Here is a 70135-nt window from a genome sequence, read left to right as displayed (position 1 = left end):
ATGAGTGGTGCAACCAAGCTGAAAGTTGGTGCAGACAGAAGGAATTTAACGGGGCACTTTTAACAACATACAACACTGTAAACATCATTCGCCTGTGAAACTACATACACACTGTCACCAACATCAAGACCATACGATCGTCAAAGGCATAGAATTCATGAATTCCAAATCAAGCTGCATTCATTCCCAAGCAAAGTCTCAGTCGCAGACAGGTTTGGCAAGACATCCTTGGATTACATATGTACAATATAATTGTGTTTAAACCCTATAGTTCAACATTTTTATGCTTATCCACTTTTTTGCCAAGAGATAGATAAGAAGATGGATACCACTCTCATGTCTGTGCGATGAATATGAAAATACAACAAGCAGCCTGTTAGCTTAGCTTAGCACAAAAGCTGGAAACAGGAGGAAACAGCTGGCCTAGGCAAAACAAGAAACATCTACCTGCCAGCATCTATAAAGCTCGCTGTCTTGTTTGTTTAATTTGAACAAGAACCCAAGTCTAAAAACTACAATTTGCTAATTCGCTAAGCTAACCTGCCACTAGCTATAGCTTCATATTTACCGTATAGAGAGTGGTATCAATAATCTCTCTCAAATTCTCAGCAAGAAAGCAAACAAGCATATTTCCCAAAATGTCATAGTATTCCTTGTGGTTTTGTAAATCAAACATCGTGTAAAAAAGGAGCATACCTATTTGCTTTCTACTGGTGCACCATTTTTGATCAGATCTTATCATAGCGCATTGGTGTGCACTTTTCCAGACAGCTAGCGTCACTATGTTTACAGGCTAATCCCAAAGTTGTTGAGGGGATATGTTGAGGGATATGGCTAACCTTACGCACAATTTATTGTTTTTGTCAATGTTTGACATTTTTAGCACGTTGCTCATTAGCTATGTGGCTAAAATCGTACTCTCCCTCCTATCAGTGACTCCTTGGATTTTCAAGGACCTCATGGTTCGGTCTTGATCAAGGGTTCCCAGGCACTCCCAAACCTGAGCTCATTTCAAACAATGATGAAAGCAACTCTTACATATCTTGAACCTTGTTTTTAAGTTTTATTTACAGAAATGTCCACAAAGAGTGTTTTCACATGGAATTTAAAAATTTCACACACGGTTCATCCAAGCCACCACTGACTGTATCCAAATAAGTGTAAATAAAGGCCTCTCAGATCTCTCAGTCTGCCAGCATTCATCATATTAAAGCTATGACTCAGATCGCCCTCTGAGTCATTTCTACTGCTCCTCGTAGCCTCAAATAACCTGAAACTCCAGACTCTAATTGGCACGCAAGCTAAATTCTTATTAGCTGGCTTCTTTGTCCCCTGTGTCTTTGCGGTTTAGTTTAGAATTATGGTTCCCAGTGTAAGCAATTAAAGCCCAGACAAACAAGGGGCTCCTGCATCAGGATATATCAAAAGTACATTGTTGAACCATATACCATGATAGTGAATCCGGAGAAAAACCCAGTGACATAGAATTTAATTTACTACTAGAGAAACTGTTAAGTTTCTGAGAGTCTTGGGTGGGCAGTCTTTTTCTCTTTATTCATTACAACACTGAATAATAATGTCCAAACACTTTTCTTTGCTTTCATCTAAATTCAGTACTACCCAAACCCCTACCTTCGCATTCGTTTCCACTAAAGGGCAGGAAATATGTGCCATTTAGTGTTATCACTGTTATCACTCCCACTCATAACCAGGGTTTGAATTTGAGCCAGAAAATACCACCCACACAGTAATTTACCAGTGAAAAGGCATTTTAAAAAGCTATGTTACCTAAAGAAAAGAGTAAAGAGATTAAAAACAGCTCTAATGTGATTTTCCAGGGGCTTTACGAAATGCATCAACAAAAAAAGGGAGCTTTGTTAACAACATCCTCTGCACATTCAATAGAAATGCAGTTTGGTTAAATCAAAACTAAATTTCTGGCCTTTCCGGGAACACAAATCAGGCTTTTAATTTCCAATAAAAGCAGAACTTCTCTTCTTGGCGAGGAGAGTCAAACAGAATAACTTCCCACGGTCCAAACAAACACAAATTGGCCACTTTTATAACAAAAGAAGACTGAGTTTTAACCACAGCGCTGCATTTATGGAAGATGGCAGTTGAAACAATACCAAAAATCCCACTACAAAACTTTCCTCTGGTAGTATAACTACATAGCAACCACACAGTTAGATGAAAACATTTGGTCTGTTAAGTTGATGTCAGGACTGTAAAGAGAAGATGATATAGCAGATTCAAACACTCCAACCAGCATACCATCAGTAAGTCATTTATTATACTGATAGAGCATTATGAGCCAGGTGTGGTTTCCAGGCCAGTGACAAAGATCTGTGGATGTTTCTGAAGACAAATCTGCTGGTTGATTTATGTGTTGAGCTCTCTGACACTCAATCAGTCAGTCAGCCAATCTGAACGCCTTTTCACTGACAGTGTAAGCACGGATTCATTACTGTCGGCAGTTGCCCCCTCCAGCAGATGACGGTAGCCTTTGTTAACGCAGTAGTTCAGTCTCAAAACATTTGCCTTAAATTTGTGATTTGTGATCTGTGATTTGATGACACAGGCTTTGGGAAAAAATAACCTTGTCCATGTTAAAGTGCTGTGAACATAGCCAGCATGACTTGCAAGCTGCTGATTATAAACCAACAAACGTGCAGAAACGTGAATTCTTGCGTTGGCGAAATACACCACAAACTCACAGCTCACCACTGGCCCTGTGTAGACCAGCTGCTTGGTCAGAGGCTTGTGCATTTTGTGGTTATGGTGATGTGCATGGTTGGTTACATTATAACATTGCATACATTATTATTTCAGTTGCATTTTATTGACTATTTCTTAGCAAAAGCTGCTAACAAGTAAAATCCTTTCAAACGACACAGTGTTATTGTACAGGTTTACCAGTGAGATGCCAAATAATATCCAACTTCTGTTTTTTAGTCTTGGGATTTTTTTTCATCTTTGTTTTCAGATTATCTTGAATTGTGGTATTTACATCCATAGAACATGGAGAATCTTTTTGGTGAGCCCTTGACCTTCCTTCTAGCTCCAGTTTCAGCCCTGATGTGTGCCTAGGCCTACCCAACATGCTATGCTGAAAACTGGCAAGTCTTGAAGTGAAATTTGCTGTCGACATTCGTCTGTGGGTGGGGGTCCTTTTCTCTGCAACATCATGAGGCCAAAATGATGTGCGTAAGAAGTTAATTCAATTTACTGAGCACCGTAAGAATGAACCACTTCCATGTTGGACACCTGGTGAGGGTTTGTGTGGTTTTACCAGGTAAAATTGATGTCATACATGTGAATTACTAAATTCTGATGGAGAACACTTATATTGTTACATGAGTATTACTTCTCTTTACTTCATTGGGACTTGACTCACTCCATAATTTTTAATGGCTTAGAGTGGAGGCTTTACCCAAATCCTTCCTTAACATTTAAAATCTGTGGAAACCTTGAGATTCTGCAGGACTGACCTGCCGGGAGGAAAAAACTTCTCTCTATGAAGATGATGATGTCCGTACGGCTGTGTGTGTGTGTGTGTGTGTGTGTGTGTGTGTGTGTGTATGTGTGTGTGGTGTGGTTGTGCTGTACTGTATGCCATTAGGAGACTTCACCATGTGGCAGCAGTTAGGAGAATGAGTGGAGTTTCACTGGTGTGTAGAAATGGATATCCACCCCCGCCCTTTACTCCACATCCCCATCTCCGTCTCTTTGGGCGAACACTTCACCGCTCTCTTTGGGACCCACAAAGCCTCCGAACAATAGGCGCAGTGTACTCAGGACTGTCACGGAAATCACCGCTGTGAGAGCTCGCCTGTGTGTGTGTGTGTGTGTGTGTGTGTGTGTGTGTGTGTGTGTCTCCTTTGTGCACACGAAGAGAGTTACACCTTCCACGTGTGTGTTTGCTTGTGAAAATGACATCTGTATGTTCATTTCTGTGTGTGCGCAGGTTTGCTTGGCTGTGTGTGTAGACTGCGCCATTTCTCTGAGAACTGAAGACACATTCTTTGAGCTCCGGGCGGCCCAGAGGAAGCAGAGGGGCTTTCAGATGGTATGACGAGGTGGCTGTTTAACTTGGAGAGCTGGACTGTTTATTTCTGTCTAACCTGTGGCAAGCAGGCAACACTCTCTGAAATGAACCTGGAGGACCACTGGGAGAGAAACCAAGCCTCGGGCATGAATGGGAAGTTGGGAGGAGAGATAGACACAGGCAGAAAGGGGGGGGGGGGGTGCTCAGACCCCAAAAAAATGTTTAGAGTCTAACTGAAGACAAACAAACCACACTAAGAGGCCTGAAAGTCATAACTGTCATGACTCCATGACTGCACCTCTCTAAAGAACAGTCCCATTGACAAACCTCTGGATCACACACACTCACTGTATGTTGGGTTTGTATGTGTGTGTTAATGGCTTTCCATAGATGTGTGCCTGTGTGAGCATGTGTGCAAATACATGCACATAAAAGGGCGTGTGTGTGTGTGTGTGTGTGTGTGTGTGTTAATGAGCATACAGTGCTGTGGCTTCATGTACAGTAAGACCACAGCGCAGTTTATTGAGCTATAACTGGAGATGAGGCCAGACAAGCTACAGTAGGCAGGGAGGTTTGGTTGACACACACACACACACACACACATACATACATGCATACACAAATAGTTGGATGGACAGCCCAACCATGACTGTGGAAGTGGTCTCCACAGGAAGACAGGCAACCTAAGGCTCCAGAGAAAAATGCATCCAGTTTGTTTGATGGCAGGAAATCTTCTCTGTACACAACAAGTGATTTGTTACAACTTGATTGAAATCCTAAAATGTTTCCCCCACAGCGGGGAAGCTGTACACACTAACCATGGCTGCGCCTTTTCAAAACCTCAAACCCAGCACACTCTACTGCCCACTGACGTTACTGTACCTTACCGGATTGGTGGTCAATGAAGTCCTCAAAATTCAACCAGTTCCTCTTTTGGAGGTGCTCACATTTGCACACAATACTGAACTTTTGACATGCAAAGGCCCAGTTAATGCAAAACGGGAGAACTTGAGAACCATGACGACCATTTTCCTAATCATGTTTATTACAGTGGATTTATGAATGCATGTTTCCTGCTGCCAGGCACCTACAATACTGCATTCTCGGAATTCTACCACATAATAAAACGTAACTTAGCGAGACATGAAACTTTCCTGAGATAGACAAATATTTAGTCACCTTTTTTATTCAGCTGCCAAACAGAAAATGATGAACTCACAAAGGATAATGTTTCCAGTATCCATTGTTACTTATGGTTTGTCTAATATCTTCTTATATCTGTTTTCTGACAGCGTTTAATACTGCAGATCAAATTTCCCAGTCTGTCTTAAAGCAACACAAAGCGTTGCAGGTCACTGCAATGATTCCCTCTGTCCATACTGGCCCATGAGGAGATCCTATTCCTAATGTGATACTGGTGTATTATTATATATTGTATTTCTATTATTTTAAGATAAACTTAAAAAAAAATGTGAACCTCTCCTGTAACATCCTGCCGTGTACGGGTACGTGACTCATCCTGAGGTGTGTGAACGTCGTTAGCTGCCTCGAGGAATATACAATACTGCTACATATGACCTGGTGTGAGTGCACACCTGTGTGTTTTTTATTAGCATAACAAACATGTGCAGACACAAGTTGAGAAAGTGCTTGAAGGCCCATCATCTTTTTTTTTGTTACCACATTTTTCTGAATAATACTCATGGGATGTGACCTGAAAGTGAAAAGTCATCCCGTTGGAACGTCTCCCTAACCTTTACATGTGGGCACGTTGTTTTGATGTACGCTCCTGTCTGAACATCAGGAGGAAAATATTACAGCAGATCATGACAAACAAATAGAGCTCAAAAACTTTTACTGCACTTACAACTCTGTCTCTGCATGCTCTCTGATGTTGACTTGCAGACTGATTACAGCTTGAATTGGTTTTGTCCTCATGCAATCCCTTTTTTTTCTTTTATGAACAAACCATATTGATTTCCGCAGGTTTGTGTGTGTGTGTGTGTGTGCGAGCTTGTGAAACTGAGAGGAGCTCTGTCATTTATTTGTTTCAGGACCCAAAACAAGCTCAGCGTTGTCCAGTCGCGGGCCTCCAGCCAGAGTGCTTCCTTCTCTCGCCAGGCTTTATTGTTCTCCAGGCCCTCTCTGCGCAGCAGGAGGATGTTGTCTGTTTCTTGATTCTCTTACCGGCCCCTCTCCACACACACACACACACACACACACACACACACACACACACACACACACATCCACACAAACACGCACCGAAAACAGACAAACACACACCATTCATGTGGGAAAGAATGGGCCCAGTCTGGATTAGGCTATTCCCCTGCGTAACACTAGACAAGGCATTCAATATCTCCAGCCTTCTCTGTCCAAACAGTGTCTTGGCACCGGCTGAGTGGAGGGCTGGAAAATCCCAGAGCTGCTGTTGAGTTTTTGGTGTGACCCGCTCTTTTATTATAACGACTCTATAAATGCTTACAGACCCTCGACTTGGCCTCTTCCCGAGGACGGATTTCAAGAGAGCCCCGTTACACAAACACACAGACATTATGTACACATGATGGCAGTGGTGGAAGAAGTATTCAGTTCTTTTACTTAAGTAAAAGTACTAATACCACCCTGAAAACTTCTATATATTGTTGGGTAGTTTAATCATTATAAAAAACTTCAATGATCATTATCAAGATCATTATATGTTTGTAGCGTCGCTGTCCTGTGACTCTGCATTTTTCCAGCTAATCCAAGGGAAGTTTTAAATCGTTTATTTATCTAAAGAAGTAAGGAACACTTAATCCTTCAGTTTAAAACAAGCATTCAAATTCAAAATCACCAAATTTGGAGATACGTGGTTTTCACTACACAGGAAGGGCAAGAAGGCTATTAATCTGAACAGTGACAAAAGTTGTCAGACAGATGTAGTGGAGTAAAAAGTGTAGTATGAAATTCCATAAAATGGAAATACAAGTACCTCGAATTTGTACTTAAGTACAGTACTTAGTGACATTCCATCACTGAACGATGCATCACAGTAATATATACACAAGCAGGACTTAATAAACACAGGTGAAGATACAACAAAACACACATTCAAACTACAAAATCTATTGCTTCACTGTGTCCACTTTTCTCATCAGGAGTCAAGCAGTGGCAGCTGGGAAAGAGACAGCTGGGACTCCTTAGTCCTGCTCCTCTGCCTCTACACACACACACATACACACACACACACACACACACACACTCACACACACACACACACACACACACACATACACACAGGGGGATTGAAAAATGAGAGCCAGGCTCTTAGTACTAAGGAATCACATGACACACACATAAAAACATAATTTCTCATGCGCCCTGGAAAGAAAATGATCAGTGATGTGGGAGGAAGAAGTGAAAAAGAGGGGAGAGGTGGAGGGGAAAGAAAACAGTTCAGTGAGTTTATAGCAAGCCATCAAGCTCGAAAGTTTTTTTTCCTCCATCTATTGTTTCTGTGAGCACTGCGAGGCTAATAGAGGCTATCAAAGCACTCAGAGGCCCTCACCTTGTTGAAGTGGTAGCAGCCACTTACCTCGTGCTCTGACCAGCCATGGAAACTCAGAGGAAGACAAAAAAAAAGAGAAGTGGATCTCTCCACATCCCCTCTTTCTTCTCCTTTACCTCTAACATCTGGAAAATCCTCATCTGGCAGCCCACTGTGGAAGCAACCGAAGCCAGTTAGATACTGTCTGACTTTTCTTTTTCCTCCCCTTCTCAGCCTTTTCTCTTTCGGCGCCTCTGGATTCCTCCTGTATCTTTTTCCACTCTCACCTCAACACTTTCACCAATTTACATGTTCCCTGCGTCCTCCTCGCAGAGTTTTTGTTGGATGTAGAAGTTTTGTTGCTTCTTCTTTCACACTTTCTATTCTATTGTTCTGTTATCCTTTCCTATTTTAAGAAAGTCAACAAAGACAACCCTCTATTTTTTCCCTCTCTTCTCCTTGAACTCCTGTTTTGTCTTTATGTTTATACATTTTTTTACTTTAATCATATTTGTTTTACTAGTAAAGGTTTTGCTGCAAAACAGTAAGAAAGCTTTACTGAGAAATGCTGCTGGAAAATAACACTCAGAAGAATAGTTTAGTAGATGGTATAGTTTAGTTTAACAGACATTTTGTTCACTTTCTTGCTGAGAGGGAGGTGAGAAGAACGCCACGCTCATGTTTGTATGTTTGTAAATATAACGTTACCTCCAGTAGCCTGTTGACTTAGCTTAGCATAAAGACTGCAAACTGGGGGAAACAGCTAGCCTGCCTCTGTCCAAAGCTAACAAAATCCGCCAACCACTTCACTTACAGTAGGTTTACCAAAGTGTTTTTTGCTGCTCTGTCTGGAAGCAACGCTGATGAGAACGGTTAGACCTCCGTGAGGTGAGCTGAGGGCTTTAATAGCTTAAAGAGCCTGAAACAGCCTGTAGAGCTGACGGGGACTGCAGAGTCAGGGGACAATCGCTACGTACAACCCCTTTCACTTCGCACACATGTCCACTGTCTGAATATGAATATAGATTAGTGCAGCTTTAAACAGTCACTTATACATCACCGCAGTCTTTCTCATGGAATAAAGTAAAGGAATAGAGTCCCAACAAGACTACAAATTGCACATATTGGCTGTCTTGTAAGGTGCAAACAAGTTCTCCACAATGTAATTTCATTGGTTTGAAGTCTAACAAAAGCACATTGTGTCCTTTTCACCAAAGATGTGCTTGAATGTCTCCAGACCTCCGTGAGCTTTACAAGATGCCAGTCTGGTTACAGAAGATTAACTCCGAACAAACTGCTGTCGCTTCACTTTCTTTTTCCCCTGATCGTCCCACCGTACAGGGAGAGTTTAGAAAGGCCAAATATGTAACAGCTGGATGACTGGGCGTATAGACACAGTATCGCAAACAACCAGGGATGTCACAAATACTGCAGGTTTCTGAGGGGATGTATTGAGGACTGGCTCTCACCACCTTCTTGTCAAATGCTGGGGCCAGAAAACCCAAATTTGAGTATTGATTTCAAAGTGGAAGTGCCTACAGATCAACTTCCACTACTTCAAAGTCACAGAAAAAAAAAAAAATTCTCTTCAAATACAAACTTAATAAATCATTTTGTAACGAGAACATATGGTATGAAAAGTTAATTTCACATCTTTCCCTCTCCTCTCCTTCAACGGCTCTTCAGTATAATCATTATTAATCATAATTACTCATCTCCTTCCTTCCAGCCAATCTGTCTCTCTCAGCTCTCTCTGTTTTCGTTTGATTTGGCCAATGACGTGCTGTGAAAGCGATCCTCCCCAGTAAAGCCAGTCATGGTTGACCACTTTGACTCCCCTAACTGGAGCAAAGCAAAGCAGAGCAGCCACATCTGGCAAACGGTTCTCACATCTGGTTTGTGTATCAGCCCCTTGCACGGCCGTCTACCATAGAGTCTGATAGCATACCTCGGAGACATGAGACGAGATGAGCTCCAGACTCTCCACTCCAGGGAAGCGCTGCTAGATGATGGTGAGCAAGTTCACTTCCAGGGGTCAGACAGACAACACAGGAAATGTCACTCTGACTAAAAGTCAGACAGTGAAGAAGCTGTGTGTTTTATTGGGGCTAACTTTCTAGAATTCTTTGAATTATCCATTTGTTGCCCTGGTGTCTAGAAAGAGAGCTAGAAGTTTAAAAAAAAAGGTGTCTCTTACAGGTTTAAATCTCACACAAAGAAGTAAAGTAGTGCTAAGTAAACTAAATGTGAAGGCCTTGGGTCTTTAAAGCAAAGTATCAAACAGTTTAGCAATCACAATAAACATAATTGAGACCAGACCAGTGCCATTAAAACTAAATGAGACATTCAAAACTGGCTTGGATTTCAATGGTTTTTTTTTCTTAAGTTAAAGAATCACAATCGTATAATGATAAAATTTATCATGCAGAAAGACAAAAAGCAGAAGTTTACTAATGGAGTTTGGTCCTCGTCTGAGGTGATTTTGACTCTATGAGTTACATGTAATGTAACACCGCCCTCTTGTGTCAAACCTATGTTCTGCACGTGGACAATGATAACTGAAGCCTGTTTATGTGGATATATGATCTCATCTCTTTGATGGAAAAACATGTCTAGAAATGATGTACTCTAATTTACAGTTTTCATCAGTTGCTTTGGCACAATTGTCATATGAAAATCCTGATTCTGAAAACACCAAGTGTGTTGCTTTAACACAGAATTCAAATGGATAAATATCTTGAATTGATCCAGTGCACTGAGTTAGCCCCTGTGATCAACCTTTTTAATGAGCTGTGTAACTCTCAGACATCTTCATCAACATGCCCATTGCATAAATCCTCACATGCAGAACACGGTTGCACCATGCCAAAATAATATTTGTGTATTACAGGAGGACTTCTACAATAGCTCATAATTTACACAAATGCTGGGACATTTTTGATTGATAAAGGATATTTAATTTTATTATTGGGTTACTGTTACAACAAAATGTCAGTGGACCGCATTGACAGTTTTAGTCTGTTCACCTTGTCTTACTGTTGTTCTGTAAAGTAACCACTGATACTTCAGTATGTACATACAGTACTACAGTGATAATGTTCTTGTACTATATAACATGAGGTCAAACAACCAGAACTCTATTTATCATATAAATATGATGAAATATGAATATGATGCAGAGGTCTGGCCAATTTCAACGACCCACCTAGTGTAGCTACAAATACTATGACTGAATACTATGACTATGAAGACTACGTAAAAACCAATTGTTCCTTTGTACACACACGTTATCCATATGGACTTGACATTAAAAGCAGACGCTGTTTATCAAAAAAATCCAGTTCATGCTGCTCCCTGTTGAATATTAAGTCACAGAACCACTGAAAAGAAAAATGTGACAATCAGGTTACTTATTTCAAATATATTTTTTATTTCATGCAAAAGAATTCCAATAATCCTTGTTCATTATGAAAATGTTTACATTTTTTTTTTGTCAAGAAATGGCAACATAGTAAGACTGTTGTGAAACAGTTTTATCTCTACATAAACGTTCAAACGTCCAGCCATTCTCACCACATTCTGAACCTTCTGTTGATCTCAATCACAAACTACAGCGTACATTTTGGTCTACAAGAGGCTCTGGCACATTTGAGTGCAGCATGCAGTCTTGTTCAGGCAAACAGCAGGGTAGTGGTGATAATATTTGATTTCTCTCTGGTAGAGCTCCTTTCTCATTCCAACGAAAAACAGATTTTTAATTTGGTATCACAGCAAAGTGTATTTGAACCTGGATAACACAGCAAAGTAAAGGATTGTTCCATCGTGCTCCTCTCATTATTTGGGTAAACAATTATTTGAGACACGTACTGAGCAGCACAATTGAATAACATTCAAGTTTTTCATACTTTTGACAAAGAAATTCCAAGATTGAGCAAAAACAAAACTTTTTTTAACATCTTTGGTTGATAACACAATTTCACAGAGTGTTGGGTTTGAATTATGCAACAGTTTGCTGTAGTGTGTTTGTTTATTCCTAAAATTATTGTTAGTAGTTTTTGGATAAATCCTCAGTAGGACTTCAGTTCTTGCTGTCACCTATAATGGCTGACACTCACTCCTGGCCTCTTGGTTCATTAGTGGTAATGACCACAAAATGTAAAGGTTGTTTTTGGCTGTAGCACAAAATAAGAGATATCAGTTAAAGAAAACAATTTCTACAAAAAAAAGAGAAGCCATTCTCTCAGGAACAGATTTGTTTTTCTGCTTCAGAGAGGTCAGAGGTCATTTAGCTCTGGAGCTGGTGAGCAAGGACACTTCAAGGAGGAGGATTCTTGACTGGACTGACAGTCAGGTGCTTCCGTACTCCAAACAGGGTAACCAGGTACTTCAAGGTGTCAGGGTGATTCACAACCTTCACTTCAGCTGTTCTCTCGTCTTATTTAAGTGACAGTGCAAGTTTACAATTGAGCCAAATTAAGTTAAAGTGGACTGTCATAAAAGTAAGGCTAATGCATTGAAATGGTCAAACTGCCATCATGCTGTGCCTTTTAAAGACTTGAGGAAAGGCAGTAGGCCAGAATGAGATCAGCTTCTTTTTCCTTTTCCATCTCAAAAATACATGACAGAGAAAGGCTACCGCATTCACGAAACACAGACGCTTCATCTGTGTTTTTAAGACTGTTGTGGTAAACGTATAAAATACAAATGTCTAAGAATTCATCTTAGCACTTTTTACTGGCGATTAGTATCAAGTATTCCATCATGAGGAATATAATGTACAGCACCGTTTTGAAGCATGTTCATCGCGGATGTCAAAGTTCAGAGAGGCGGGAAGCGGGGCAGCACACAGCATGTTGGGAAAATACCAGATATGGGCAAAACTGTGGTCCGATACATCTGCAAACTAGGTTTGCCCTTTTTAGACTGTTACTATTTGAGAGTTTGAACACACTGTGTTTCAAGTCAAGAGAGAGAGATCAGAATCAACCAATTGTAACTAGTGAAGCCAAAGAGACTCTGGTGCTTTAACATTATTTTAAAATGATTAGAGAAAATGAAAACATGAATTACAACTTTCCCGGCCATAAAAAAAGAAATCACTCCTTATATAATGATCATAATGCCAGCTGTCTGCTGGCACTGCCAGTATCAACACTAAACACTGAAGTCACAAACTATCAGGATGATTTTAGAGTGCTCATCACATTAACACGTCAAGTGACCAAAGAGTCAATCTACCACAATCTTATGTACTTTCCAGCATTCCAGGGAAATCTTTTTTTTTTCAAAGAAATCTGAGATGAAAATTTCTAAAAACATATTCAAATATAATTTTGCCCACATCTGGACTGCGAGAGCATGTTGGGACTTATAGAGGACAGAGAGCTGTGTGTGTGTGTGTGTGTGTGTGTGTGTGTGTGTGTATAGCAAGGTAGTGGGTAGGGCTCTCAGGCAGTCTTCTTACAGACATGGATGAAGTAGCACGGGGCCTGGGTCTGGCCAGGGACGTACGTCTTGAAATCTCCGTAGACGCTGTGCTCCATTTTGCAGTTGAAGGCCTCTTTCAGCAAAGCTTTGAAGCTCTCCAGACGATGAGGGTAGTAGGACAGACGGAATTTACTGCAGAGGACAAACAGAGAGCACGCACATTAGATTTCCCCTACCGCTCAACAAAAGGTGCTCTTTATTGTGTCTAACGTGTCTGGTGAGAGAGTCCATCGACCTCGACTGTGAGAAGACAACATTATCAGGGAGACTTCACAGTGAAAAAACACGTCAGACTGCTAGACAAACATCAAATGCAAAACTGTTCACTAAATGCTGAAGAGATGGCCTTTAAGGTAACAGTTTATTCAAAGGGTTGTGACACGTCATTGTCATTATCATATCCTAACAAATGCAGATTTATGAAGCCTGAAGAGTCACTCGATCACTTGAATGCAACGCTGACACTGCTCTGAATATCTTTGCACCAAAAGTGCTTTGCAAATTGCATTAAATAACGACAGTATAAGAAAAAAAAAGTAGCAGAGTGGTTAAGACGCATCCCATATTAACCCAAACTTCCCTAGCTGTAGATAGGGAACTTGGGTGTATGTCGTACCCCCCTCTAACTATCCCTTAACATCTCTGGGTGTCCTGTATGAGGCCATGCAAATTATTAAGCAAGACTACTTAATGGAAATACTGGATTTGATCCATTTCATCAACTAGACGAAATACTGCAGGATCTCAGCTGTCAGTGTTTTGCGCTCCTCGTGCCGCTGGACCTACCTGACTTCAGGGAGGTTGTGGAGGGTGGCCTGGGGCACGTGGATGGTGTAGTCTAGAGTGATCATATGGGGCTTATTGTTGACCCACAGCACCGAAGTGGAGATGTCCTGAGTTAGATCACTCTGCGAAACAACACACACACAAAAAACAAACACACACACACAACATGTTGATGAGCATTAAGCACCAATAAATACTTCTCCCAACTTTTCCTCTTTTGCGCAGTAATTACAGAGAGCGAGCAGAACTGCAGCCTGATTAGAAGCGACTGCGCTCTTGTTGTTGTGGAGTACAGAGCTAAGCAGACTCTGGGACTACAGAGGTATCAGAAGTGGATTTTGCTCTGGCACATGACTGTTGACTTAGTACTTATATTTAGGCCTTCCAGCTGGATAGCGCCTACTTTGGCTGGATTAAAGAATATGGAACTTGTTTTGAGGAGAATAACGTAAATCAAATATGGCTCATTGCTGTTGGCACCTGCTGTTGTGTCTTTATATTCCCATATTATATCTTTCAGCTTTCGCCAGTAAACTAGATAATAAATTGCGGGATTGGTTGTTTAACTCAACTTTAGTCTGAACTCACACATAGGCCATCATGCTACCACACCACACATGCAAAATGTGCATTTCAGCCACAAAGTAGATACTACACATCATTTTTAAGCTACATATGTACACACTTAACGTCTTCCATCTTCTCAAATGGCCTTTTTTCCTCAGCACTCCTGACATCATCTGTTCTTCTCCCCATTTGCCAGAATAGTCTTAAAACCCGACAATTTCCCGCACATTTCCTTCTGTTTCTCTGGGGGGACTTTCACTGAAAATCTCACAATATCCGGCCAGCTCTGAATAGAGATTTAGGTCTTAAACTCAGCTGCTGCTAGGGATGGTGTAAATAAACCATTCATAAACAATACGGTCTGTCCAGCTCCTCTTCACAAAGCAATGAAGAGCCAGAGAGCGCAGCAATGTAGATTAAAAACGGCCTTTTTACGGACCGCTCACGCTGATGCTTTTGTTCCTTCTTTGACATCTTTTAAGCTGCCTCTTACAAGCTTGTAATGCATTTCACTTTTCTCGGGGAATCATTCCAAAAATTAGCCTGTTCATTCGACAGACAGTTTCATATATAAGCAAATCAGAGAAGAACAACTACATGGTCAAAATGGTTGAGAAAAAAAAATTAATACACTTTTGGCAACACTCCACCAGCAGATTCTTGGCATTTTACCCCAGACTGTGTGAAGATGCGGACAGCCACGTGATTTCCCTGATACACATGGAGCCACCTAATTACTCTTTTCATTTGACTGCAAGGAGATTCACTGCCATGCTAAGCGGGGCTTGGACTGGTGGATGTCAATTTGCACCCTCTGGAACAAACTCCATTAAGTTTAGTACCTTATAGTAGATATTTTTGCCTTGTGGCGCCCGGCCGGTCTCCAGGATGTAGTCGTAATTACGGTGGTCAATAATGAGGATCCCACCTGGTCTGACCATACTGGCAATGTTCTGAAGGGCCAACTTTTGGTCACTCTGGTCCCCTGAGAGCAATACAACATCACTAACATGGTCAGGCACAATCAACAGAATGATCTTCAATGAAATCACATTGTTTGAATAAGAGATTATGTTGGTGGCTTGACGTTGGTTGTTTGTGGTCAAGTGTAATTATTGTAAGCATCCATTCAAGGATACATTTTGTTTAGTTGGAGATAACGTTTTGGTTCTTAGAGGTTTTTAATCTTACCTAACAAATTCAAGAACACAGAATGGCTCTGTCCCTTCAACGTTCACATACCTTTAAAGTCTGGTAAGTGGGCGAATGAGTTGCCAAGGCAGATGACTGCATCAAAGCCATCCCCTGGTTTCTGAATGTCCTCTGATAACGTCAACCAGTTGGCCTCTTCGATCACTGAGGATGAGAGGGGAAAGAACGGCCAAGGAGGAAAACATAAAGAGGAAAATGTGAGGATGTCACCTGATGAACGCTGCAGGAAAACATCATGCTCAGTTCTGAACATTCAATCGGAACAAAATGAAATATGTCGTACCCCACTGGTCAAAAGCAGCTTCTTTTCTTCTCTCCCACCTTGACTTCAGTGCGTACTTGAGCATTTTGTCGCTGGCATCCACGCTCACCATATCAAACCCCTCCTCCACCAGCATGATGGAGTCAACCCTACAAAATAAAAAAAGACATGTGCTCTGTAAATCCAAGATCTATATGAAACCACACTGTTTTGTACTACAACAACGTGAGACAATGGTGACCTTATTGACTTTATCTTGCGCCTGAAAAAGTTGTGACACAGATGCCTTCAACTGATAACCTGCTTTACACGTGTGTCTCAAGAGATAATCTTTAGATGACCACTCTGACCGAGTTCAAGTCTGATCACAGTGAGCGTACACGTTGTTTATTCACGCACGTGTGCTCGTAGAACAAAATAAGTGTACTAACATTCCTGTCGTCTCCTTTTCCTCATCTTGAAACAGCAACGCAGTTTGTTAGGAGTGAGACGGTCATCATACAACAACTTAATGTTTTACGGGTATGAAGAGAGCTTTTTACATCTCTTTCCAAATAGTAACTAGCTGTCAGTTAATGTTAAACAACATGCAGGAGCTATGGAAAACTTCCAACGACGGAATCAAACTGTTCGCACTACACGTTAAAAAAAGAAGAAGAAAGAACAACAGAGGAATGAGATTCACCGGACAGTGACCTGAAATCATTAACAACAAATGGGTAAGAGCAAGATAATATACAACAGTAAAGAAATACAGAAAAAAATTCAACTGTCTGCAGTAAGACCAAACAAACCAACAGTAAGAATACAGAGTACAACTTCATCATTGTAGCTCAAATTAACAAGGTTAAATTTGAGGTTAAGGCAACATGTTTTACAAGCTTCGGTTCACTTGCAGTTACGCAACATAAGACTCCAGAAAAAACAAAAGCAAAAACTATAATTCCTCTACGGTTCAGACCAGGGTAATTCATATGCAAGCTATGATGATTACATCCTTAATTATAAGCAGCTTCTTCTGCTCTTGCATAAGTTGCCACTGAATCTCATGACAAAACAACTGGAAAGCCTGGCATCACAGGCACATTTAGACAGCCAAAAATAGTGAGGCCATTTGTAACCTCATTCCACCACGAGCGTGTTTACATCGCCCCAGATGGTCGCGCCGCTGAGACATACTATGGAACGGGGTCAAAGTCGGTGTGCTGATTTCTTCCATACTGGATGAAAACATCCCAGCAGCCAGTGCTCTGACTGTGAGATATGAAGCTTTACAATGTTTGCTTTTGAGATGCAAATGATTGCGGTGTTGACCAAGAGTGGCTGTAATGACAAAAAAAAAAACACATTAATCCACCCAACCAATCACTGAATGGATGCCTGTTTAGTGCAAAAGCCTGTTGTAGATGTCAAATGATACAATAAATGATAATATTTGCATTTCCTGCAAGACCACTTGAGTTGAGGGGCTAGGCAGACAGGTTCAAGTATGTTGTCTTCTTGTCTGAGTTCAGCCTATGGCCTTGCTGCTGTCCCAGAGCACAGATACACTATCAGCAGAGGTAAACAGACCCAGGGAACCAGTCAAAACTCCCTGCAGCAACCCAGATCCAGCTCATCAACCACTGACCCCTACATCTGCTGTCCCACACCAGTGACATTCCACAGCTAGCTTCTAGTTTTACAAACAATACAGTACATCTTGATTAGGCCATATAAGCCTTCTTAGTTGTAACATAAAAAGCTCCAGACTGCTGCTGGAGGCAGGAACTGGCTCAGTGGCTGGTGCAACTCTGCACTTTCATTCATTGCTCTCTGGCCTAATCCGGATTTTGTCCAGAGTTAAAAAGGGTCAGCAGGTTGAAATTCCGGGAAAGTCAAAACTAACTTGATTATCTATAAACACAATCTAACTTATTTATTATAGAACAAAATATATTAATACTTTTACATAATGAATTATCTGAACCTGTATACAACAAGGTGAAATAACCTTATTTATGCAGGTTTAAATCTTCTTATATGTGTACATAGCTCTATCAAGCACAAGAAAGTAAGAACAGAAATGACAAACACTATAGACGTGGCGAGATTCACATTTGACAAAATTAGACTCTGCATGATCGTTCTTCAGAAGGGCCACACCCATTATGGGAACCCAATTTCAACACGATTCAGACTCTCTTCAACACGACTGCATACCTGTGCAGTCTTCAATTCGGCACACACTTAATAACTAAGTAAACTTTTCAATCGATCCCTTATTTTACCACAGTGTCTACAAATCAAAATATGTTACAGCTGGAGGAAGTCAGTTAAATACACATTTCATTTAAATAACGTAGACTTGGTGTATAGAACTAATGCCGGATTAAAGATTGGATTGTGTGTTAAAAGGTTTGGACTAGGAGTATTACCGTTTCTATTAATTAAACCAATTTTTAAATGGGAGTTTGGTGACACGTTTACCAGCATGCCATCCAAAACAGGAACCTGTCACAACCTGCCACATTACCCTGTTCCGCAGGCTACATCCAGCACTCTCCGCACCCCTTGCTCTTTCAGCAAAGACACCACCCAGCTTTTGTATTCCTGCGTCCTACTCTGCGTGTCTCCGATGTACAGCTCCCAGACCTTCGCTGCTTTGCCGTCGGCATACTGATCAGGAAGACCCTCGGCGGCTACACCGAGCGAGCGGGTCCTAAACACGCTGTCGACCGACATGCTGCTGCTCGTTTCTACCAGAGTGTTTCCTCTTAGCTTACCGAGCAAACGAATTAGGTATTCAGTAAACTGACTGCTTTAAATGTGTTTGGAAACGAGCTACTTATCTGACAGGTATTCTCTCCACATGCTAGCCCAGATTTTGGATGTTGTTATTTATATGAGCAATGCAGGGGGGACAAACTTTAACCCAATGACACCGTGCTATGGACTGACGCCTACTTTCTAATAGGATGAAACGAGGCGACGCCGCCCCTACTTCCGTGTTTACGTCAGCAGACGTCCTGGACGTTAAAGACAGCTGTATTTAGTACCCCAAAACGACCTCGCAGGCTAATATTCACACTATACTGCATAATACAGTAAGCCACAACAAGGTCCGTAAATCTGATACTTTAAGTAATAGATGTTTAGCTCAAAATTAGGAACATGTGTGAAGTTAGAGGCCCGCCCGACTGCAAAAGCATTTGTAAGCAGGCAAGTAGAAGTGGTTGCCTGTGAGTCTACAGTCATGGCAAAAAAGAGGCCTCTCCCACGCAAGCATTTCATCATTCATCATTTCATCATGCAGCTTGGACACATGGCTTGTGAAACATGAGAAATGAGTAAAAGCTTTACAACATAATACATAAAATATATAAAATATTCATTCATATATATATATATATATATATATATATATATATATATGTCATAAAGTTAGCAGAAATGTGGGGTTTATTTGCAATTGTATGCAACAACAACATGAAACAGTAATAATGGTTAACGTTAGGCACAATAGAATTTTCTAAGAGGTTGTCTGCCACACATACAAGGCAACCAGACCTTATTTTTTTTGTTCCCTCCCAAAAAGTGAACTCCTCCCGTTGTGATTGGCTGATTAAGTTCACAAAAGCCCATATGTTTACTGGCAGCAGTGAGGTTATGTCAGCTACAACCGGTGCCATCCAGGTTTGGTTTGCAACACCCAGTTTTATCAATGCTACACTCCTACTTTACAATATGCCCCCTCACACACACACACACACACACACACACACACACACTTATTGTCAAGAGGGCAAAAACAAAGCCAGAATAAAGTCTCATAGTAGCTCACAATTCCAGTTCCACTAATACTAGTTTTGGAGACCGTTGAGTGTGCATTTCATTTGCAGAAGCCCAGACTGAAGGGAAAAAGGCCCAAAACAGGCAGAAAATGAAGGTGGCAGCAGTACAGGCCTAATATAAGAGAAGATATCATGATATGATGACTTTATTCACATTAAGTTCATCAGACCCTTTCCACAGCGATCCACTGTTGAGCTTCTGACTCACAGTTCATCTGACCCTTAGCCTAAATTAGTCCTTGGATTAAAGCTGTCAGTCACTGTTAAATGCAGAGAGGACAGAACCAGCACAGTGAAAATGTGTCACTGTGCTAATACTTCCTGACAATGGGACCTTATTCAAAATGATGTGGACCACACCTTTATATGCTGTAATCATTGTTTTCATTCTTTATAGGATCATAATGTTTATGAAAAATAATTAATTTCTCTATTTTTTTTCCAGTTTCTCAAGCACATTATGAGATTTCTGTCACCTTTGATCTTCACCCACACTTTTCTGTTTTCTGTGGTGTTTGTTCATTCACAGCCTTATCTGGTGTGCTTCTTTTCTGGGAGAGAAGAAGAAATTGACATACAGTATATAAACCCAAGGACTGAATGAGATAAAGGCAGCGCTCAATGATAGTCAAAGTTTCCCCTCCTGCTTGTATAGATTATAGATTACTGGGAGAATACAAATGATATTTTCTAGGTCATCTCACAGTTCATCTTATATCATCAGGCAGTTTGTTCCAGAGGGTGGGCTCATTATAACTGAATGCACCTTCACCAGATTTACTTCTGATCAAGGGTCTGATCACCTGAGAGCTCTGGAGGGTTTGTAAGCGGTGAGCAGGTCAGAGATGTATTTTGGAGCTAGACCAATTCTGAAAACTGGCTTCCGATAAAATAGCCAGTGAAGTGATCTAAGTGTAGGAGTAATATGTTCAGTTTTTCTTGTCCCAGTGAGTACTCTGGCTGCAGCATTTTGAATGAGTTGGAGCCGTCACACAGTCTTTTGGGGAAGTCTGGCAAGAAGGGCATTACATTAGTCTATCCTAGAGGATATGTAAATGCATGAACTAGTTTTTCAGTATCTGACTGAGACAAGATAAATTTAACTAACGTAAAATGCTGTCCTAGTTATACTTGTAATGTGGTTGTGAAGTGTGTTGAATCCTGTAAAAGACAGAGGTCATAGTCCACCTGGCCACATGAATCAGCTATGATACAACCACCAGTAGTATTGGCATTTGCCTAGTAGTCATAAGATTTAAAGCATCAACACTGCAGCAGCATAAAGCTGGTGGAATGCTTAGTTTAGGGCACAAAACAGGAACTGGGTACTGTTTATTCAGTAACACGTGTTTAGGATTTAGGCAGACAATGCAACAGGCAAAACTGTCACTTTCAGCATGCTAGACCCTAGCTTTGTTAGAAATACAATGCTAACCATCTGCATGACACTTTCTTATGCAGCAGCATGTACAGTCGTATGGCAGTGAAAGTAACATAAGCGTAATGGACTCCTTCATTCTGCTGGATAATGAACTTAATCTATTAAAGCATCAAAGAGCAATACAAAGGAAGATTGTCATAACCTTTGAACAGATTGCATTTTTTTGAGACTCCAATAGTGGACAATAGGAAAATACCCGTTTTGACAACATTTTGCATCTCACAGTACAGTTTCAGTAGTCATCTCTCTTCATGGTGAAATGTGAAAATTAAAACCAGATGACAACATGTAACAATACAGAAATTATGCAATTGGCTATTTTCTTTTACGGCAGACAGTTTGACTTGAAACGCACAGGTGTTACTAATAACATTATTGAAATAAGATGCTATTTTAATTTAAGTGAAATAGCACCGGTGTAAATCATTTTATTATTTATTTTCTGTGCTTTTCCTACTGTGACATGTCAAAATGTCATCCATGAAAATGGCCTATTTCACATTTGGAATGGTAATGTCTGGGAAAATTCTGGTTGTCGTACTAAATGCCTCCCAGTATTGAAATGAGCAATAATCAATAATCAATCATCAAATGATCACCTACAGCACGAGGATTCACTTGAAAGAAGCATGCATATCCAACAGCCTACACTGTTGTGTAACTTTTCAGCAGTTTGTCCACAAGAGCAGTAGGTGGCGCTCTAAGGACAAGAATGAAGACAACAGTGAATTGGTGTTAAGAATGAATGAACTTTCATGACATGTTACATAAATGACCACAGAATGGCACATGATTTTACAGTTACATGCACATGCACAAAAAAATCATGTTTACTTTATAAAGAAAAAGAGTACATATAGTCAGGTAACGTTTTAAAGAGCTCCATTTCACTTTTTGCTTGACTGCTGTTGACTGTCTGACAGATTTACTCAATAATTAACATCTTACTTGTGACACATATGCAGTTAAGATTTTTCAACCATCAATCTAAATTACCTCTCAGATCATTAACATCAACATACTCCTATATATTATTGCTACAACTGCACTGAATTTGTCTTTTCTCTTTATAGCTGCTTTTAATTATCCATATGAAGAACTAGTCCACCCACTTCTGAAAGAACTACTATCCCCTCTGCATTTCCAATATATTCACATTTATTAATATTATGGATATTTTATTATTTTATTACCGAAGTTCAAAAATCCGAGACTCGAATCAAAAGTTACCTACAGCAGCCATGTGATAAATGTAATGGACAAGTCTCCCAAACTCAAACGCTAAAGGGACCAGCAGAGTTAATGTTCATCCTTTTTTTGGACTGGATTTAACACTCAATATTGTCCACAGGAGCAGTCGACTGTTGATAGGAGTTTTGTTCTCTGCGCTTCTGACGCTTAACAACATAAAACCTTACCACAAATATAACCACTACCACAGCCACAGCAAGAAAAATCCACAGCCAGAGAAAACCACCAGCCGGTGCAGAAGAACCCTTCAGTGTGTTATTTTTAGCAGCGGGTTTAATAAAATCTATGGCAAAAGGAGTTGTGACCACAAAACCTTCACTGTCCTCTGCTTTGATGCATTTGATTTGACCTTTAAGCACAAATCCTTTTCCGCAGGAACACACAAAACTTCCAAAAGTGTTTTTGCACTCTTGGTCACATTCATCCATTGAACATTCATCAATGTCCTCACAAAATTTGTCATTAATTACAAAGCCTTCGGGACAGTGGCACCCATTGTCTGTGTTTCTGTCGCATTTCGCATGGCATTTCTGTTGTGCACAGTGCATTTTGCAGCGTCTGGGGTCCTTGCTGTCCCGGATATATCCTGTGAAACAAGAGCATTCATAACCTCCTTTTACATCTTTGCATGTATGCTCACAGGGGGCGGCTGAACAGCCTTCGGAGCTCTGGAAAACATTTGGATCTGATAATTCTTGTGCCTGGCAGGCGTCTTTGTGCTTTGTTTTGCACAGAAACCCATCCGTTTTGTCCGAGCACAGCCTCTCTGTCCACGTTTGATTGCTTGAAAGGGACACACAGCGTGGAGAGCAAACTTTGACACTGTCTTCCCAGGTGCTGAAGGATGGAATAAGGCTCCTGTGCACACTGCCAGAGGTCCACTCATAGCCTCTCAGTGGAGCTGAAAGGTTGCTGCAGGTTCCAACTGGTAAACGCAGTCCAATCCAGAAGTTTCCATGCAATTCTTGACTCAAAATGTCAAGGATCTTCTCATCTGTCTCAGACCGAAATGTCACTAGTTCTCCATTCCTGTCATGACATGCTTCCTCAGCTGCTTGAAAATCTACTCTGTCTTGGTTTACTGTTATGCAGTCACCCCCAGTACAAAAAGGCCAACATGTGCCAGTCTGTTTCAGCCCTAATCCTGTCTTAATAGACAATAAAAACACAACTGACATCAAAATAGTCATTGTCATTCTCTTCACTGGCACAAGCACAGTCAGTTGCAAGCGGGCCATGATGCCAGACTGTAGATTATCTTAAAATGTTGGCTGGCTAAAGTTATGGAGAAGTTAGAGCCTGTGGCTACCTACTCCGGAAGCAACACCCATCAGGACAATGACAAAGTCAAAGACGGGAAGGAAGTGAGATAAAGATGGAATAGCGTTTTTTTTCCAAGGTTAGTGAAGGCAATGATCATCATAACACAAACACAGGAACTGATGCCTACTCATATTTCAGAACCAGCTATTTATTTTGTTTTTGACTTTGTCATCATATAACATACATTGATTTGACACTCTGATGTTCACGTGTTTATCATTACATCACTCCATTCAGAAAGTAAAAATGTGTTTAGTTGGGTATGTGCACAAATACATCCATGTGGCAGTGGAGGACAGAAAGTACATTTGCTCAAGTACTGTATTTTAATACAATGTTGAGGTGCTTCACTACATTTCAAATGTAAATATTGTACTCCACTACATGTATTCAAATTTATAATAACAATGTATCAAATGACATTGTGAAAACATTGTGACAACGTGAAAGAGCTCACTCTTAGGGATGAACCTACTGAGAATTATCAGCAGAACCCCCCCCCCCCCCCCCCCCCACAGCTTTACTGAGCTTTAAAGCGAGTTTCAGCTCATTGTTTAGCTAACAATTGTTAAACCCACAACTTAACTCTTACGGTACAATCGCAACGCTCTCATGGTGTCATTTTCAGTCCCAGGAGGCAGCTGTTGTCAACGAAAAGCTCTAAAAATCCACTGTACACCACCTACTCAGTACTAAACAGCAGACAGACACAGTTACCCACAAGCTAGTGAACATATTTAGTAGCTAAAGAGCCAGATGTTTCCCTCAGGAGTTAGTAGAGATCAGAAACAGAGCTAAAAGAGAGTGAATATTATGGACTTATATACATCTGGTAGCCAGAAACATAACTCCAAACGAATGATAATGTTGCTCCGTAACTGCTGTGTGCAAATAAGCAACTGTTTGCTTTGAGGTTCGCCATATAAACTTAAAAAGTGACGATATGTCAGTGTTGTGTTCAAAACTTGTTCAGTCAAATCAGTTATTGCAGATAAACAATCTTTCATCACTGCCATGTGGTTTTGAAAGGTGAACACACTTTTCAATCTTTTCATGCAGTCTCAAAGACTCAGCAAAGACATGTTCTTGGTCCAGGAGCTGATCACAGGTTTAGTGAACAGGCAGTGGTGCATATAGTACTCTAATGTGTCTTTTGGTGAAATAGCAGACAATGTGGTCGGTTAAGACAAATTGCTAAATTAGCTGACTGATATTAACATTAAAATGCTCACTTTCAACATCACTTTCTGGAATCATCTGGCACCCAGTCACCCTCATTATACAGAGGCCCTCACATCCCCTTCATAGCAGGACTTTTTCACCAACACACATATTTGCACTTTGCTACCTCTTGTACAGCCAAATTTACCATATTTTTCCTATATTTTACCCATTATTTTTCTACTCTATATGTGTGCTTTGTCTTTTTACTTGTTGTCAAAGACAAATCACCTTCTGATGGACAATAAAGTTTTTTTCTGATTCGTGACTTGATATGATAAACTTGATAATGATTTGATAACAAAACACACAGCCTCACCTAGAGAGGTTGCAAGAACATAAATTACATAAATAAACATAATAATCCATGCAGACAGTCTTCTCCATCACTATCAGGTCATAGGTCATCAGTCAATATGGACTCATATAGTTTCTCTAAACGTGGATCCAAACCAGAGGACACCCAACAGTAGCCATCTGTAGTGGTATTTTTCTTGGCTTCTTTTTTGGTGCGACTGCATCGAAAAATCGCAATTGCCAGAGTCACTGCGACTAACAGCAGCAGAGGAATGACTGAGCCGAGGACGCAGATTATCACCCTGGTGTTAACTGTCTTGGCAAAACCCATCACCAAGGATGTGTTGCTCTGCTGATCATCCTGCGTGATGTTTGCCAGATCTGGAAGTGGTGCATCAGTGTGAGGGGACTGGTGTTGGACCTCGACTGTGGTTCTTGTTAAAGACTCTGTGAAGTTTTCTGCTGTTTCCTCCTCAGCTGGGCCATCTGATGAAGCAGCTGATGTATCTGTCATAACTGGAGTGCAAGTCGATCCGTCTGCCTCCATAAGGAAGCCCTGCGGACAGGTGCACAAGAAGCTGCCTATAGTATTGACGCATTTGAACTGACAGCGATTACTGACGCATTTGTTTATGTCTACACACGAGTGGCCATTCTCGGATAAAGTGAAGCCCTCATTGCAGTAACAAGAGAAGGATCCGATACTGTTCGAGCAGCTGTGCTCACATCTTGAGTGCACACACTCATCCATATCATTGCACTTGCCGTCGACCATTTCGTATCCGTCTTTACACTCGCACGTGTAACTACCGTGCGCATTTAAGCACAAATGATGCTCACAGACTTGTGACTGGCACTCATCAATGTCAGAGCAGTTGCGCTGGTTTGCATCCAGTTTGAAGCCATCCGGACATTTGCAGGAATATCCAGACACTCCCATTACACACTGATGCTCACATGTGTCAACGCCGCACAAGTCATTTATCCTGCAAGTGAGTCCGTCCTCATCCAGGTCATAACCTTCTCTGCAAAAGCATCTAACCTCATCTGCATCCTGATGGCACAAATGTTCACATCCGCCATTGTTTACCGAGCAAATTTGCTTTCCTGTTTTGCAAAATGGACCAGAGACACGCCAACGATAGATGTCGTCCACCCCGGTGCACACAGAGTTGTGAGACTGTTGGTCACTACATAAAATGTCAGCATATGTTCCGAGTGGAAATGATTGCATGTCACTTCTTTCTGGCTCCTCTGAGAAGGGCGCTGTGTAGGTTATTTTTCCAGGCCCCAACAGAGCCAAAGGTTTGCACATTCCCTGAAAGTAAAACTTACAGGCATAAAAAGCAGGGCTTTTGCAAGTTCCAGCAGTCCATTTCAGTTGGCTCTGACCTTGCAAAGTGTAATGAACCCTTACACATCTCTCCTCTGTGCATGTGGTGACAGGTTCTTTTTCCCAGTTGGAGTAGTGGGAATCTTCCTCCCCAGATGCCCACTTAAACCCCCTGAGAGTCTTGTCAGCTGACACACAGTCCCCTCTGTGCAGTTTTAATCCAATCCAAAATTTAAGTGTCCTGTCCTGACGTTGTTTTTGGATCTGTGAGAGAAGCGAGCGCAGCACATCCTCTTCTTCTCTGTCTCTGACTGTCATCAGATAACCTCCGTTGTGGACACAGCTCTGATGGGCCCTCTCGAAGCTCACCCTGTCCACATGCAAGGTGAAGCAGGCATTAGAGGTGCACAGCGTCTCATGTTCAGCCCCAGATAAACCCTCAAAGCTGTTGATGAGCTGCAGTAGAAAAATCAACAACATAGTTGCCATAGAGATCAACAAATAAGTCGATATCCAGAATGTCCCTGGGAGTTTTGGGGTAAGATGTGACCAATATGTGGTTGTCCATTCGCAGCCAAAAACAAGTGCCGTGGGTCTGAAACTAGCATTCATGCTCCCTGTATCCTGTTTGGGACACAGACTAAAGACGGAAACCATGTTTGACAGCAGTTATGGGTTCTTTTTTTCTCCCCCGCTGACCAGTTCCGGTTTGAAATAGAAAACAATGGCAGGCTTCGCAGTGTTTTGACTGCTTCCCCAGATGTCTCCGGCCCCAGTAGGCTTTCGGCATTTAAGCTGACTCCCTTAATTGTGGTGCCTTACAATACATGAACATGCAGGGGTCAGAGTCTCAGAGACACTTTGACATTACAAATGGACCCTGTGGATGGACATACAATAGCTGCTGCAAGGAATGAACCTGGGACCTTTGCCACCCTGCTGCCACAGAGACTACAGTCAACCTACACTTTATTATTTATAGTAGTAATGTTAATATCATCCAGTGTAATAAATTGTTTATTAGTTTGATTTCAGTTCATCAATCATTGATTATATTTTTTGTGTCTCTAACTGTGTGATCACCAGTAAAGATACAATTCTTTATGATTTACTTTACTTTTATTCAGACTCTCTTACAGTAGGAGATAAGGTATGAATTTATCTTATAAAGACTGGTACAGGCTTTTCCTGGTGGGAATTATGGCAGACAGTGTATACAGGACAACACAAAGTAAAAAAAGAAGATTGTATGATCGTTCACTCACATGCAAGCTTCAAAACAACCCAAATTACAATGTAGTCATCCAATCAAGTTTTTCTTTAAATATATACCTTTACCTTAAATAAATACACAAACAATTGATAACAATTGTACTTACTTCCTATACTCAGTGTGGGGTTTTCCCTTCATATGAATGGATAAAAACAGTCAAACTGAACTAAAACAGTCCAGTCTAAAACAAAGTGGATTTGGGTCTGTTTGTGTATCACCTGTGTGTGTTTAAGTAGCCTGAATGTACTGTTTTGGATGGCAAGTGCCAAGGACATTCATGTGAATCCAGACAACACTTCCTGCATTTGTTTAAACACAGGAAGTGCCCCAACCACAATCACAGGAAATAGATTAAGACACTCCTCCACCCACTGAGCTCACATAGGCAGTTAAGTAGAGGCCACTTCAAAGAAATCCCTATCGGCAGATTCTTCCATTTCTATCTAATATAACATTGCTATCCGGTTAAAACCTTGCATGTCCACTGTGTCTGTCTTTTAGGAATTCCCAGACAAAGTCTAATTATTCTAATGCTATCACAGTCTAACTGGAGCCACAACACATAGCAGCACTAAAGAAGATGGACATCATGGACATTGCACTTGACATTATTTACACTATGACAGTCACAGGGGCCACTTTTTTGTACTTTCAGTACATTTTGCTTATGATACTACTGTATTTTTACTTAAGTAGGATTTTGCAGGACTTTTCCTTGTAATGGGGTCTGAATACTTCTTCACAGAATTGTTCAGTGTAATCTGCAAATGTGCGACCAAAGTCCCACAATCATGTCAAAATTCCAATTTGTCCAATACTATGGGAAACATTTGTAAAACTAAACTGAGATGACCGTGGTAAACGTTATACCTGCTTAACATCAGCATGTTAGCATTGTCATTGTTAGCATACTGACATTAGCATTTAGCTCAGAGCACAGCGTCATGGCTGTAGACTCTTTGTCTTGTTAAGTCATCACAGCAGCCACAAATCCCAGGGGCTTGTGGCTTTGATTCCCATTAGCAATGCCTCCAGTTTGGTCACATGTTCCAATAAACACAATTGCACAATGTTTGCAGGTTGGATGACCTTGTTGCTGTGCTAGCAACAATTACTGATTGGCGAGGGGGAGGTGGGATTTGGGTAATTTTATCTTAACATAACCAAGTAATTTTAGTTGTCTAAACTATTTGTAAATTTCTAAACGAGTCCAGCTGTAAGTACCTACACATAGCAATTTTTCAGGTGTTGTAATAATTCACAAAACACAAACATGAATCTGAAGAATAACAACTCAGGAAGATTTTTCATTTGCTTTCTTATAATTGGCCTCTAGTAGTGCATTGCTTTTATATTTCCAAGTGTACAAGTGCAGTCAGACACATACATGTAATGCTTCTATCCAACATCAGTCATTAGACTTGATTTCAAATGCAGACTCCTTATCAAAGTGGAGGCACGCCAAGCTATGGTGTCGACACACTACCATGGAAAGCCAGCCAAGCAGTAGTTGCGCAAAGACAAACTTGACATCTGGGATACGACATAACATGTTTAATTTTTTTTAATACTACATTCATTTTACATGGATATATTTGTAGACAAAGGTCTCAACAAGCAATCACATGAAGGAACAGGTTTTTGGTAAAACACTTTTGCACATTCATGCTCTTCATTCTAAGTATCCAATCCAATTTTGTCTGATTTCATACTTTCCTGAAATATCCCATTTCTAAATTCCTTCCTTTTCTACCTTCATTTTTAATGTTGATAAATTAATACTAATTAATGTCATAATAATGTAAATATGGTGTTGACGTGTAAAAGCTGTGACCGCAGTGGAATCAACATTGTTTTTATATCAAAAAATGCAAAACTTCCCAAAACAGTGGCTCTGTTCGAAATCGCATACTAACATACTATTCATACTAAGTGTGACGTAAAATTGACTATGTAGTGCATTCCAACTGCTAGTACTAGTATTTCTGAGTATGTGACGTGAGCTTACTGGATATACTCAACTGTCCCAAAATGCATTGCGTCTGCTCAGACTGTGCAATCACAGTAAAATAATCACGAATGACGAATGACGTTCAGTGAACGTGAGACCGAAAACCTAAAAGAATATCATAATTGTTTGGAACGGAGTCTAACTAACAAAACGTATGTCTTGTAGTCAAAATTTTTACTTTTTCTCAATTCAATAATCTGACTTCCAAGGGCTAAAATCTTCCCAAACTTTCTCTGATTCCCGCCCCTATTATAACAGTGGCATCGTTAAACAAAGAAATACAAATCATCAATTCATTGGTACAAAGTTTGTTTTTCTACTTGTTACATTTGTGAGATTAAATATTAATCAAGTCCGAACATGGTCAAACTACACGTAGCATGCAGATGGATCTAACAGGATGTAAATATTTCTGAGACTTCCTGTGTATTCTTTGAAGGCTGCTGGAAACTGTCCAACTTGACTGCAGGAAGTGGAAAAGGGGTCCTCGGGGTAAAAGCTGACCACCATATTTTCTGATTTATTCAGGATTTTAAAGACAGAAAGTGAGGAAACACCTTTTATAGGCAGTATTTTATGTCTTTTTGTATTGTTTGATATGTTATTGATGTCCTCCTTGAATTTGATATGTATATTTATGCATTTGTAGAAGTTTTAAACACTTCTTTTGGCAGTTTGACATTGTCAGTGCTTGCTGAAGACAGGCTAAATACATATATTTTCTAGATACAGTGCCTGCATTTTAACAAATTAAACCAAAATAATTTTTCAAAATATGAAATTAATGTCATGAGTATACATGATACCTTTTAAGTACTTTTATTATTCTGAATGCATTTATTTTTTAACATGAATAAGACTTTTCACTGTAGGACATGCTTTGTCCCTTATCTCAATAATGAGTGAGGGATTACTGCTTCAGAAGGAAGTGAGGTCTGTGGATTATACAGAGTAAGCAGAAAATTTCTATTTTTTATTCTGATGCTGCGAGTCTTACAAATAAAATGTCATTCACTTCCTATGTACTGGGATGGAGGAAATTTCAGAGACAGAAATGACATGACCTGGGCAAATAAAACCAAAATGATCTTGAGAAAAAAATCTGGATGATTCCTGTTGTTCATAAGTGAATACAGTCCAGCAGTTCGCCCTGTATTCAACATGCCTCGAACAGGGGAAAAGAATGCCATACAAGAAACAGCTTGCAGGATGTGTCTCATGAGGCACATGGGATTTTGTGGTCGTAACATGTCTGATTTCTAGAGTGTTAGACATGTTACAACATGTAAGAAATAACCATTTGAGTTTTTTAAATTTTCTTTGGCAATTTATACCACAATGTCTTTCTATAATATGTGTGATTGACGCTACGTAAGACTGAAAAAGAAAGAAAATATGTTTTATGAGCCAACCCTTTAAATGAGTGGATGATTGCTATCATTCATAAGGGATTACAGTCGAGCAGTTCGCCCGGTGTTCAACATGCTTTTAACAGGGGAAAGTACATTAACAATTTCTACAGGAATGTATTCATTTTCTTAGGCAATTTATACATTAATGTCTCTTATATAATAAGACTTGCTGCTTCAAATTGCAGGAAGACAACTGAACTTAATTAGTAAGCATTAGACGGTGCTAGGAGGCAGGTTTTGTTACCTATGGACAGAACAAGGCTAGCTGTTGGCTGTAGCTTCATATTTACTGTACAGTCACAAGAGTGGTATCAATCTTCTCATCTGACTGATTATAGAACCATATGTCAAACTGTGTCAATGTCAAGCTTTTGAAATGCAACCAGGTGTTTGTGTCATGGGCTAGACCCATCAGTAAGCAGCATCTCTGCCACTGGATTGTAGGAACAATTGATATGGCCCACACCAGCATCAACTCCTTTCATAGGACAAGTATGAAGTAGGAGGCTCTGTCAACGGCATAGAGGCTTCTGTAACACTGAGAGAACGTTCTCTATAGTGACCTCACTCAAGTTTGGAGAACAGGGGTTACGTACGGTGACCGACAAGGACAGATGCGTCCAAAACATGTCCATTAGAGAAACGTGCAGCAGCTTCAGAAACGATGCAAATTCGAAGACACATATGAAAACCCCCAAACAACTACAACAATGAAAACGTGCTACAAATGAAAACAACGTGCTGCAGAAAGCCAAAACAAACACATGGCGAAAGCACGCTAACACTAAACCTGTTGCTCTTTTATAACATTGTAAAAGACTAAGGCCAAATGTAAAAAAGAATACCTTTATATGTCACCCCTTTACTCCACTTTTCTTCCTACTTCAGAAACTCTCTCGCCTGGTCTCTCTGTAAATCAAGTTGTTCCACTCAGCGCTCCCCCTAGAGGCCGGAGTACTGCCGTTTTGCTGACTGGATTTGCAACGTTCTCTATAGTGACATACCTCGCTCGTGTTTTCAGAGAACAGGGGTTACGGGATAAGTAACAATAAACACCATATTGTGACCCATGATGACCCTGTATACACATGGAGGCATTCAGGCTGTACATGTGAAAACACACTGTTGCTTAATCAAATGGAATGAATTTGGCACCACAGCACAATTTCTTGAGAAGTCACAAACACATCGGAAGAGAAAGGAAACAAACATGATTCTCCCTTTGGTTTTATGTCTGTGATGGGAAGGGAGAAAAGACACCGGATATCATATCAAGCAACAGTGAAATGAAGGAGTAAAAACATGTGAGAGAAGCATGGAATGTTGAAATAAAGAGCAGAACAAAACAGTATGATTAATTTTATCTGCTGAACACAAAAATGAAAACAATCATCAGGCTATATAACAGCAAGACATGATGCAGAAAAAGTGTACAGTACACTAAGATTGTATATACAGCATAAATGAGGAAGTGAAAGAGATGTAATCACAAGGACTTTTACTGTGACCCACCTTTCCCACAAGCATCAAGGGTTGATCTTAATTTCGTTGTATGCCATTTCAAAATATTATGGACATAATGTTGTGTCCCATAAGTGTTGATTTTACACACTATTATGGATAATATTTGATTCAAGAAATAAATAATGCAGCATTCACAAATAACCATCACTATCATCACTTCTGTCCTCTGTAACAGTAAGCCAAAGAAGTCAGCTGCTAGCTGCATCTTAACTTACTCAATCACAGGGTATTAAAGGTTCATGTAAAGACAGAAATGACTTTAATCACAATACCAAACCTTTTGTAAACACTGGTAGCCAACAGCCAGAAGGCAGTGACAGCCAGCGCTGAGCTTTTATGTCCTGACTAATCATTGACTAACACTGCTCTGGAGATAAATGTGCATAAAATAAACACATAAACAACCAAGGTCAAGCTCGTTTCAGGACATGAACATGAACATTAACGTCTCAGGGCCTTTCCATTGAAAGTGAAACTCTCTCTCTGTCTTTCTCCTTGTTTGTCATTCAGTAGCTTACAGCTGTACACAACTGTGCTGCAGGTCACCAGAGGCGGGGTTTGTTCAAAGATAAACTACATATCTTCTTAAGAAACACAAGAACACCTTACCAACCCTGGTAGCCTCAGGCTTTTACAGGCTTTACATGAAGGACGAAGCCTCTCCGCTCTTATCTGCACATCCACTCACCCTGTCTTTCTCAAGCTGTTGAGGTAAGGTCTTTCACAGACAAGCCAGATTTTACATTTTAGCAGCTTGCTGCGTATTGCCATATAGCCCACAGGACATTATGCTACAGGAAACAATTCAGCCCATGTTAAAATTGTTAAAAAGTTGACTGGAGTGTATGTGGCCTCCCGTGACAAGGTAGTCTTCAGAATAAATGCTGTTCTTTTGTATTGTATAGTGATGTGATATGATGTTCTTTAGGAGGTCAAATATGTTTTTTCTATTTCTTCTATTTTTCTATTGGACTGCAGTAGTATTTGCATAGTTCACAGTCTTTTGGAAAGGTTTTAGTATGTAAAAAATTACGCAAAGGAAAAACCAGAGTGAAAGAAAAAAATCAAATGCAGGTGCTTCCGTACAGGGAACAGAGGGTCACAGAAAGGTATGATGATCAGTAAAAATACTAAAAAAAGAATAAACTTTCTTATGACTCAAAAATACTGAATAAATTAAATTTAAGGTCTTCAGTACAAAAATAGAAAAGTAGAAGTGAGCCCAGACCTTCTGAGAAATATTGGTCATAATGAATAACTTGTTAAGCAGGCAATTTTTTAGCCTTTTATTTGCATTCCATTTTTAGATTTGACAGGATATTCGACCATTTTTCTTCTATTTTATCATTTTTTTGGCGTTGATTTAATTTGCTATCACTTTCATCTTCATTGTCTGCACTTGCCAATGTGGTACTTCATCTGCCTGCAGCAGAATTTGCTTCCTGCTACCCTTCAGTTTTCTTTTTGGCTAATTTTCAGCCAATATCTTTTTATCTCATCTGTTTATATATAAATGGTTAGTTTCACATGGATTGCTACTGCACAAATAAAACAAACTTTACAATAAAAAAGAATTCCATATGTTTTTTACTGTGAAAAAATGATGCAACTGGCTGTTTCGGCTCTAAGCATACACGTAATTAGTCATGTGATCACTTGTCTAATTACTCTTAGACTAAGTAGGTTTAAGTTTTTTACAGTTTTACTCCAAACTTGGCTCTTTAGAAAACTTTAATTTTACTGTATGTTCCTTTAAATTCTCACTCACCTGCATCTCTCAAATGTGTATGCAAAATTATGTAAATGTCAAAATGGTCGTGGATCTCATCTTCCTTAACAGAGCCCAAACACTGCAGCAATGCCTCCTCCCGGTGTGTGTCTGAACATCATGGAGGCACGTCAGAAACAAAACGGTCATGGGAGCATCAGCAACCCTGAGAAGTTCCTCAACCAAGACTTCCAGCTGCTGAAACAGTATTGTCTCGCCCGAGGAGTAAGGTACATAGACGAGATGTTCCCCCCTGACAGGAAATCCCTCGGTGAGGGGTTGCTGAGCCCCTCTGACCTGGCCCATGTGGTGTGGCTGAGACCAGCGGTGAGTGTTTTGGAAGAAGGTCCGAAACAGTAATAGGGATGCATTTTTTTGTATGGAATGAAGGAATCAGCTCCAGTATGAATAGGAATGATTACAGTGACCAATTCATATTTCAAGACTGGAAATGTGAACCTATCTTTTAAATTGTTCAGTCATTTTTGACACATGAACACTCCTTCTGTTCCAGAAAATTGCTCCTAATCCATCCTTCGTACTTGATGGGGTCTCCAGGTTTGACTTTGGTCAAGGAATACTCGGTAGGGAAATTTCTTCTTTCATAGTGTTTTACTTTTGTGCCTTCTGGTCTTTCTGACAACTCAATGACCATGTTTTTCTCAGGAAACTGCTGGTTTCTTGCATCTATCGGAGCCCTGACATTCCAGAATGACGTCCTCGGGCAAGTTGTTCCTCTCGAGCAAACATTTGATGAGGACTACTGCGGGCTGTTCCACTTCAGGGTAAATATCAACAGCACAACATGTTGTTATTTTTTAGTGGTATATTTTCATTGAACATCGATTGAAGACTGTGAAGTCTGACTGAAGTATGTGATGCAATTCAATGCCATCGTCATCATTTATGGAAGAATTTGAATTTCATTTCAAAATGACACACAGAACACTCGGACCATCACACACTTTCTTTCGTTTTGTTTTGGATTTTGCTCTAGCAAATGATATGAAACAATATGAGCTGACAAAACAATCTCAAAGTCCATTTGATAGCTGCTCTGGAGCTTCTGATCATATCACACAATCTTCATCAGCAGATGGCAGTTTCTCAGTCGTTGTGAAATTATAGATGTTAAGAGCTCCGGTACAGCTAGGTGAGATTGTTTTGTCAAGTGCTGTTTTCAAGTTCAAGAATGAATCTCAGTGACTTTGAGGTTCAAGTGCTGACTTTCAGATTGACAGGTATCTGATGGTGTTCAGACCCTTGTTAAGATTATAGACTTTTTTTTTACTTTTTATTAATAGTACTCAAAACTGTGGAAACAAGGAGAATAGACAATGATCTTAAACATACAGTACAGCCAAACTAACCAAGAAGTATTTTATATGTTTATGCAGTGGAATGTTTTAACTTGGGAAAAAAATCATTTGTAAATGTGAAAATGTATTCGCTGAAATTCATTATTTGATATGAACAATAATGTGAAAAAGAAAGTTTTTTTCCCACCTAAACATAATTATTTACAACATATTGACACAGAATTTCTTCTTTTTTAACCATTCAGTTCTGGAGATTTGGAAGGTGGGTGGATGTCGTCATTGATGACAAGTTACCAACAATCAACGGGAGACTAATCTTCGTTCACTCCAAAGACCAAAATGAGTTCTGGCCTGCTTTGCTGGAGAAAGCCTATGCCAAGTATGAAAATAAAAGTACATTGTTTCACTGAGGCATAAATGTGTTTTTGTAGCATGAGTTTTGTATTATTTCTGGAGTGTCTGTAAAAATAATTTCACATCCACCTGCGCCAGGGTGTGTGGGTCCTATACCGACATGAACGCTGGAACTCCTTCAGAGGCCATGACCGACTTCACTGGGGGTGTTCACATGTGCATTCAGCTGTCAGATGCCCCTCCAAACCTGTGGGAGCTGATGTGCAGAGCTGGCCGATGCATGTCACTGATGGGCTGCGGTACACCTGAAGGGGTAAGAATAAATTTACCACACAAAACCAACACTGGCTGTTTTTTAAAGTACACAGAGACACAGACAGAGACACTGAACAAGCCTTAACTTCAACTTGAACAAAAAGACTGAAATTTCAGTTATTTTTCTCAAGCAGCGCTGAAATGCTGATGGGGTAAAAAAGAAACAGGTTTCATTCAAATGAATGGATTGCAGACTTGACCAACTGGTCTGACATTGAAATTATGTGGTGGAAAGAAATGTTTGAGAAATGGACGCTTATTTGCTTTCTTGCTGAGAGTTAGATGAGAAGATCATTGCCACTGCCATGTCTATCTATTAGATATGAAGCTACAGCCAGCAGCTGGTTAGCTTAGCTTGGCACAAAGACTGGACACGGGGAAACAGCCAGCCTAGCTTCGGCCTACAGTACCTATAATACATCCATGGTGTAGAGCCTCCCGTTTCCAGTCTTTGTGCTAAGCCAAGCTAGCATCAGCTGTTGGCTATAGCTTCAGACATGAGTGTGGTTTGACTCTTCTTACCTAACATTTTGCAAGAAAGCGAACAAGTGTATTACCGACATATTGCTTTAAGCTAATCCAAACCTTTAGTTGTTCATAATTTAACCATCAGCAACCCTTTTCATTGTTACGGACACATGAAAATGATTTATAGGCAGCTGTCACACACTTTAATCCAGTTCATTTTGGACGAGTCTTCACATAATTTGTGTCTACAACAACACATGAACTAAATAAATGTCTTTGGCTTGTAGGAGACACCAGCCAACACTGTATGTCCGAATGGACTGGTCAAAGGCCATGCCTACACTATCACGGGTGTGAAACAGGTAAACAGGGAAATTGCACTTGGAATTGGAAGTTTGTCAACTTTTGTCTCATAGTGATCATAAATATTATTTTACCAACAGCGAACAGTCATGTTTTTAAGCTTTTACTAAAGTGTACCTTTGCAAATGATTTATGGACACATTTATTGCATTTTTACTGTCACATAACAATGGTGCTGCCTCCCATGATGATTGCTGGTCAGACCATGAGCCAAGGGAAATCAGTAAACCTGGTGCGTTTGTGGAACCCCTGGGGCAAAGGAGAGTGGAATGGAGACTGGAGTGATCGGTGAGAACGACTCCCACTCGGTGACTGTTGCACAAAGGCATGGCTCTAATTTGCTGTTGCGGACATATTGAGATTATTTTCAAACAACCAAATAAGTGAACATGTGTTTATTATCAAACACACAACATTTCCAGGGGGTCTTATAAATCTTATAAATATAATCTCTTCAGTGGTATTAACTGTGCTTTTGTGTAGGTAATACATAAAAGGATTCAAAAGGTCATTTGGAGAAGGGGTATAAGTAGCCTGTCAAAACTCTCAACTATAACCTGCAAAACCAGTTTAGAATAACCCGAAGCATTCCACCTGCACTGTACGTACGTGTTGAGTAGATAATTGAAAGGCATTGTTTTTAAGCCTCAGGACAGGTTGTAACTTGTAACGCTGTGAATGCTGAAAACAACTCAAAATGTGATATTTTCTCCTTTCTTATTTGAATGACAAAATGTCTTCAAGGTCATCTCTGTGGAAAACTGTGAGCGCTCAAGATCGTGAAATATGCCTTTCAGTGGCTGATGATGGAGAGTTTTGGTAAGCAAATGTAATCCAATGTAGCATCTGAATGTTTCCTGACAAACTCACGCTTACACAGTGACTACAAAACAGTGGATATCTAAAGTATAATGTATTTAAAACAAAAGATATTCACACCTTTGCTTTACAATGTCAACAAACAGAAGACTCCTACTTATGTAGCATTATAAAATAAAACATATTACATATTTGTGTATTCAAGAAATCTATACACCTTGTTAACACTTGGCCCACAGCAAAAGTCTTCACAATTTACATTATCATGGTGTACCAGTGCAGTATGTACCAATAGGTACAAGGGAACAAGATGTGAAGTTTGGGAATAAGGAGGTAACAGTCCCTGTGGTGGTCAGAATTTATCTGTGATTTTTGTGTGTTGCAAGGTGAAACACAACAGGCCTACTGTGTTGGAAAGAGTGACTGTTGTCTTTATGAGACTGTCAACATATTGTCAGACACAAATCTTGTGGAACTGACTTGCTTGTCACTCCCTCAAAAACAAATTTTCAGTTTCAACAACAACACACACAGAGAGATGTTAGTGGTCAAGTAGCTGTTCTTTGCATATTAAGACAGGTACAGGTACGTTTGCTGCGTTTGTGAATATAAAAGATTTCATCTGCACTTCTTACCCCAACTCAAATGGAACAAACATTTTTTCTTTTTGAATCTTGCATTTCTTGTAGAAACTGTATTTGTCAAGGTTAGGGTTTCAACATTTTCAGCATCACATCCAGAAGGACAATTCCTATTATCAAAATGAATATCAATGTCAACAGGATGACCCTGGAAGACTTCTGTAGGTTCTACACAGATCTCGACATCTGCTCCCAGCGTCCCAACTTCCTTGATGGAGACTCCTCTCGTCACTGGAAGACCTCCTTCTATGAGGGCAGATGGGTTGCAGGAACCACAGCTGGAGGATGCATGAATAACAGAGGTGCCTCCAGGATATCTGGACTCAAATTTAATAAAACACAATATTATTTGTTAAACCATAGAAGCAAATGTCGTGTTGAAATTTCAAACGTGTTTGACAACACAAGCAAGTGACACTTGTCATATCAGCAAAACTACAATTTGGCACAGCAACAGAGATGAGTATCATTTTTTCCCCTTTTGTCTAGAAAGTGACAAATCAAAACTTGAAAGCAAAAATGCAAAACTGTCTCTTCACAAGCAGCAGGGGAGACTTCTGCACAGGGAAAGCTGGACTTAATGAGAGTGGAGCAACAAACAGATCATCTTTCATATCTCAACAAAAAAGTAAACAATTGAATAAACCACAATTTAAGATTATAAACAAAATGAATAACAATGATAAAGCTTTGAGTTTGAACAGAACCAAGACATTAACGCTGAAGTTCAAGCTTTTTGGGGCAATACATGCACATTTAACATTTATGTATATATCAGTTTCCTTGTGTACCCTATGATATATAATCTAATATAATTCCATATATGCAAATTTAAGAAACCAAAGTAGAATTGGAAGTACCTTCAAGAACCCGTGTAAGATATCAGCGCAACTGTGCAACTTTGGTGCTTTACTTTTGTGCTGTGCACTTTATCTTTCAACTGCCAGAGCTACTAAAAATAAAAACAGAGTGAGGTGCTTAAGATTAGATAAAACAGCACTAGTAACATTATCTTGCATTGAGTGCTCACACCAGTAATTAACATCACGCCTGTAAGAAGCAGGACAATTACAAGTTGCAACAAAAATAATTCTGTCACAATGCTAACGTAACTTTAATACACAACTCCACTTCAGGTGCTTGACTTTGCATGTTATATAGTACAGAATAAGTAAACAATTCGCAAATACTCTATTGCTACTGTATAATCTATGACACTGACATTTGAATTTATAACTGACAACTGGCTTTCAAGATCTTTTAGTTCATGAATAATATACACTAAATTAACATTTCCTTTTAATCTCAATAATTAATTATTCAATGCAAATACAACAGTGTTTCTCTCTTTGTCTTCCAGACAGTTTCTGGACTAATCCACAGTATCGGGTCAAGTTTGATGGTGAACATTCTGAGAAAGGTGACGAGAAAAACATTCTGGTGTCTCTCATGCAAAAGCCTGACAAGAGGAACAGGCACCTGGTCCAAAATCTCCACATTGGATTCTCTGTATTTGAAGTAAATATTACCCTTTCTTGTTTCTGTCACATTGTGAGGACTAATATGGTTATGTCAGGCATACAGTATGGAAGGTAGCCGAAGTTGTCAGATTAAGTGAAAACAACAATGGAATCCTGCTGTCGACCACAATTCTATTATATATGGTATTTTGTGCTTCATGTTAAATTTACTGGAACATTACTGCTGTTTATTACAGCAATATTACCACATTTTTCATTCTGGAACTGCAACAGAATAATCCATCCACAAGCACTTGAACAGAAACTGTTAAATTATTTTTTAACTGAGATTTATAAAGGTAGAATTATATTTCCACTGTGTTTCACTCTGGCCAGCAGTTGATTTGCCAGTTGTAACACTGGATTACAATACAGAACATAAATAGTATCATAAACAAGGTTTGATTTCATGAAAACCTTAATTATTATAATTGCTTGATCAACAACAAAACAAAATAAAAATCAAACTTTCCAAGGAATCATGCAGTATATTCCAAGTCTCAAGTATTCTTAAGTATCTATACATTCAGACATTCAGGTTGCCCTAAACATATATATTTTCACTAAAATATTATTATACCCCACTTCCTACTTAGTTGCCATTGCACATCCAAAGAGTAATTAATGTGTATGCAAAGCCAGGTCCAGTGAGGAAATGACCACCATTTGTGGCTGGCACAAAGTGGCAGTTTCACTCGTATGACTTCAAGTCAATAACATAACTTTCGAAGATTAAAAATAGTCAGTGAATGAATCAGGCTTTAATAAGGCTTTCAACATTCAATCATTGACAGATCTGCAAACATCTCAGTTTCCTAAGAAGTCAAAGGAGGGTTGCAGTAAATCAAAAGTAAACACAGTAAAACACAACCAAATAAAGTCAAAGTCCATGCAACCTGTTTGTAGACTAAACAACAGTTGGCTACCAAGGCAGGTTTAAGTCTTGGTCAGAGTCTGCTTTACGGGTGACTGTATATATGCATGCAATAATACATTATTATAATTGAAAATTTGACCCTTATTAATTGAATTAATTGCTTTTTGTCGCCAACATGAACTCATCTTTCACTGATTTCCCTCAAGCTGACTGAAAGCGTAAGAAACCATTTTATCCCAGTCTTTATTCACAATGAACACTCTCCACTTACATTGTGCAGCTAAGTGATATAAACGGCAGAGAACTGAAATATGTATTTATTATTACAGTACAAGGCGCAGAAGGGGAAGTTCCCAGCCTCTTTCTTCAGCAACCATGCACCTATTGCCCAAACTAAAACCTACATGAATGCACGTGAGGTGACGGAGTTCCTTATGCTGAAGCCTGGTGAATACCTGATTGTGCCGTCCACCTTCAATCAAAATGAGACAGCCTCCTTCATCCTGACCATCCTCTCCAAGGCAGAGACCCATGGCTAGTATGCTCACTCTCTCAACCCACGGCTTGTTTCACCGTTGCTTGTATTAGTACATCAAGAAATGACAGATATGACAGACACCATGATGCAAAATCATCCAAAATTACACACATTACTGTGTTTTATGAAAAAATGAAACACACTAATCAGATGTGGAATGTCTTTGGTCTTTCCTCACAGTGAGAATTCTGGTGAAAATAAACTCGAGCCAGTTGTAAAGGTATGCAAGACTTAATAATATAACAATATTGTTGGTGTTCATATCATTCTGATATTACATGTTACATGTTCTTAACTATATTATTGCAAGTGTATGTGACAAAATGTTTGGCTTTTAATTTGGGGTAGAATGACTTAATTCTCTTCTCCTTTTAATTCCCAGCTCGAAAAGGTCACAAATGTACAGGAAGACAAAAATAAGAAAAAACTTTTCCGCCAGTACTCCGACAAGGTAATATTTTTCTCACTAACATGTGTCTCGCGAACAAGCATTACTGTAGCTAGTGACTGTGAGTATAACTTGGAACCTCACCAATTTTCACATAGTTAAAGCTGAGGTAATCAATATTTTCATATAAAAAATGAGTCAAACAACAATGTATAATGTGAAAGGGGTCTTTCGTACTGACATACCCACAGATAACTTACACCTGTTTTGATTTTTGTTAACTTTATTGTTTGGTTCTCTCTTATCACCCTCAGCAGTCTCATTTCCATGCACAGCTGTTTTTAGTGAAAGAAAGTTCCCTCAGAATTTGGTGAAGACCAAAAGAGAGCTAAAAAAAATATTGGACCTACATTCATGCGATGGACAGAGCAACATTAGCATCAATTTTAGTCGTGTTTCTATCTCTGCTGGATGTGTAAATAGGCAACTAGCCTGCAATGATTTTGTCTACTAGCATAAAATAGGGGTAAATAGCAATCAATAACAGTCTTTGCTAGCTGGGTGTTGTTGTTCGTTTTGCCATTAATGAAAGCTTAATCGACAGTTTTGTTTTCATTACATTTCCAGTATGAGGAAGTGGATGCTGAGCAGCTCCAGCAGCTGCTAAATGAAAAGATCCTGAAAGGTTTGGACAAAAAAAAAGAAAGAGCTCAATAAACATAAGAATACTTATAATAACCATCTGCTATGTGCATTGCTATGTTGCTGGGTTAGGCCAAAATATGTCACATTTCCTCCTTTTTTCTTTTTTCAGGTGACTTGAAAGCTGGAGGCTTCAGCATTGATGCCTGTCGCAGCATGGTTGCGCTGATGGATGTATCCTGTTGTAATGCATGTGACATCCCTCGCAGTGACTGTCGTTACATGAAACATATAAGTAGCGTACATGAAAACACTGTTAAACACTGCCCTTTTTGTTGATATAACACACTTAATTCGATATGAAGGTCAGGCTAAGACATGTGTAGCTTTGTTACCTTAATGTTGGATTCAAAAGACATCAATCACCGGCAAACTGAACAGTGAAGAATTTGTTCGCTTGTGGAAGAAGGTCGTCGCGTACAAGGTGAAGGAAGTCCAGCTTAGACACTTCATACTGAATGAGATATCGTTCCTTTTATGTAATAGATAGATACGGAAGATTTTCCTGATCATTGTTGTTGTTTTCTTCTTTTACCAGGACATTTTCTTCCTCACTGATGTTTCACGAACGGGAACACTGTCACTGAGTGAGCTGAGGAATGCCATCGTAGCTTCAGGTAGAATTAATTAATTCCCTTGATTATAAATTCATTGAATGTAAAAAATCAATATGCCATTACTGATCAACACTGGGAAAATATGATTAAATGTAAACAGTGTGTGCACAGACACACAGAAAGTACATTTTTCTACAAAGAAACTGGTATTAGATAAACAACAGAGAGGATGCGTTGTGTTAATGTGCGTACTTCCAAACAAAATGCCTGAACAAACTTAGCTGAGTCTGATAAAGTAAGGAAAGATGACATCAAGGAAGGAATTTGGGAATCTGAACTCAAGCGTTGTTATTGTTATTATCATCATCATTGTGATTACTGCATCCCAAAATGATTGAATTTACAGATGTAATTTTCTGGAGATTGAGGCTTGATTTGCATTTGACCTCTAAAGTTGGCGGTTTGACCATTTTTATGCAGAACATTTGTTAAAATGTTGCAAGATCTTGTAAATGATAGCAGTTTTAGCAAGGTTGGCTGAATGCCAGAACAAGGACAGAATAAGACTGGTGTGTGTGTGTGTGTGTGTGTGTGTGTGTGTGTGTGTGTTTGATGCTGTGATATGTGACATGTGACATGTGATATCACACTAAGATTTTAGGAGAATAAACTAAATTCCAAAGCTCCTCCTAAGCTCTTGCTCTCTGTGTGTGTGTGTGTGTGTGTGTGTGTGTGTGTGTGTTGAACAGGAATGAGGGTCAGCGACGACATGCTCAATTTGATGGCTCTGCGCTACAGTGCCTCCTCTGGACACTTGACGCTGGAGAGCTTCATCAGTCTCATCCTTCGCATGGACTGCATGAACAGTAAGTGAAGTCAAGTGGGACAAATGAAGACAATAGATAACACTGTGTAAGAAATACCTGTCTACCACTCTTGCCTCGTAAGCAAGTTAAAATATAATGTATAGCCTCATATTGGAAAGTCCCCAATTAGAAGGCAGGCAGTTGAAAGTAATTATACAACTGATAACACTGAAAGCTTAAGGTGGCACGGCTTATTTTCAATTTGTGTGCTGCTCAACAGAAATCTTCAAACAACTGTCTGACGGAAAGGCCATGAATCTTCGAGAGTCAGAGGTAATGAAACCTATTCTTACGCCACAGGTGTTGATCAAGAGTAGAAACAGAGGAAAGAGAAACGTGCTTGTGACACAATGTAACCTAGTAATATGTTTTCTGTGATAAAAGATACTTTATTGTGTATGTGTTGCATGAATAACCAGTAACCTGTCTCCCTCTTTATTTTCAGTGGATTTACATCTCAATGTACACTTAACTCAACAAGGAAGATGGACTGCACAATTCATCTGGAAATAAGTGTTTTCTTTTCATTTGCCAAATAATGTGAAAACATAACATCACCAATACTATGACGTGAAGCCAAAGACTTTATGTTAGACTGGAGATGGAATCTTAATACATGTTAAAATGATGTTGACTGAGCTTTTTTTTTTGTATTATCAGTAGAATGATAATGCTTTACAAAATGAAGACATTATACACATTTCTTTTTGAATAAAAAAGAACATTTGAGTGAGAATGTGTGTACCTGTAGGTGTTAGGGTCACTGGTTTGAACCTGTATCTCATCCTTCCCTCCTTCTCATCATTCTCACCATGTTTCCTGTAATTTTCACATATTCATTGTTATTATTACTAATTAGTTAATTATTAACAATTGGTTTTATCACAGAGGGACATCCCGACCTTTAAGCACATATTAATTACTTCAGTCGAAACCCCTAAAGGAAACAAAGATCTTTCCTCTTTCTTTGGAAACACACCCTAAGTTCCTAGTCTTTCACTTAACAGTGACAGGTAAAATAATTTTCTAATAATGTTTAATCAGTTATTGCTCCATGAGATTGCTCAATCATAGTAGTCTTGCAATGTAAAATGAAACTACCTGGAGTCTGTGCACTTTCAGCACAGAGAGCAACATGAGAAGTATGAGGTTCTTTCAAATTATCAGGTGTTGCACACAAAGGTTGAATGCTGATTCAAACACAGCATTATTGATGCACCATTTTGAGGGGATGTCAGCTTGGTTTGGATAAACAAGGTGTATAATTCATCATGTTTTCATGAAGACTTTTTGTTGCTACTCAAGTGATCACAGATATCTTTGGAAACACAGAATAGAGTCGCTCTTCTGCCCTTTTGTGGCTGAAGCAACTGGAAATGGAAATTTCAGTTAATTTCCATTTCCAGTTGTTCCTGCAAGTGTCACCCAATATGAAAATACATCAGGCCTCCTGCACACTGTACTTGTTGCACTGGACAATGCTTTGCTCTCTGCATCTTCATTTACCAAAATAGAGCCCCAATATCTTGTTTAGGCTGCATCACACACCATAGTGCAGACATCTGAGCAGAAAATGAATGTTAAAGTTTTTCATGTGACAGTTTTATGGCTCAACTAATCGCTAAGAAGATAAATGTCCCAAACATTTGAACAAGTCACGACAGCATGGATTTATTAACTTTTACATACAGGTTTTTTTCATTGAAAGCTAATTTGAATATTCCATTTATGGAGACACACCGTTCATATTATATAATCTCTCCCTTCTTGTCTGTCTATCTATGGGTGTAACAATCACATACAATATGTCTGTCTGCATAGATTAAGCAGCTGCGGCAGGTAAAATGTCAGGTTAGCTTGTAGAGTTTCATAAGGGAACATCCCATGTTGACAGTAGTAGCCTCAGGCATTGGCAGGTAGTACAAAAGACCTAGAGCTTCTTCTCACACAGCTGCTGTTCTACTCAGACTCAGCATTTTCTCTCTCTCTGGCTGGTGAGGTAAGATTAAGATCCTTATGCGCCTGAAACATTTTAAATAAGTTGATTCACATTTTCACTTACAGTTTATTGACTTGCGGTAATGTCTTAGCTGTAGGCTCAGTTTCTATTGTGTAATCAATGTTGTTACATTTGAGACAATAAAAATTTAGTGCAATGTTATGTAACAGCCATGATTGATTACACAATGGGTCGATCAGAGGTGTGTGGGTGGCTGCCATACTTCTTATTACAATGGTTTATTTAGTCTTTTGTGGTCCAGAAAAAAATCAAATTGAAAATGAAAATAGGCAGTCTGGCACTGTGTCATTATCTGGAAAATACAACAAACTACTGCACTGTCGCCATAATTGCTGTAGACAAGAGCAACATTATGATACTGTGGTTCCCTCTCTCGCTGTCGAGCAATCACAGACCTCAGTGACAAAGGTAACGGAGAAAAAGGTTTGTCCCTTTCAGGGATGATCAATGCTGCTGCTAAAAGTCTAGCTGGTTTTATTGTAATGGGATTTCTTTAGCACACATATGAATGAATGTAATAGACCTAAAACTTAAATCTGATTAATTTACATATTTTTCTTTATTTTATGTGGGAAGCAGACAAACTACCAATATTAGCACTCTGTGGACTATGATGGGCACATAAGATAAATAAAAAATTTAATCCCAAGCAGGGAAAATGAAGGCAGTGAACCAGCCCGAGTCAGACTTACCTATGCATGCAGAAAGATGTGATATAAAAGTGGAAAGGTCACTGCACTAATGGTCATTAGGAAATATCAGCTTCCTTTTGCCTGTGCTAATATTTTAGTGTGCTCCAAGCAGCCAACACTTTTTTATAGGACTGTTTTCTTTTCGACTACACTTTTAGCATTTTTGGTGTGTGATTCAGTGATGTCTTGATCAACCATCAGTTACCTTCTGGGCCTTGTGCAAAACCACCACTGCAAACTGACAAATTATTAATAGTACATTAACATAAACAATAAGTTATTGTATAACATACTATTGAGGTTATGAAGAACCAGCATGCACAATGACTTATTTAGAGAACTTGTTTTACCCTTTTGGCACCCAAAAGGCCGATTTAAACTGTGTAGAGAATGAGAGAAACAGAAAGGCATGTTGAGGAAAATAGTACCTTAACCTCAACAATAGGTTATAAAATCCCCACGCCTTATTAAGGCCTTTTTTCTACATTATTTAATGGCTATTACTTATTATCAAATTCATGTAACATGAAAACAGTCGACTCCTAGAGTGTCTTTTAGTACAACCAAACACAGCTATCCTGTTTGATGAGTCACCATGGTAGCGACTTATCAATCACAAGGTAGCCACACCCTAAAGCATAACCTGCTAACCCTATATCGTCAATTTTACTCGAAATGGGACCATCATTTACAAAATGAACATCATGCTGTATTGGAGAACACTTGAAACTAGTGATTGATACCTAAAAACTCATTAAGAAAATGTTTACTGAGGTAATAAATCAAGTGAGAAGTAGGGTCATTTTCTCATAGACTTCTATACAGTCGGACTTCTTTTTGCAAAGAGTGGAGTTGCACCCTGCTGGCAATTATAAAGAATGCAGGTTTAAGGCACTTCCATTGCCTTTAAGGCATTGGCTTCACTTTTCAGACCTGGAGGTTGGTCTTTGGTTATAACTGTATGATTGAAGTGTGTCACCAAAAAGTCCATATGGAAAATCTGGAGAATCTCCTTTTTCTGAACAGAGCTCAAACACTGCAGCAATGCCTCCACCGGGTGTGTGTATGAACATCATCAATGAACGTCACAAGAAAGATGGTTATGGGACCATCGCCAGCCCTGAAATGTTCCTCAACCAAGACTTCCAGCAGTTGAAACAGTTCTGTCTCATCAAACGGGTGAGGTACATCGACGACATGTTCCCCCCTGACAGGAACTCCATCGGCAAAGGCATTCTGAGCCCTGCTGACATGGCCCGAGTGGTGTGGCTGAGACCAATGGTGAGTGTTTTAGTGGCCGAAAACTGCAGATATGATCCCATATTACACTACATGTTGATGTTTAAACAAGCATGTAAGTTATCACAGTCTTCAACCAGCAGAAAGATAAACAAATTCAGTTGTAATTAGAACCTAGCGTCTCTGTTGTGGGGTAAACCTGCATGTTTTCCCAACCAGACTAAAATCAAAGTAACGCAGCAGTCAGGCTCACAAAATCTGTGTTTCTGAAGGTTTCTGAAATGTTTGAATGAGTGGTTTATATCTGCTGGTCACAGCTGAAGGAAATACAAGGTCATTATTATAATGTATTATTGCATTGTTATCTAGAGACTTATTCTTTTATCAAACCTTTAACATGTTTTGTGTTTTAAACAATTCCTCTGTTTCAGAAAATTGTTCCCAATCCATCTTTTGCTGTTGATGGGGTCTCCAGGTTTGACTTTGGTCAAGGATTGGTTGGTAGGAAAATTGCTTCATTCATAACAATAAAATAAATTGGTTTTCCAGCAATGCCATTATGAGATGCAAGTGCAGACATCGGGCAAAATATAGACTAAAGTAGGGCACAGAGCTACATATCAGAAGATATTGTACCAATGTGCTTTCTGCCCTCTCAGCTGTGTTAGTATTCTTGATATACACACTTCTGTAAACACTTACTATATGTGTCTGCTTAGTACACAAGTTCATTGAGCTCTGACAACTCAATGACCATCTTTTACTCAGGAAACTGCTGGTTTCTTGCATCTATCGGAGCCCTGACATTCCAGAATGACGTCCTCGGGCAAGTTGTTCCTCTCGAGCAAACATTTGATGAGGACTACTGTGGGCTGTTCCACTTCAGGGTAAAGCAGCAATCATTGCCAACAGTATTTGTCTAAATTTGTCTTGTTCTACATATCTCAGTTTGCTCTAAAAGTCTTCATATTATCTCTTTTCTCAACTACTCAGTTCTGGAGATTTGGAAGGTGGGTGGATGTTGTCATTGATGACAAGCTACCAACAATCAATGGCAATTTGATCTTCGTACACTCCAAAGACCCAACTGAGTTCTGGCCAGCTTTGCTGGAGAAAGCCTATGCCAAGTATGGAAAAACATTGTTTCTCAGCCATAAGATCCATTTTCTCAGAGTGAGATTTGTCGTATTTTTTGAGTATCTGTCGAAGTAATTTCACAACCTTTTCAGAGTGTGTGGTTCCTACTCAGACATGAGTGCTGGAACTCCTGCAGAGGCTTTGGTGGACTTCACTGGGGGTGTTCACATATGTATCAATCTATCAGACCCTCCTCCAAACCTGTGGGAACTGATGTGCAGAGCTGGCCAATCCACGTCACTGATGGGTTGTGGTACACCACAGGGGGTAAGCACCAATATACCACACAAAACCACACACCAGCTCTTTTTGCTTTTATAAAATGTGAAACTCTTTGGGGTGTCTGTCTGTCCAAAAGACCAGGACCTGTTCATAAAAGCATTTTAGGGCTAAGATTATCCTAGCCTCTTAGGCTTAGCCTTAGCCTCTATTTTATTGGTGGATGTTGGATTTGATAATAAATCTTTCTAGCTGCCAACGTTTTCACTAAACTAAAACTGAACAAACTGAAACTAGAAACATTATTGTGGCATGGTTTCCTTTACAGTAAGCGTGTGAATAACTATCTGTTATGAAATATTTGAGCTGTATGCAAATTTCCTTTGACGTCCCCAGAGTGACAGGTAGTCGGTTTTTTTTTTAATCCCCTCTTGAAGCAGAAGCACGTAGTTGTTTTCTTCTGGACCCATTTATGTAGGGAAAAGGAGATTTAAACAAAGTGGAGGAAAAACTGACCATGGCATTTAAGGACATCCCAATTTTTTATGATATAACTAAAGGGGGGCACATGCTACCTGGGTACTGGCGCACCTAAATGGAATATATTAAATATTACTGTATGATAAGTGAAAATGTCTTCCACTGCTACGAAAGCAGTGATGAATGTCGTTGCAGGTCACAGTATAAAAGTATTAAAAGTCATGTTATTTTACAGCACTATGACCAGTGTGCATGTAATGGTACAAAGAGAAAGAAAAACGTCCAGTGCGTTGCTTATAGTATTTCTCTCAGATATCAGGCATTTTAGTATTTTTTGCAGAATTAAACAATATGGTTTACTTTGCTTTTCTGTTTCTGTCTTTGCAAAATTTGAATAGGCAAAAACTAGATGAACAGAAATTAAAAAAAACAATTTGTCTTGTTGTAATTTACTTTATCATAGTCTGTTTGCACAGGTTATTAGTCCGTATGCAGTTTATTAATCTTAATCTTCCAAAGTGAACCCTAAGTGGCTCCGTAGAGTCGCAGTATTCTAACAGTGGTCTCTTAACATTTTGCGAAATGAGCACATGCATGAGTTCATGATACTACATGCTCCTTTCATGAACAGTGAGAAAGCAGACTGTTCCCTAAATGAAAAGATGTGCTAGAGGCTAGTGGCATGTTAGGCTGAAATATTGTGGTGTAAAGATAGGGTGGGATTAGGGATTTGTATGGGTGCACTCCAACAATATGCGAAAATGGCCAACCTAGTTAATGCAGCTAGTAGCATAGTTTTTGTATTATTGTTGAGCCTCTTGCCATTTCCTTTTATACTTGTCTTTTTCATTGAGCTAAAGTCTAACTGAAGAAGTGTCCTTTTACTACACATGTTGATGCTTAACTTTTTAATATATTTTAGAATTTTTGTTATATATGGACTCTACTGTTGCCAATTCAGTGATCAAGGAGATAAACAAAATTAAATGTTGGTCTTCTGTGAACTTATTTATTATGTGGTTAAAGAAAAGCATGTTGCACCAAACTACCTGCACTGATAACATTTACATATCAACTGTGTACCTTGTAGGAGACATCTGAAAACATTGTATTACAAAATGGATTGGTCCAAGGCCATGCCTACACTGTCACAGGTGTGAAACAGGTGAGGAATGTTTTAAAGACATTTCAAAATATAGTAAACAATAATTCAGTGGTCATAAAAGTTATATTATGAACAGCTAGGCTTTTGAGCTTCTGCTGAAGCTTACCTCCCCAAAGGATTTGGTTCATTTATGGAAAATAACATTGTGTTAATAACTGTGTTATTCAGATGATGAGCCGAGGGCAACTAGTAAACCTGGTGCGTTTGTGGAACCCCTGGGGAACAGGAGAATGGAGTGGAGACTGGAGTGATCAGTAAGAACGACAACGAGTGTTTCACAGGGAAATTGCACTGATTTGCTGCGTCAGGAGATAAAATATTGAGATTATTTTCCAGTGACAAAGCACATTGCAGATGTATTCACTGTCACACACAGACATATTTCATAAGAATATTTTGCCAACAATTGGAGTCTGCTTCTTCCCTCTACAGTGACAAACTAAATCCTTACAATAATAACCCTCTCATTATAAACTGGTTTTTCCCTTTGGCAGTGAAACATGACCGGGGAAGTTTGGGCAGGTCTTAAATGTCAACTGTTAACCAAGTAAAAGAAAAAGAAAGGAGAGTAACAATTTGTGTTGGACAAGTCTTGACATAACTTGTGTCTTGTGAAAAATTACCTGTGTACTTTTTAAAGTATAATCTTCTCCATTTGAAATGGTTTCATTTTTCCATGCTAAGCATGCTAAGGATGTTTGAAACAGAGCCCTGAGAAGTCTCTCTAGCTGCCTCAGTGTCTTGATGGCTTTCACAAACTGGTTTTGGCAGTTTTCTGTCTAGTTTTGTTGAACAGCAAATGCAACCTGCTGACATTTTGTCAAAAGAATATGTTTTAGGCTTTTTTCAGTTGTATGCCATGCCAACTATAGTTAATTAGCAATTACACTAATTAATCTGTCCAGTATAACCCCACTGTGATCTATTGGTCACTCAGCAGCTCTACTGGAGGAGTTGGGAGTTATGTGTCTTACTACATACACTTTAAACTTCTGTTAGAGTTTGTATCATACGTAGAAAGTATAAATAGTTTCTGAGTTATAACACTCATCTTAATCTTAAGAACAATTTATAACCATATTACCTCTCCTCTTCCTTCACTGATAAATTGTATCTAAAGGTCGCCTTTGTGGCAAACCGTGAGTCCTCAAGATCGTGACATGTGCCTTTCAGTGGTTGATGACGGGGAGTTTTGGTAAGCATCTTGAAATCAAAAAACAATTTTTGTGCAAAAATGAAAAAAAAAACGATGATTAAAATTTAAAACTGATTATATAAAATGTATATTTAAAGGGGATTAAAAGTTGTTTTTGAAAAACAGTTACTATACATATTTTTTCTTTAAAGACACATTTCTATGGTGGCCAAGAGAGCCATCGTAATTTAATTATGATTTACATTGTAACATTGTATAATTTATAATTATAATTTGATTATCATTTCAGCAATGTCTGTAAAACAATTTTGCATTTATGCAGATTGCATTTGCATGTCTTACCTCAATTGATCAACACTGATAAATAATTGATGGATCAAGTGAATCTCAGACTGAAACAACAATGTGTTATCTAAATTGATCTCTGATGTCAACAGGATGACCCTGGAAGGCTTCTGTAAGTTTTACACGGATCTTGACATCTGCTGCCTGTGTCCCGACTTCCTTGATGGAAGCTCCACTTGCCATTGGAAGACTTCCTACTACGAGGGCAGATGGGTGGCAGGAACCACAGCTGGAGGATGCATGAATAACCTTGGTACTTTCAGGATATCTGGACTTATGCTCTTTTTTTGGTACTACAGTTGCTTTAAGTTTGGGGCTGTAAACAGGAAGCATAATGTTGCCATAGAGTCAGTGATTTAGCTTACAGCAGGGCTACAAATTGAGCCCTGTTTTTCTGCTTACATTTTGGCAAACTGGCCCATTAAAATGATGCCGAAGTAGCAGTTCCTGTTTGCAGTGTACCCATGGACATACAGACAACTATCGCTGCATTACTTTGATACTGAAGAAAACTTAAAAACGTGATGATTTTCAGGCAAGTTCTGTAGTTGTAAGGAGTTTCTTTTTCCAATGATTTGATTATGGACGTGTATTTGCAGTGTAATAAAGGCAAATTCTTTAAAGCAATTATTAGTAAATTTAGCAAAAATATTAGCAAAATTAGTCATTGTCATAAATTTATTAACTCACAACAATTAATCACTTTGAAAGTCTGTAATCATTCCAGTGCACACACCAGACTGCATAAGAGAGAAATCAGAATTTGTCAAGTATGGATAAATTGGGTGTAAGATCCATCCTTCTCTTGGCAAAATGGTAAACTGCAAAATTGTTTTCCTCTTTTCCTTCCAGAGAACTTCTGGACTAATCCACAGTATCGGGTCAAGATTGACAAATTACTCAGTGACTGTTCAGCGAAACAGGATGAAAAAAACATGCTGGTATCTCTCATGCAAAAGCCTGACAAGAGGAACAGACGCCTGGTCCAAAATCTCCACATTGGATTCTCTGTATTTGAGGTAAATGTTACCCTGTCACACAGTGTGAGTACTATCATGGATATATCATGCATAGTTGTGGGGAAGCAAATAGTAAAATTAAATGAAATCAAAAATTAAACCGTTCTGTAGACTCAGCCATTCTGTGTCATCATGGTGGATAATATTAGTCAAAAAGTTAGCATTACAGTTTTGTGACTTAACAAAATGCAACATAAAACATCTGTAACAAGCTCATGAAGTCATTTTGAGTGCAGCATATTCCAAGTCTCAAGTGCTCACTCACTTTTTCATAAGCATTTAAACATGTGTTTTTTTTCCAGAATTTTGGTAAATAAACCTCTATAAACCCCATAAGTGATGATTAAAGTCCATGATTTATATTTGCATTATTTACATGGTTTCATATTGTCATGATTTCACTTGAACTAATTTTGTTTTGTTGCTAACATTAACTCATTTTCCTCTGATTTCTTCCAAGGTGACCAAAGAAGTAAGTAACATTTTTAGCCCAATCCTCATATACAGTGTATACCTACCTACATTGTGCTGCTATTCTAGATTGATATGAACTGGATAGAAATGAAATATCTATTACTGGCATTACAGTACGAGGCACAGAGGGGGAAGTTCCCAGCCTCTTTCTTCAGCAGAAACAAACCTGTTGCCCAAACTAAAACCTACATGAATGCACGTGAGGTGATGACATTCACCACACTGAAGCCTGGTGAATACCTCATTGTGCCGTCCACCTTCAATCCCAATGAGACAGCCTCCTTCATCCTGACCATCCTCTCCAAGGCAGAGACCCATGTCCAGTAAGTCATTTGCAACTCACTAATTAGCCTTTAAAAGCTAAGTTTTACAATTAATCTACAAGATAGCACGTCCTGGACCAGTCTCTCCACTGCACGCATAGAGAACCCTCCATCAAACTCCCAGTAAGACAGCGAACAAGCTGACCCCCAAAAGGTAGTAACTGTGATGTTATTACTGCATTTCAAATTGTAATCCCTTACACTACACATTACTAAAAAGAGTAATCACATTCCTGAAACGCTATACGAAGTACATTCGTACTTCATACAAAGTATCTTCGTAACTTGGTACAAAGTTTTCGTAAGAAGTATCTTCGTAACGTGTTGCTGCCCACCACTGGCCACAAGTTATGTACTGATGTCTCTTGTCTTTCCTCTCAGTGAGAATTCCGGTGGGCATAGCCACGAACATATGGAAGTGGAAGAGGTGTGCAAGATTTTGAAATATATTGTCAATGTTCAGATTATTTTGGTGTTGCTATTGGGTTACATGTTGTTTGCCATGTTGATTACATTGATAGCATATGACACATACATATTTCCCAGCGCGTTAATTCACCTGGAGCTAAAAGCGCTCAATCTTTTGCAGCCCACACCAGCTGAAAACGGAGTGGATGACGAAAATAAGAGAAGCTTGTTCCGTCAATTCTCTGACAAGGTATTTTGTGTGTCTTAAAGCAATAGTTCAACATTTTGGAAAATGTGCTTATTTGCTTTACCGCAGTCTCCACTGGCGTAGACTCCAGGATGTGACTGGTCCCAGCGAATAAATAGTCAGGCACAAAACCTAACCTTGACCAGAAACAGATTATTGTTAGCTTTACACTTTTTTGTACAAATGATATATGAACAATATAAAATGCTTCTAGTCTGGCTGTATTTAGCACACAGACATGAGAGTGGTATTGATCCTCTTATCTTAACTCTTGGCAAGAAAGGTGAACATGCATTTGAACTATTCCTTTAATCAGAATACAGCTGGGCTTTAAATGTCACCTAAGTGATTTCTGTCAAACCCATAAGGTGTAGCATACTATCATTTCTCTTCAATATAAAGGTAACCGACCGTGAGTCTTTCCTTTCCTTGTTTTCATCTCATTTCCAGTATGATGAAGTGGATGCTGAGCAGCTCCAGAAGCTTCTAAATGACAGAATCCTGAAAGGTTTGGATTCTCAAACTCCAACAGACTTGACAGCATATGAGCTAAAAATGATTCGAATATAATAATCTTGTGTAGCACTGCTATGTTGCTGGGTTTAGGCCAAATTAAATGTCCTATTTTTTCTATTTTTGTTTAGGAGACTTGAAATCTGGAGGCTTCAGCATTGATGCCTGTCGCAGCATGGTTGCTCTGATGGATGTATCCTCTTATTTGATATTCTTTGTGAATTGATGTACTTGAGTGTTTTAGCCCTTTTTCTCATTGTCAGCTGCTGTAGTAGTTACATAAAGCACAAGCAGTGTACATGCCAAAACCTGCCTGCCCTTCTGATGGTTTCACACACGGATAGATTTAAAAGTCAGGCTTAGGCACGAAAAAACATGTACAGCTCTGAGACCTTAATGATGGGTTAGACATCAATCACTGGCAAACTGAATGGTGAGGAATTTGTTCGCCTGTGGAAAAAGGTTGTCGGACACAAGGTAAAAGGAACCAAGTGAAGGTCAAAGATTTCATGATAAAACAAAGATGACTGGTGGCTTCCTAATAACATAATTAATTAACTGTCTTTCTCTTTAACCAGGACATTTTCTTCCGCAGTGATGTTTCACAAACAGGAACACTGTCACTGAGTGAGCTCAGGAATGCAATCATGGCTTCAGGTAGTCAATCAACCACTTATTTTTGTCTACTATAGACATAACTGAACCATCCTGAGATGTATCCCCCTTATATCAAATATAATGAATTGTAAACAACAACAGAAAATACACAATCTTGCCAACTTGCTTTTAAAACAATTGTTGATGCAAAACAATGCCATAAAACAAGGTCCCAGATATATAATGTATACACCAATTGTAGAAGAAGTACTCAGATCCATTAGAAGAGATAAATCTGAGGGGTTGTAAGATGATTAATGGGAAAAGGACAAAGGTTCTGCCACTTGGACTTTTCCCCTCACGGATAATTTTACCTCTTTGGGATCGGACGGTTATTTAAATGAAAGCATCTGAGGAGTTTAGAGAGGAAATCTCTCTTTGGTGGAACTGCTAGCAACTCATGGACAGCTGAAATAAGACGAGGGGCTCCAAGTAGACATTGCGTCATTTCTACAAGCTTGATTTTTATGCGAGTGTGAGTGTTGGCACTCTGTGTGAGGTCCATCGCAGCAATTACAGCGTGTTTTTGTAAATGTGGCACAAAGACTGCTTTTGTGCATACACAGGGTTTTATTCTTGATTCTACAATGAATCAAATGCACTATTATTGATGTTTTGCAAAATGTTCTTTTGCTGCAGTAGACAAGATTACTCATGTTATTGCCTGTACTCCAAACCTTTAAATTCCTAAGGAGTAATTGTAGTTGAGCAAGCTTGTCTGTCAACAATATAAATACTCCTGAGCTTTATGATCATGTAATGTCAATCCCCTGCTTTCGTGTTTCACAAACTGATTTTAACAGATTAGGGATAATCTTTTGCACTTTGAGTCCAAGCACAATAACCCTTTTCCACAGCAGAAATATTGACGTGCTGTAGCAGGAAAAGCACAGGTATTACTAATGACATTAACGATGGCTCTGTTCTATTCACGTGTCCCAGTGGGCCATGACAGTGTGAGAGTCATGCTTTAATGAAACACAAAATCATCTGCAGATGAATCGATAATGTAAACAATTAGTTAGTTGCAGCCCTAATAAAAATCATGGCTAAACTTTTGTCCTATGTCGGTCAGGAAAGAGGGTCAGCGATGACATGCTGAATTTGATTGCTCTGCGCTACGGTTCCTCCTCTGGACTCATAACACTCGAGAACTTCATCAGTCTGATCCTTCGCTTCGACTGCATGAACCGTAAGTACATTTGGACAGCTGATGACAGTTGACAATATTTAAAGTACATATATGAATACTTTTATCCACATTTCGTTCACTTGAAACATCCACTTGGACTAAAGGAGGAACTGAGTATGATTTGGTGGCCATAGGTCAAACGTCAAGGTCACTGTGACTTCAAAAAACACGTTTTTGGCCATAACTCAAGAATTGATGACCATATTATACAGTCAACATGTGTATGAAATCTGGAATTGACCACTTCAAGTATTCACTGTGCCTAAATAAAGCCTCATAGAGCTACTAGCATGGTTTTAGATTCTTAGTTTTGTTGAAATAACATTTTCACATCTGGAGCGACTAAACTGCCCTGTGTTGTCAGGTTAGCGGTGCACCATTGGGTGGGCTACAGTAACTTAGAGTGTCCAACGCATTCTACTGGCAGCAAACCATTGTTTCACATATGAGGCAGTACAGGAGTGCAGCAACAGGCAAAGATGAAGCGGTCATATGGATGAGAGTGACATTTTGAAGTTCTGTCATTGCATGTGACAGACATATCTGACTCTCACTCCTTGACCTCACAGTTTTTTGGAGGCCTAATAAAAATGTGTGTCTTTCTCAATAGAAATCTTCAGCCAGTTGTCCAAAGGAAGTACTGTGACTCTTCGCGAATCAGAGGTAATAAAAGTTCTGTTGTAAATTTCTTGAAATGTGTACGTAGGTTTTAAGGTTTTAATCTTTCACAATGTGCACAGGGGGAGGAACATATCTTATTGGCAATTGTACTTTGATGCAAAAAACCTTTCAAATACCATTCCCATAGTGTGTTGAGTACGTTGTTCTAGAAAATATGACATGCTTGTACCATATTTTTAGTTTTCTATGATGAAATGATCTTGCTTTTAACCTACATGGAAGCACATAAATAATCTATCCCTCCTTAATTTTCAGTGGATGTACCTTTCGATGTACACTTAACCTGACAGAGCGGATGAACTGGCAGATTCGTCGGGAATTACAGCCGCAGATCATGTGAAAAAAAACTGTGTGCCTCTGCAAATGAGCTATTACATTAAAAACAGGGTATTTACTTCTAACTTAGCCAATGTTAGGACAGTAACAAAAATGGTGTCCCTCCCTCTTCTCTTTCCTGTGTGTCTCTCTCCCACTGCAAAGTAGAATGGGGAAACAAATGGGAGGAACATGCACAGTCGGCAATGGCAACAGGCAACTTTGCTTACCTGTTACAGATAATACAATACTGTACCTTTTTTAAGTTTTCATGTTAGTCTCTCTGATGTACTCCATTCATTTTATATGGGTTACTGCATTTTCTTTTTTACTGTTGGGTACTGTGGGAATAGACTTTTTTTTAGCCATGCTCAGTCAGTCCACCACTTTGGTCAAACTGAAATATCTCTACAATTATTAGATGGATCCATGAAATTTGGTACACATATCCATGGTGTTCAGGGGGTGAAGCCTACTGACTTTCGTGATCCTCAGATTTACTTTGTGTTTAGTGCCAGTCAGCTTCGACATTGTAAACTTGTTGGCGTGCTGACATTAACATTGAGCTCAAAGCACCACTGAGTACAACCTCACACAGCTAGCATGGCTGTAGATTCTCAGTTTTGTTAAGTCTGTAAGCTAGTGTCTCCAATGGGATACTTTTACATTTCAAGTGGGTTAGTGAATTTTCTTTTTTAGGTGGGTCTTTTTTTTAATCACTTTGTACTTTAAAATAAAGACATTATGGGTTTTACAGTTTTAGTGTATCTGAACGTTTCTTTCATCCTTTATAAATGCATTGCAGACATCTTGAAATGTATATTAAACCCATTTTCATTGTGAAATTATTAGATATACATGAAATACACACAAATCATGGCTTTAGAGATGTGTTGTCCATTTTCGACAGAAAATTCAGGATTATAAACCAAACGTAAGTGAGAATGTGTTGCCTTTTGATCAGCTTGTTGAGCTCCATATAGAACTTTTATTTGTCATTTGAGTCCAAACTTAACCAAGAGAAAGTTTCTGTTTTTCTTTTTCAATGAGCTACTTTGGAGACAATTCAAGAGCAGTATTGGATTTGATTGCGGTGGGTAAAACCCTTAAAAATCACAACATATGATATGTAGAATTTCTTTGCTCCAAGAGACAGAAACACAAGCATCAGATGTATTAGCAAGCATTTATTAATAGCAATACAGTGTAAACTATAATAATGGATAATCCAATACATTTGAGGAATATATATTTCATTTCTTCTTTTAATAATGATTGAACATAAATGTTATTATTAGCAATACTTCATTTCAGAATCCCAGTAGATGCAGAGTAAAATCCCAGATCACCCCCTTTAAAACATATTATTTTGATTCCTGTGATTGCTCAATAACAGTTTTACAACATGAAGAGATAAGGAGAAGCAAAATTAAGCAGTTGCAATGAATTAATGTTATTTAGCCATTTATTGTTATTAATATCACATTAATTAATATCACTCTCAAGATGCATTACTTAATTTAATAATTACTGATTATTGTTGATTAGGATGCTAAAGTCACAAACATATTTAGGCTGGTTGTTGTAGTATTTGCAGCACAGTTGTCAGCAGAGCAGCCAGGAATATGAATGCTGGGTGTTTTGCAATCTCCACTCCCCCACTTGTGGTGTTAGCTAGAAATCAAAGCCAAAAACATACATTTAGACTGTAATTACATTTATCAAAGAAGCAGAATTGTATTATTTTCTTCTTTATTCACATAGTTTACAAATAGATACAACACTATATTTTGCACCACCATGTATACAATTAAGCATTACTACATCATGTAAATGCAGTGGGTAAACTGGCACTGTAAATTAGATGTAGTTACTCACCTGTTGTCACTGGTTTTGTGGTCAATGTTGCATTTAAGCCGCTTGCGTTTCCTGTGGATGAGATTCAATCTAGTTAGTAGGTGCATTATAAAATCTGTCAACGCCCAGCAGTGTTATTTCATCTACTTTGTTGCGTATCATTGACTGGATGCAAATTCAAATGGTGCATCAAAAATAAACACCAAATCTTGTGGGAAATTGGCCTGTTATGGTAGCCATGCTCAACAAATACAAGGTGTATAATCATGACTCTGGTGCACTTGCGTCCTCTTGTGGCTATAAACAGTACAGGTCGCAACACTCCACAAGCAATGACACCATCACTGCACAAATGAGTGGGAGCTTGTGGGTCCTTGTGAGCTACAGTTCATTGGTATGCTATTTGTTTAGTCTTGTTTACTTGGTTAGGGAATCACTACATTTACGTTGTCGTTCTTGTTAACTTTCCATAAACCAGGACATAGAACTGATGGCCGAACTTTAGAGGATAAAAAAAATGTGTTACCTCTCTCAAATTGTTTGAAACCAAACATAACACAAGATTTGATGTAACGTAGAGAGTGGTAGTCTTTGCTTTTTTCCCTCTAACTGTTTGCAATGATTACTTATCAGTTACCAGAGCTGCTACAATCTCTAATTTTCTCATCCCAGATAATGCAAGTAGCTTACTATTACTAGAAACATGGTATGCTAAAATGTGGGCATATAACCTACAGTAACTCAATACACACAAAAGGTATTTTCAATGTATTTTTACCCTGTGGTGTCACAGTGTTGGTTTCCGGGTTTGTGCCGGCAGAGCTGGGTGGTGCAGTGGCCGGGGTGGTTCTGTTGGAGATTAGGCCCAGACCCAGTAAGTCCAGATCTGTCTGCAGCTGCTTGTTCACCCAGGACTTAACCGTCGTATCATTCTCGAAATCCTTCAGATCTTGTAGGTGGTAACCCATGAGGCCTTGCACATTGGCCACGGTCAAACCCTGTGCATTTCAAATGTATCAGTGAAGAGATTGGTGAAGTTTTTTTACACACTGTACAATTGGCGACAATGAAAATATCATAGATTTAAAAGACAGTTGCTTCATGTCTTTTTTTCTCAAGACACTTTTGGTATAAACCATTGTTTATCAAAATCCAGTACGGATTTAGAGATGGTTATTACATTTAACCACTGCAATTGACAGCTTGTTGGCATACTTGGCCCAATACTCAATAAAGAGCATCACACATTTCTGCTATGGTAACTAAAAATGACTAATTACGGAGGACCACAGCCAGCAGCCGGTTAGCTTAAAGAGTAGAAACATGGAGAAACAGCTAGTTAACCCCCCATAAAAAACACTAATAGTTGTTTTTACAGTTTGGTTTTTGTATGGATTATGATATAAAACGTGTTAATTACCGGCTTTAGAGGAGGTTAGCTTAGGGCTAGCTGTTTCCCCCTGCTTTCAGTCTTTATGCTAAGCTACTAGCTGTAGCCTTATATTGAAGGTACTGTATGTTGAAGGTGGTATTGATCTTCTCACATATCTCCCAGCAAGCATCAAATATGCGTATTTCCTTGAATATCAAACCGTTCCTTGAAGTCTTCAATTAAAAAATCGTATCTACAATCCTTTATGTCTTCTTACCTTAGACCCTCCCAAATCCCTTAGTGTTCGCCGCAGCTCAGTTGTAGTATATTCACAATAAAACAACTAAATGGACGATATATGATGTCAAAATCCTTTCTGTCATCAACTCTTTAACAAGTGTCCTTACAGTGATCACGTTAGGATCCAGGCTCCGGAAAGTGTTTATGTCCATGTTGATGCTCTTGTTTGACAGTGCTACTACATCTGACAGAGGTGCCCCACCTATCAGAGTAGAAAGAAAAACAGGAACTTAGAGAGGAGTTTCCTGAGAGACAGAGAAACAGTCGGAAAGAAAGGTAACGTGTTCTTACATAGATAGGTCTTAATCAAATTGTAAAAGACACTGGCACGTTGTGAGCTGAAGGAAGTGTTGCTGATCTCATACAGGACTCTCTTCTGCTCAGATGAACATGACGCCACATCCAGAGGTTTGGCATTTCTGACAAGGTGCAAGGAGGAAGTAACATACAGTGTCAAGTCTCTATCATCACTCATAGTGGCCATGTTTAGGCATCTTTGAACTACATGCTACCACCCACCTGATACTGTCTGTGGTGATGGTCTTCAGTGTACTGGTGTCTAATGTGCAGAGGTTAGAGCCAATACTGTTCAGCTCAGTGACGGCCAGGGACTTCCCAGTATTCAGATACTTGGTGATGATTGCTTTGCTCTAAACGACATAGAAGATAACACCTTAAGTGAGCAGATGTATACAGGTGTGAGTATCTTTCTGACATTTTGTATTTTTTTAGAATCACTCTACATTGTACCTTTGCTGCCTCCCATGGTCCATCATCAGCTTTCATGAGTGCTGCCAGGGTGTCAATTTTGGTGATTTTCCACTTGGAGATGTCATCAAGTGACGCCACACGAGACACTGAACCGAGCACCTTAACTACCTCATCAGAAATACCCGATGGGTATGCCTGGAAGAATGGAGAATGTGAAGTACCACATGATAGGGTGTTGAAATATACATTAATTCATGACAAAAGACATATATTATATATTTTACTCATGAAACACAACCCCACATGACACCACCAAGATGGCGGCGCACTAGTGGCAGCCTGTTGCAGCAGCTCTCGCTCACCGTGGAGTTTTTTCCCCTCTTTACTTATTATTTTCTCTTACTTTTTATTTTTCTTTAGTTTGATAACTTTTTGTTGTTTTTATTTATTATATCTTGTTTTTCTACTTATGTCTCTATTGCACTATCCTGTATGCTGCTGGAACAATGCAAATTTCCCTGCTGAGGGATTAATATAGGATTATTTTATCTTATTTTATGACTGCTGTACCATAATAACCTCTTGATTTGTTAACACATTCACACATTACACCTGAAAACAACCATGCAATACAATAAATATGTCTCAAAAAAAAAAAAGAACATGCTGGTATATTCCTGTAACATTCCTTGTCTATTCATTTCTTAAAAAGGCCAGATATGCTTCAAAATTCCATTCCATCAGTGAGGCCGCAGTTTATGGCTCGTGGTGAATAAATATCATAATCACACATTGTTTGAATAAACAGAGATACTGTATGCCTCATACTAAGCAACCAATAATATTTCAGGCAATTTCACATTCCATACACAAAAATTACCTGGTTCAGTTTCTTCAGAATGACTTTCTGAAAGTCATCGTCATCCACTTTCTCGCAGATGGAGAGGAGGTTGTTCTGCAGAACAGGGATGTCCAGGCAGAGGTCAAATTGCGTCTGGTCGTAGCCAAAGGGGAAGGAACCGTCGTTAACCGTCACCTGGGTGATGTTGCCCACAGTGCAGCCTTGAGAATAATTGGCGGTTAGAGAGAAAATATCATTATGTCTTTCTATTAAGATACACGAACACACAAAAGCGTTTATCAGGTTTGTAAAATATTGCACTGCAAAAAACACACTAGGCCTCTCTGCCTTGTTCCTCTTTACCTGCTCCTCGTTTTGTCTTGCGAGCACCACACTGTTTAAACAGCCTCTTGAGCTTCCTCTTCTGTGTCTTCTTTTTCCTCAGTTTGGGCATATACTTCTTAAGGAACTGTCTCTTTGTTTTCTGCAAAAAACAACAACATTCCAGAAATTTTTAACTCAAAGTGGGAAATGGATATAAGGGTGTCTCTTACAAAGAGCTTTAAAATCATGAAATGGAATGAGTTTCATTGGACTAATTAGCATCAAGAAACAGGTAAAAGTAAACACATACAGTTTTGAACAGGCCCCAGATGTTTCTTGTTAAATATAGAGGTAAGACCCCAAGGTTTTCCAGAGTTTTCTTTGTCCATGTGTTGACATTCCTGAAAACAGAAGATGATACATTCAACAACTTCAATTTACAGGTCTGCTCAGCAGAGGTTAGGCTGAAAATGGGTTACAATATATGGTTTCAGTTTTGATATAAGTCATTTCTGATAACAGCTGGGCACTGTAGTTTTTAACAAAAGTTACTCAAACAGTAGAAAAATGCATTTGCATTTTGTAGTGTGGCTCGCTGAAGTGTTTTTAATGGAGTTCGATGGCACAGAGGAATAAAATAAATCAGGCTCTGGATACACAGACAATACTACTTATTCTTAAAATTGCAGACTGAATGGGTCTTAAGTTTTATTCTTGTACCCGTATTTTGTTTTCCCAGACAGCAGCAGCGTCTCTATGGCAGCCACCTGGCTGTCAGAGAAGTCCTTACAGACTTGGAGTTTTTCCAGGATGAGAGGATCAGCGTTCTGGATGTAGGAGCTATCCAAAGTGCAGGCCATGTTCCCCAAGACCTCCAGGTTGTCTGTGCTCAGTTTCACACCACTTATACCCTAGTCAGTAAAAACACAGAATTTAATTTAAAATTGCACCACAGTACCTTAACAAGTGAAACACACTGGTACCATTTAGATACAAGAGAAGTCATCTTTTCAAGCCATACTTTGAATTTTGTTTACTTCCTTCTAAACAGTTTGCAGTAATAATCTGCAACTTTTTCATATGCAAGTATATGCTATCACTCACTGTTACCATACAATGGGGAAACAAACTGCATTTGATGTCTCTTTGCAACAAATTATGTTTGCAATGAATACATAACAAGCAACAGCCTACCCTATTACCTTTGGCAAACCCATAGCAAATTTTAATGGCACTCACCAAGCAGGTCCGGGCTTCATTGAGTAGCAGTGAGTCCTTGTTCAAAAGGCTGGAGGCCACAGAGAAGTCTGCAGCACCCACTGCGGATAAGTATGACCTGCAGTTGGCTCTGTTGACATCTTTGCTTCTGTAACGAATAGACATAAAGATGCAAGAATCAATGAGCAAATGCATACTTTTTCCAGTCACACATTATGAGGTTAGTACAATGAAATGCTCGGAGACGGACTCACTTTAAGTAGAGAAGCATGTCTGAGGGATAATCTTTGAAGTTCTGGGACAGGTCTCCACTCAGCAGGTTGTACATGCAAGTCAGCTGTAGAAAATTATGCAAAGGCACAGAATAATACCAATTGTTATACAGGTTAGTCCATAATACAAGATACAATTTTTCAATGAATGACTATCATACATCCAACTTATCTTGATTATCATCTTTAGATAAATAGAATAGTAATTTGATTTAATTAAGTTTAGTTTCAGGTAGGTTTCATTTGAATTCACCTGCGATTCCTTCAGCTCCACCTTGGCCCTGCCACTCCTCGGCCTACAGGCACGGACCAGCCTGCGGATCCTGGTTCTTGTCATTCTCTGGACTGATGTGCACGTGAAGCCCTGCAGCACAGATGGAGACAGCCTGTGGGGGGATAATGAAAAAGCACAAAGAACGTTGATAGGCCGTGATAAATCTCTAAATATTAAATAAATAAAATGGTTAAGAGACTTTTTTACTTACTGCTCGATGTCGAAGTCTGTTTTACCCAGTGTCTCAAAAAACAAGACCGCCTAGAAGAACAGACACAGCAATGTCAGCTAAAACTAAAAATGATTTATCTCTTTATAGCAACACTCACACTATCATACACTATGGTGTGACTGACAGTGTTGGTGTCGATTTTTTGTTTGGATAATTTTACAGTTCAGACTTTGGCTGTGTGTTTTTGAACTGTTAAAGCTGACCTTATATCGAAATGTAATTTCACTCCTCTCTAGTGGAATATAAATGTAACAGGGGGCCTGTGGGTTGTTGATAAGTATCCTTGGGCAGGTAAACACCCGATAATCCTAAAAGAACTTCACTTGATTTAAATGAGGAGTCACACTATGTGCTAAATGTTGTTTTCATGTCTTGAAAAGATCTGACATCAGTGGAAATTCCTGGCACTGTAATGGAATATATGTGAATATCATGTGTTTGAATAAATCAGCAACAGATTTCTAAAACTTTAACTGTATTCTGCGTGTATAGCCAGTTACTGACCTGATTTTCTGCCCATGTCTTCCTGTTAATCACACTGATGTCCACAGTCTCCTCAGAGAATACCAGCAAGAACGGTGGGATCTCAGTTGCCATGGCATCGGGGACATTCAGTATCACTTTGTCTGGACTTGTGTCAACAGAAATGATCTACCAGGGAATTACATAGAGTTAAAACCAAGATCAGAAATCTCAAAATTGTGTGAAAACATGTATTAAGTTCTTCTTGAATGTTATTTTCTGCATTTACATACTGTTAATTTATATCAATCTGGCAAAACTGATCATTGGGCCTTTTGAGAGTCTAGCAATGCATGTAATGCAATGTCATTAATTCACTAAATGAAAAAACACAGCTCACATAATTTCATTGTCAATGGAGATTTAAGGTTGTATTAACATCTTTAACTACAGAAAATAACATAAAAGATGTAAAGCCTGCAAAGTTTTCGTAAATGAAATACAGTTTTAGTCACCAAAAATACAAAAAATACTGTCCTTTTGAAAAACATGCAGAGAAGAGCACAGTGAGCCCTGAGCAGTATCTTCACAGCTTGGTGGCTGGGGCAAAAATAGGATTTTGAGGAGTAAAGATTACACCCTCTTTCACTGGTATAATAATATAATAATACAGTAAACTAGTTCAATCCTAGTATCAAATGTGTTTTTGTCTTAATCTTAGATCAGCAGTGTTCCCTGATGACACGTTCAAATACTTTAATATCATATTGTTTTTGCTCCCTGATTGCTGAAGAAAGATGTTTTTAAATAACAATAAAGATGTGCCTAAAGATTGTTGAGCTGTTAACGTGAGAATCATGGCTGTAATATTGTGGTAGAATCAGAAGTTAACTTTCATACCTGTTTGACGAAGGTCTGCTGGACGACTGTTGGGGATGCCAGCATGTTGGAAATAAAGGTGCTGCTCTGGGAGATGGTGAGTAGCTGAGAAGCTGGGATGTTTTCCAATGACCCTGAAGGAACTCCAGCAACAAGTGTGCCAAGGGTTTCCAGGGAGGATCCATCAATCTGTTGAATACATTTTCATTTATCAAAGCTAAAGTGGAACATGCAATGTACTTCAGGGTAATTTCATATTTAATAAAACCATATTGTTTATCAGCCATGTTAAGACAGTAAGTCCTTTACCTTGAAGCCTGACGCAATCATGGTTTGGATGATTGTGTTGGACTGTTCCTGGTTCCAGGTGTTGACTGTGCCTAGGGTGGACAAGGAGGACACCAGCACTGACGGGTCTACTGAAGTGATCTGGCTGCTGGTCAGACCTGCACTGGCACTGCCCAGGGTCACAAACGTATCTGCTGTGATGGTCTTGATGTTGGATGCCAAAGCTGCAGATACCTATAGAATACAATACACCTGGTTATGAAAAAATCAACTGAGAAAAATGCGACGAGAACCATGCACAGTATGTTTAAAGCATTATCAGAAATGCACAGAGCAAGGGTAAAAACTTGAGAAACAATGTTAATGTTAACAATGTTAACAGTGTGGTGAGCATGGTTACAAAGGCAAACGTTTAGACTGCTTCATGCATTTCAGGATGTTTTCACATCTAAGTTAGTGTGTAAACAATCAAGCCTCTTTAGATGATATATAATTGTGGAATTAAAATTTTGGACAGAAAACTGTTTTTAAAAAGAAATCTCTCATGTAGTCATTAATAATCTTGCGCTTGCAATTGAGTTTTATGGTCAATTGGGCGTGTCATTGTTTGTGTTTTGTACTGTTTTTGCACATATATGCTCTTATGTATATAAGCATGTGGCATTGGGTCCATGCTATATACTTGTCCCTATACAAATAAGGAATACATAAATACATATATTATACAGATGCTCACATGTCCAGTCTCACTGCCTGTCTCTCGAGTCTCAATATGGCTATTTATGTGTGTACAACCACAAAACCTTATGGATGCACCCATACACACTGCAAGCATATACCAACATAGCACCTCATAAAAAGGATCTATGACAAAAGAGATACGAAGAGAGATATGCTCCATTAGCTGCAGAGTTGAGCAGATGTTCAGATTCACAGATCCTCAAGGCAGCAAGGAACATCTGGTAGCGGGCACACCCAAAGTTCAGAATTATAACCATACACTAATGTGTATGGAATCAGTTTATTTTACATAAACAAGTGGCCTTTTGAAAGTTGCAAATCTTCAACTTATTAATTCTCTTCACCTATTTACAGCAAACCCTTTTCCTATTCAGGACCATGACAGGCTGGCTCAGATTCTACAATACACTGGGTAAAAGACGCGAAAACCCTGGATAGGTTATCATTCCATCATAGTGCTAACACACACATCTCATTTTTACTTACCTGAGGGCTCTACAGTCTCCCAACATTAACCACTCAGATACTGCAAAGCTAAAAACTTAAACTCAAACTCTGTGTGGAAAGAATTGGAGCTGCTACCTCAGCGTCCTCTGTTCCATTGCAGAATTGCTTCAGCTCATTCAAGAGGAGGATGGTATCATCTTCATTCACAAAAGAATATGCTAAACTTGGGACCTCAGAGGAACACAGGAAAGGGCCTGGAAGCCTAGATGAAAAGTAACAGATCTTTCAACCTCATATCAAAATCAATACATACCATTTTAATATACAGAATGACCAACATTCACCCACTAAATAACATGAATGACATATATATCAAAGGACATATTTTGTAAAATTAGTCAAATACTCACTTCACAGGGCTGAAGGTTGGGTTGGATGCAAAAAGCTGTGAGATGTAGTAGTTGGTTACATTTTCTGGGATTGCTGTCTTGTTAAAGAGCTCCAGGTTGGCTTGGTCCACCAAGAACACTTCACTCTTCAAAAATATATACACAAAAAAGGTCATTAAATTGCTTTTTAAAAATGCCTTTCGTCTTCTCAGTCTTAACTAAAATAAAGTAATAATGAAATGAAAATAGATTTAAACAAAATGATTACGATTGTGAAAGCTATGGCTAGTCTAATTAAATTAACAACTTCTATATTTTGTTCAAGTTTAAGCATAAACTTTAAATACATTATATAGCACTGATATCAGGACATACTTGACTGGTGGATACGAAGATGGTGATATCTTCCAGAGTGATGAATATCACAAAGCTGCCGATGTTATTGACAAACCAGGCAGTAGAATTGAGTTCTGAATCATTGGCATTGTAGCATCTGGTCTCTGAGCCTATGGAAAGAGGGAAAAGCCAGAACCTAGTAAACCAATAACCTAATGTTATAACAATCTAAAGACGAGTGGAGTTAACACTGAAACAAGACTAAGAGTCTACAGCAATGCTAGTGACACTGTGAGGCTGTACTTGGGCACCAGTGGTGCTTTCAGCTAACTTCTAACATCAGCAACATGCTAACATGTTCATAATGACAATACTAACTTGCTAATGTTTAGCAAGTATAATGTTAAGCATTTTAGTTCAGCATCTTAGCATGCATTTGCTAATTAGCACAAAACACAAACAGCAGCTGAGGCCGATGGGAATGTCATTGGTTTTGACTATAAACCAAAGTATGGGACAAATTAAAAATTTTAACCTGATGAGGACATGGATATAATGATAACAAATGTCAACATCATGGTGGCGCAAGAGGCAATATCAGG

General features: G+C 39.2%; 6 protein-coding genes across 7 annotated transcripts; 2 read left to right on the top strand and 4 right to left on the bottom strand.

Moving 5' to 3' along the window:
* Positions 1–10990: 10990 nt before the first annotated feature.
* On the bottom strand, positions 10991–18733 carry gnmt (glycine N-methyltransferase). 2 transcript variants are annotated; one of them, XM_070920192.1, is made up of 6 exons: positions 18410–18733; positions 15916–16043; positions 15663–15776; positions 15263–15405; positions 13854–13975; positions 10991–13199 (listed from the first exon to the last, which is right to left on the bottom strand). In XM_070920192.1, exons 1-6 carry the CDS (start codon positions 18616–18618, stop codon positions 13028–13030), a joined length of 888 nt encoding a protein of 295 aa, XP_070776293.1. In that variant the 5' UTR covers positions 18619–18733; the 3' UTR covers positions 10991–13027. The 2 variants fall into 2 exon arrangements, with proteins under 2 accessions (XP_070776293.1, XP_070776294.1); XM_070920193.1 differs by having other exon boundaries at positions 15263–15348.
* A 2313-nt stretch (positions 18734–21046) lies between these two features.
* On the bottom strand, positions 21047–24356 carry LOC139297884 (thrombomodulin-like). Its single transcript, XM_070920693.1, has 2 exons — positions 24335–24356; positions 21047–23500 (listed from the first exon to the last, which is right to left on the bottom strand). The coding sequence occupies exons 1-2, from the start codon at positions 24354–24356 to the stop codon at positions 22497–22499; spliced, it is 1026 nt and encodes a 341-aa protein (XP_070776794.1). The 3' UTR covers positions 21047–22496.
* A 1004-nt stretch (positions 24357–25360) lies between these two features.
* Positions 25361–27073, bottom strand: LOC139297883 (complement component C1q receptor). The gene is made up of 2 exons (XM_070920692.1): positions 25825–27073; positions 25361–25758 (listed from the first exon to the last, which is right to left on the bottom strand). The coding sequence occupies exons 1-2, from the start codon at positions 27071–27073 to the stop codon at positions 25361–25363; spliced, it is 1647 nt and encodes a 548-aa protein (XP_070776793.1).
* A 7598-nt stretch (positions 27074–34671) lies between these two features.
* LOC139297229 (calpain-1 catalytic subunit-like) lies at positions 34672–44942 on the top strand. Its single transcript, XM_070919801.1, has 21 exons — positions 34672–34908; positions 35096–35165; positions 35248–35366; positions 36146–36279; positions 36393–36567; positions 37325–37399; positions 37603–37688; positions 38145–38219; positions 39002–39162; positions 40221–40378; positions 41464–41475; positions 41587–41795; positions 41976–42015; positions 42178–42246; positions 42811–42868; positions 42998–43059; positions 43241–43309; positions 43424–43502; positions 44192–44308; positions 44529–44581; positions 44754–44942. Exons 1-21 carry the CDS (start codon positions 34672–34674, stop codon positions 44778–44780), a joined length of 2085 nt encoding a protein of 694 aa, XP_070775902.1. The 3' UTR covers positions 44781–44942.
* A 3101-nt stretch (positions 44943–48043) lies between these two features.
* LOC139297230 (calpain-8-like) lies at positions 48044–59346 on the top strand. The gene is made up of 21 exons (XM_070919802.1): positions 48044–48301; positions 48691–48760; positions 49028–49146; positions 49253–49386; positions 49489–49663; positions 51186–51260; positions 51429–51514; positions 52381–52455; positions 52854–53014; positions 53614–53780; positions 54241–54252; positions 54369–54577; positions 54959–55004; positions 55167–55235; positions 55683–55740; positions 55877–55938; positions 56154–56222; positions 56324–56402; positions 57478–57594; positions 58205–58257; positions 58531–59346. The coding sequence occupies exons 1-21, from the start codon at positions 48065–48067 to the stop codon at positions 58555–58557; spliced, it is 2100 nt and encodes a 699-aa protein (XP_070775903.1). The 5' UTR covers positions 48044–48064; the 3' UTR covers positions 58558–59346.
* Positions 59347–59777: 431 nt separating this feature from the next.
* LOC139297880 (mesothelin-like protein) lies at positions 59778–65822 on the bottom strand. Its single transcript, XM_070920689.1, has 13 exons — positions 65739–65822; positions 65468–65550; positions 65235–65361; positions 64763–64906; positions 64035–64155; positions 63711–63892; positions 62870–63025; positions 62639–62769; positions 62411–62538; positions 62227–62321; positions 61226–61445; positions 60469–60519; positions 59778–60264 (listed from the first exon to the last, which is right to left on the bottom strand). Exons 1-13 carry the CDS (start codon positions 65820–65822, stop codon positions 60161–60163), a joined length of 1626 nt encoding a protein of 541 aa, XP_070776790.1. The 3' UTR covers positions 59778–60160.
* Positions 65823–70135: the final 4313 nt, after the last annotated feature.

Source organism: Enoplosus armatus, chromosome 15 (assembly GCF_043641665.1).
Source record: "Enoplosus armatus isolate fEnoArm2 chromosome 15, fEnoArm2.hap1, whole genome shotgun sequence".
In the NCBI taxonomy this organism is placed as follows: Eukaryota; Metazoa; Chordata; class Actinopteri; order Centrarchiformes; family Enoplosidae; genus Enoplosus; species Enoplosus armatus.
The sequence above is the reverse complement of the archived record's forward strand: the minus strand, read 5'-3'. Positions and strand labels throughout refer to the sequence as shown.

Bases quoted from the DNA above. Each gene is read 5' to 3' on its own strand.
- LOC139297230 (XM_070919802.1), top strand. From the start codon at position 48,065: ATGCCTCCACCGGGTGTGTGTATGAACATCATCAATGAACGTCACAAG. The intron at 48,302-48,690 runs GTGAGTGTTTTA...CCTCTGTTTCAG, and splicing joins TGGTGTGGCTGAGACCAATG to AAAATTGTTCCCAATCCATC. The intron at 55,005-55,166 runs GTGTGCAAGATT...AATCTTTTGCAG, and splicing joins AACATATGGAAGTGGAAGAG to CCCACACCAGCTGAAAACGG.
- LOC139297229 (XM_070919801.1), top strand. From the start codon at position 34,672: ATGCCTCCTCCCGGTGTGTGTCTGAACATCATGGAGGCACGTCAGAAA. The intron at 36,568-37,324 runs GTAAGAATAAAT...TTTGGCTTGTAG, and splicing joins GCTGCGGTACACCTGAAGGG to GAGACACCAGCCAACACTGT. The intron at 42,016-42,177 runs GTATGCAAGACT...TTTAATTCCCAG, and splicing joins AACTCGAGCCAGTTGTAAAG to CTCGAAAAGGTCACAAATGT.
- LOC139297880 (XM_070920689.1), bottom strand. From the start codon at position 65,822: ATGACAAGAACCAGGATCCGCAGGCTGGTCCGTGCCTGTAGGCCGAGG. The intron at 64,907-65,234 runs GTGAGTGCCATT...TTTACTGACTAG, and splicing joins ATGAAGCCCGGACCTGCTTG to GGTATAAGTGGTGTGAAACT. The intron at 63,026-63,710 runs GTAATTTTTGTG...CCATTCTTCCAG, and splicing joins TTCTGAAGAAACTGAACCAG to GCATACCCATCGGGTATTTC.
- LOC139297883 (XM_070920692.1), bottom strand. From the start codon at position 27,073: ATGTTGTTGATTTTTCTACTGCAGCTCATCAACAGCTTTGAGGGTTTA. The intron at 25,759-25,824 runs GTCCGCAGGGCT...CAGATACATCAG, and splicing joins AGGCAGCTTCTTGTGCACCT to CTGCTTCATCAGATGGCCCA.
- gnmt (XM_070920192.1), bottom strand. From the start codon at position 18,618: ATGTCGGTCGACAGCGTGTTTAGGACCCGCTCGCTCGGTGTAGCCGCC. The intron at 15,777-15,915 runs GTACGACATATT...TCTCATCCTCAG, and splicing joins AGCTGCTTTTGACCAGTGGG to TGATCGAAGAGGCCAACTGG. The intron at 15,406-15,662 runs GTATGTGAACGT...TATTGCTCTCAG, and splicing joins CCACTTACCAGACTTTAAAG to GGGACCAGAGTGACCAAAAG.
- LOC139297884 (XM_070920693.1), bottom strand. From the start codon at position 24,356: ATGAGAGCGTTGCGATTGTACC. The intron at 23,501-24,334 runs GTAAGAGTTAAG...ACTGCATAACAG, and splicing joins GAGAGCGTTGCGATTGTACC to TAAACCAAGACAGAGTAGAT.